The sequence below is a fragment of the Bos grunniens genome, chromosome 21 (genome assembly GCF_055505025.1).
Source record: "Bos grunniens cultivar Pamir isolate PY7600 chromosome 21, Bosgru_T2T1.0, whole genome shotgun sequence".
NCBI lineage: Eukaryota > Metazoa > Chordata > Mammalia > Artiodactyla > Bovidae > Bos > Bos grunniens.
In genome coordinates, this window is record NC_141185.1 from 47,004,014 (window position 1) to 47,071,810 (window position 67,797).

The window sequence follows — 67,797 nt, forward strand, 5'->3', positions numbered from 1 at the left end:
GATGCTGAAGCTCCAGGATTTTGATTATCTGATACAAACAGATGACTCAATGGAAAAGTCCCTGATGCTGGGAAAGATTGAGGGTAGAAAGAGAAGAGGGTGTCAGAGGATGAGATAGCTGGATGGCATCACTGATGCAAAGAACATGAACTTGAGCAAACTCCAGGAGATGGTGAGGGGCAGGGAGGCCTGGTGAGCTGCAGTCCACAGGGTCACAAAGAGTCAGACACGACTGGCAACTGACGACAACAACACTGCATGTAAGTTAAATAAGCAGGGTGATAATATACAGCCTTGATGTACTCCTGTCCCAGTTGGAACCAGTCCATTGTTCCACGTCCCATTCTAACTGTTGCTTCTTGACTTGTATCCAGGTTTCTCAGGAGACAGGTAAGGTGCTCTAGTGTTACCATCTCTTTAAGAATTTTCCACAGTTTGTTGTGAGGCACACAATGAAAGGCTTTAGTTGTTTGAAAATGTTTAATTTATGAACTTTTTTAATTTTATGAAAGTTTTAAATTTTATTATATAAAAATATATATCTCTATTTTCATGTATGAGATATGTACATATATTTTCATAAAAGATATACCAACATTTTCATATGACATACATATATATATTGCCATATATGAAATATATATAGAATATTACTTAGCAAAATAGCAAAATAAAAGTGGGAGATTTTTTAAAATAGAAGATTCCATTAGGAAACTAATTTTTATGAGAATTCTTTAAAAATCACATGAAGTAGTTTTCCTCTTAAGTTTTTCTTTACAAAGAATTTATCAGTTAAGTGTAGCCAATGAATCTAATTACAGGATCAGTTCAATCGCTCAGTCACGTCCGACTCTTTGCAACCCCATGGACTGCAGCATGCCAGGCTTCCCAGTCCATCACCAACACCTAGAGCTTACTCAAACTCATGTCCACTGAGTCGGTGATGCCATCCAACCATCTCATCCTCTGTCATCCCCTTCTCCTCCTGCCCTCAATCTTTCCCAGCATCAGGGTCTTTTCTAACAAGTCAGTTCTTCACATCAGGTGGCCAAACTATTAGAGTTTCAGCTTCAGTCCTTCCAATGAACATTCAGGACTGATTTCCTTTAGGATTGACTGGTTGGATCTCCTTGTAGTCCAAGGGACTCTCAAGAGTCTTCTCCAGTACCACAGTTGAAAAGCACCAATTCCTCAGCACTCAGCTTTCTTTATAGTCCAACTCTCACATCCATACATGACTACTGGAAAAACCATAGCTCTGATTAGATGGACCTTTGTCAGCAATGTCTCTGCTTTTTAATATGCTGCCTAAGTTGGTCACAGCTTTTCTTCCAAGGAGCAAGCATCTCTTAATTTCATGACTGCAGTCACCATATGATCCAGCAATCTCACTCCTAGCCATACATCCAGACAAAGCTATAATTTGAAAAGATACATGCAATATTCTAAAAGAATGTGTGCATACCAGCTGCATATCTGACAGGTAACCTTTACTCTCACATCTGAGATATCAAATTTGTCTTCACATATTGCCTGCTATGTGTAGACCCTTGGTTCACACTCTATGTAACCACATACTGTCATAATTAAATCCGATTTTAATTTTAGCTTTATTTTTAGGATGTGCTTTCCCTCTAACAGCAGAGGAGCATTCCCTCTTCTCCAGGCCATTTTTCCCTGGTATGACATTTCAACCCTCAAAAATGTTACCTGTTGATATGAATATCAATTTCATTCTAGCTCACTTTGAACAGAGAAGCAAAAAAATCAGGGGGCCTATGTTTTCTGTTTTCTTCATGGAGAAAAATGAAACTGTTAGAAGAAAAAGTACCTGCAGCTCATGTGCTCCTTCAATCACTAATTGTTGTCAGGGACTTTCTTTTCTTTTTAAGTGTGACCCTTCATTCATAATATAACAAATAACAGAATTAGACGAAAGTAGTTTGCAATGATGGCTTGCTGCTACCTAGAAAATCTGAAACAATGGAAACCACAAAGATGAGGGTGCCAAGCTTTTAAGAATATTTTAGGTTTGCAAGTAATAAGTAGTATGCTTGAAATTTCAACAATATATTTTTATACTGATAAAGAAAGTATTTTCCAAAAGACTTCCAGTGTGGTCACCTCCTGCTGGAAGCCTGGGATGCTGGAATCTGGCCACTTCCTGTCTGTCTTTACAGGACACTGGGCTGCACTCAGGAATTCCTGGATCTCCCCTGGATCCTGACCATCATGTGACCAGAGAAATAGCTAACATTGTTGTCTTGCTTGTTGAAATGTGTAATGACACAGATCCTTTCAGTTTCCTGATGTGGGTGAAGTGTGGAGCCCAGTGATGATTTCTTCAAAAAATGTACATCCTAGCTCCCACACGAGGGTGAGTGCCGGGAGCCAGTGAGGCATTCCACTCGTGACAAAGGTCATGAGGAAGGAAGCTCGGCATATGCAAAGGCGGGATCGAGCCTCAGGAGTCCCCCTGGATATTCTCGAGCATCTACCCCCCAAAAAACCAGAGTCTGCCTACTTTATTGCTTTGTGCTCTCACCTCTGACTTTACTGGGGGCTGTCCCCCACCACCATCTCGCTCTCTCTGTCAAAGAGTTAACTTACAGCTCCAATTAATAAAGTTCCTGGGCAATTAGGAGTGTTTAAATCCAAACCCCTCAGATAGCTCTCTAACTCGCCTGACAAGTTTACCCGGTCTCCTACAGCTATGCATTCGATTGTTTACAGTCTCCCAGCCTCGAGAGGCACAGTAAGCTTAAGATATTCAAACAGCTTAGAGCCTCTCAGAGAGTTAGAAACTGTCAGAATAAAACTAGTAAAAGATTTCACTGATGAGCCAATGCTTGCTGCCAAGTTTTCATGTCCCCTGTATTGTATCCTTGAATACGTATTAATTAATATAGTTTGTATGTATAAAAAATAAGTAGTGGCCTTAGTGTTAGCAACTTTAGACCCTTAAGGTAATAAATTCTTTCCTTTGTTGTAAACCCATTACACATCCGCCCTATAGGAATGCAATTTTATCTAACACCTTCGGAAGATGGCGCCAAACCTTAAAATAATTACTCTTAGAGAAAATAAGTCTTTGTCAAGAGTCATAAAATGTTAATAGGCCTTCTGGCCAGAAGATGATGTAAATCACCTAAACCATTTGTATACGATAAATTTGCAGGAAAGAAACCCTGGTTTTTGATAAGGATCAAAGACTGCTGACTTTGCATCCCCTATTATCCTCTATGTGTAACTTAGGGTATAAAAGCCCCTGTTGAAAATAAAGCTACGGGCCTTGCTCACCAACGCTTGGTCTCCCCATGTCATTCTTCCCCTCAATTTCCAGCTGAGTCTCCATCTGGAGCGCGGAGGTCCTCTGCGACCATTTATTTGCCTGGGCTTCTAAGACCCACTCGAGAAGGTGTCTAAGGTGGGACACCTTCCGCTATTCGAGAGGGTGCCTGCAGCCTCCATGGTCAAAGCTAACCTGGTGTCACAGGTTATATTGATTTTCCGCATAAACCAAGCTACGCAGCTTCGTTTCTCCACTGAATTTTCCTACTGAGCTATCCTCATCCTATTACTCTTTATATCTCTAATTAACATTTGAATAGGTCGCCTAAGCCGTCTCTCCTTCGAATACCCTGGATCAGCCGGGGCTGGACCTCGGCAGGTGAGCCCCCTGTTCAACAGTGAGAACCCTTGCATGTGTGTGACCTGTGTCTCTGGGGAGACCAAGTTTGAACCTGACCAAGTTCTGTCTGCATGGTAGGTTTAGACCTCTCCAAGTCCTATCAACACTGATGATGTTTAGATGAGACTGTGCGCTTTCTGCAATGAGAACATTTAGCCCTGACTGTTCCGTGTGCACTAAAACATGGAGACCCGGGTAGAGACCAGGCCTGGCCTCTGTCTGGGAAACTCCGTGCCTGCGTCTGAGCATCAGTGCTCAGATGTCTGGGCTCTGGGGCTGGGCAGGCTTCTCTGGTGACCGTGCTCTCCTTTGAGTGGGGTTCCATGGCCCTCCCAGGGGTCAGTGCTGCGGTCAGGCTCCTAGTCTTTCTCTCCCAGATTTACCTTCCCTGGGGCTCATGGAGACCCCTCAGGTGGGCTACCTGGTAATCATTCCAATTTTTCAGTACATTCAGGTTGAGTAGGGAGGCAGGTTCACCTGGCGAGTTGATTCCAGGGCACAGGGATCGGGCAAAAAGTCAATGGGCAGCAGGTGAGGTTGCGGCTGTGACCTCCTTCCAGTCTACTCTCTCCTCCGAAGAGAACAGAGCTGCCCCTCGTCTTTCAGCCCAGCTCTCCTGTTTTCTCAGCACCTCAGCGGGACAAGAAAGACAGAGCCTGCCAGAACCAAGGTAGAGTGTTCACCTCTGGCATGAGCTTTCAAAGCAGCAAAAATCACACAGAACCAAAGTGAAAACAGGAGGGGCCTGATTTCTCATGGACAACTGAGGGAAGAGGAGATGGTCCCTGCACTTCTTTCTAGGGTCTCAGTGTCCTGGCTTGTTCACACATTGGGGGTCGGCTGACCACAGCCATGGTGTCCTGACCGAGGGGACATGTGACCCCAGGTGGGGGGACTGGGCACTGTGTGAGTCTCACCCTGTCTGCATGGGTCATAATCACGTGTATGGGGAGACCACATGAGCGCTTCACTTGTGTTTAGGAATTAATGCTTCCCCGTATTCATTTTATACAGGCCTGTGCCTGTCTGCCTCTCTACCCCCGCAAGGTTCACCCTTCCTGGGGCTCCTGGAGACGCCTCAGGTAGATGTGTCTACCTGGTAATTAATCCAATTTTCCAGCATGAGCATGGCGGGAAGGAAGGCAGGTTCACCTGGTGAGTTGATTGCAGGGCACACGGATCAGGCAAAAAGCCAAAGGGCAGCAGGTGAGGTTGCTGCTGTGATCTCATTCCAGTCGACTGTCGCTGCTCAGCAGAGACCAGACCTGCCCCTCATTCTCCCAGCCCTGTGTCTGGCGTGTTTTCTCAACACCTCAGTGGAACAAGAAAGGACCGAGCCTGCCAGAACCAAGGTAGTGTGTTCAACATTATCATGACAGCTGTAAAAACTGTTAATATCACACAGACCCAAAGGGAAAAGAAGAGGACTTCTCTGGGACAGTGTGGGGAGAGGAGACCAACCCTACCTCTTTCTATCATCCCAGGGGGTTACAGGAGCCTACTCGCTTCCGCCTTAGGGGCCCAAACAGCAGAGCCCTGGGGTCCTAACCAAAAGTCATGGGCCCAGGCGCAGGGTCTGGGGATTGTGTGGCTCTCAGCCCATCCACGTGGGTCAGGATCCTGTGTACTCAGAGACCACATACCTGGTCTTTACCTGCAGTGTGTCTTGTCCCCTCTGAGATTCCCAACGTCTGCATTGTGAGTGCTGCCCTGATTAACCTGTGGTCCTTCTTCTTCACCTTGTCGCATTCATAAGAGGTCAGGCACCTTTAAGTGGCTTGCTGCTCTGTGTTCTGCTGAGTGAAAACCTTTGGAGGTGTCATATTAATATCATAACACATCCCATATCCAATTCATAGGGTCACCACTGTCTGGTTCCCCCTACACCAAGCTCAGGTAATGTAATTGTTATTTTGTATTGGAGTGAGTTGCTTTCTGATGTTTTTGTTTGTTTTGGATGTACATGAACTTGATTCAGTTACACAGACATATATCTATTCTTTTATTTTTTCCCTCATATATGTTATTACAATTTTTTCAGTACAGTTTCTTGTTCTATTCAGAAAACTTAATATATTATCAACTTGATATATATTAGTGTGTATATTTTCATCCCAAACTCTCTTCTAACTTTCTTTCGATAATTGGAATTTGGTTTTCTCAGGCTGTGAGTCTGTTTGGTACATTAGTTCACCGGTATGAATTTATATATTCCACCTGCACATGTCACATATTTGTCTCTCTCTCTGACTTCCCTCGCATAGAATTACAATTTCTTGGTTCATCCATGCCACTGCCAATATCAGCATTTCGTTCTGCTTTATGGCTGAGTCGCATTCCAGTGTATAATGTACCACATAGTCTTCATACTTCTGTCAGCGGACACGTTGGTGGATTCTGTCTTGGCTGTTGTAAATAGTGCTGCCCTGAATATCAAGGTGCACGTGTCATTTTGAATGAAGATTTTTTTCCTGAACCTAAGTCCAGGAATGAGATTGCAGGATCATATGATACCTCTACGTTCAGTGTTTCAAGGAACCTCCATGCCGTTTTTCACAGTAGCTTCACCATTTACATTCCCACCAAGATGGTAGGAGGATTCCTTTTTCCATATGTTCTCTACATTATTTATTCTTCGTAGATCTTTTCAATGATGGCCATTGTGACCCGTGTAAGGTGATACCTTATTGGAGTTTTGATTGGCATTGATTTAATGATTATTTATAAGGAGTATCTTTGCATGTGCTTTTATTATTTTACACATTGTGAGTACAGTTTACCTCTTGGCTTCTAGAAACCTGGCCCTGTTTGGAATTCTTTTGCGATGACTTACCCCAGGACATTTCCTGAGGGCAGGTGTCATTTAAAGCCCTAAGGAACTTTGAAGAGCCCTGCACCACCTGTTTTACGGCTTCCCTCTTGGCTCAGTGGTAAGGGATCCACCTACAATGCAGGACACTTGCAGGAGACATGGATTTGATCCCTGGGTGGAAGATCACCTGGAGAAGGAAATGGCAATCGATTCCAGTATTCTTGCCTGGAAAATCCCATGAACAGAGGAGCCTGGCAGGCCACAGTCCATGGAGTTGTAGAGTCAGATACAATTGAGTGACTAAACAACAGCACCTGTTTTAATGTGTACATGTTGATCTGAACCAGCTAATTACTCCCTGCCCCCAGCCACATTTCTTTTTTGGTAAACATCAATTTCTTTTCTTAGTCGGTTAACCGGAGAAGGCAATGGCAACCCACTCCAGCACTCTTGCCTGGAAAATCCCATGGACGGAGGAGCCTGGTAGGCTGTAGTCCATGGGGTCACAAAGAGTCAGACACTTACTGAGTGACTTCACTTTCACTTTCATGCATTGGAGAAGGAAATGGCAACCCACTCCAGTGTTCTTGCCTGAAGAATCCCAGGGACGGGGGAGCCTGGTGGGCTGCCGTCTGTGGGGTCGCACAGAGTCGGACACGACTGAAGCGACTTAGCAGCAGCAGCAGCAGCAGCAGTCAGTTAACCTGTTTCTCTTTTGTAATGAAGTTCATTTGTATCCATTTCTAGATGCCACCAGAAGTGATATCCTGTGATACTTGTCTTTCCCTGTCTCACTTCACTTAGTATGATCACCTCTGGTTTTTTCCCTGTAACTGGAAATGTCATTGTTTCCTCCTTTCTTTCTGAGTTATATTGTGTTGTGTATATGTACCCCATCTTCTGTATCCATTCATCTGTCTTCATACACTTAAGTTGCTTCTGTGTCTTTGCTACTGTACCTAGTGCTGCCATGATTTTGGGGATGCACGTGTCTTTTTTTTTTCAGTTTTTTTTTTTAATAAATTTATTTATTTTAATTAGAAGCTAATTAATGCACGTGTCTTTTTAAATTTTGGTTTCCTCTGGATCTACACCTATGTATGGTATTGCTGGATCACTTGGTACTTCTATGCTTAGTTTTCTAAGAACCACAATACTCTCCCTGGTGGGTGTACTAATTTACACTCCCACCAACAGTGTAGGAGGGTTCCCTTCTCTCCTCAGCCTCTGCAGAATTGACTGTTGTAGGATTTTTGATATGGCCACTTTGATCAATGTGAGGTGATACCTCACTGTATATTTGACTTGCTTTTCTCTAAGAACTCGTGAGGCTGAGCATCTTTTATGTGCTTTATAGCCATCTCTACGCCTTCTTTGGAGAAACGTGCATTTAGACCTTTGGTTGATTTTTTATTGGATTGTTTGTTTTTTGATATTGCACTGTACACATTGTTTGTATGTGTTGGAGATAAACTCCTTGTGGGTATCTTTGTTTACAAGAATTTTTTCCATTCTGAGGGTTGTCTTTTTTCTTTCACTTGTGATTTCCTTTGCTGTGCAATTGCTTTTTAACATTTATTAGGTCTCATTTTGGAGAAGGCAGTGGCACCCCACTCCAGTACTCTTGCCTGGAAAATCCCATGGATGGAGGAGCCTGGTAGGCTGCAATCCATGGGGTCGCTAAGAGTCGGACTCAACTGAGAGACTTCACTTTCACTTTTCACTTTCACGCATTGGAGAAGGAAATGGCAACCCACTCCAGTGTTCTTGCCTGGAGAATCCAAGGAACAGGGGAGCCTGTGGGCTGCCGTCTCTGGGGTCGCACAGAGTTGGACACGACTGAAGTGACTTAGCAGAAGCAGCAGCAGCAGGTCTCATTTGTTTATTTTTCATGATTCTGAGCGATGGATCACAAATGCTGCATTTCATGTCAAAGTGTGTTCTAATTTTTTCTTCAATAGTTTCACATTATCTGTCCTTTTATTTAGATCTTTAATCTATTTGCAGTTTATTTTTGTGTATGGTGTTAGGTTGTAGTCTAATTTCATTCTCATTTTCATGCAAAGGAACCTGCCCCGTGTCCTCCACAATTTCCATTCCCAGAATCAGTGTAGGAGGGTTCCCTGTGCTCTACACCCTCTCCAGCACTTATTGTTTGTAGAATTTCTGCCTATGGCCATTCTGATAAGTGTGAGGTGATAACTCATTGAAGTTTTGATTTGCCTTTCTCTCATATTTAGTGATGTTGACATCTTTTCATGTGTTTTTTTTTTAAACAATGAGAGTTAAACTTACTTATTCAAGTTGGCTTCTTGAATAAATATTCAAAACATCTTCCCTGTTTTGAATATTTTTCCAATGACCTCCCCTAGGACATTTCTTGAGGGCAAGTATTTTTCACTTACAGCCCTGCAGGCCTTGGGAACAGTAAGTGCCCATGAGCAATGGTTTCAAAGTTGTTGTTATGGGAAATGGCCACAAGGTGGCAGCGTGTCTTTATGCCCAATTCTGATTACTGGGGGAACCAGAGCCTTGGGGAAAGTCTGGTTCCTGGACTGTTAGAATGGAAGGTGCCAGAAGAAGCACCTAAGGCTTGTGTACCATTCTTCTTCCTTCCTAACCGCATCCCCTGGACACATCCCAGTTCCTGCAACACCACTCTGGGGAGGGTGCTTTCATAGGTAGATGGCAGGACCCTAAGGAAGGAGGCTGGAGGTGGGAACCTGACCACCAGAAGACAGGAGCCCACAGGCTTTTCAAAGCTCTTTCAGCCCAGAGGCTCCACATCCTTTGGGTGCAGTAGGCGTAGTTTCACAGCAGGGGGGTCCTCCTGGATCTGGAGGTTGTGGGCCCGTGCAGAAAACAGGCTCAACAGGTCCATGGGGCAGGGCTCATTGGCTGGCACACCTCCCAGCTCCGTCAGCCCCATGACAGTCCATCCTTGGGAAACAAGCCTGCCCAGGCTTCAGGAATGTGACAGCAGCCCAGGTCACCAAGGCCTGAGGGGAATAGAGTCAGCATCTTTTGTTGTTTATTCTGTTTTCATCCTGTCATTTGAACGCTCCGCTTTCATTCAAACTTTGTCCCATTTTTTTTCTCATGGTGTATGTATTTTTGATACTGAGTGGCAGGGGCTGTTTGTATATTTTGGAGATGAATTCCGTATGTTCATGTTTCATTCTTTATTTCCTTTGGTATTCAAGTGCTTTTAAAGCTAATCAGCCCCTTTTTATGGTTTGTAGTCTATTGTTCATTATCCTAAGATATGGATCCACAAAGAATTTGCTGTAATATATGTCAAATCATGTGCTGTTTATATTTTTCTCAAGAAGTTCACAAAAAATAAAAGTAGGCATTGTAAAAAAAAAAAAAAAGAATTTCACAGTATCCGTCCTTACATTTAAATATACTTCACTTAAGTCGCCCAGTCGTGTCCAACACTTTGTGACCCCATGAACCGCAGCACGCCAGGCCTCCCTGTCCATCACCAACCCTTGGAGTTTACCCAAACCCATGTCCATAGATACCATCCAACCATCTCATCCTCTGTTGTCCCCTTCTCCTCCTGCCCTCAATCTTTCACAGCATCAGGGTCTTTTCAAATGAGTCAGCTCTTTGTATCAGGTGGCCAAAGTATTGGAGTTTCAGCTTCAACATCAGTCCTTCCAACGAACACCCAGGACTGATCTCCTTTAGGATGGACTGGTTGGATCTCCTTGCAGTCCAAGGGACTCTCAAGAGTCTTCTCCAACCCCACAGTTCAAAAGCATCAATTCTTCTGCGCTCAGCTTTCTTTATAGTCTAAATCTCACATCCATACATGACTACTGGAAAAACCGTAGCCTTGACTAGACAGACCTTTGTTGGTAAAGTAACGTCTCTGCTTTTTAACAATGCTGTCTAGGTTGTTCATAACTTTCCTTCCAAGGAGTAAGTGTCTTTTAATTTCATGGCTTCAGTCACCATCTGCAGTGATTTTGGAGCCCAGAAAAATAAAGTCAGCCACTGTTTCCCCATCTATTTGCCAGCAAGTGATGGGACCAATGCCATGATCTTAGTTTTCTGAATGTTGAGCTTTAAGCCAACTTTTTCACTCTCCTCTTTCACTTTCATCAAGAGGCTCTTTAGTTCTTCTTCACTTTCTGCCATAAGGGTGGTGTCATCTGCATCTCTGAGGTTATTGATATTTCTCCCAGCCATCTTGATTCCAGCTTGTGCTTCATCCAGCCCAGCGTTTCTCATGATGTACTCTGCATGTAAGTTAAATAAGCAGGGTGACAATATGCAGCCTTGACGTACTCCTTTTCCTATTTGGAAACAGTCTGTTGTTCCATGTCCAGTTCTAACTGTTGCCTCCTGACCTGCATACAGGTTTCTCAAGGGGCAGGTCAGGTGGTCTGGTATTCGCATCTGTTTCAGAATTTTTCACAGTTTATTGTGATCCATAAAGCATAGTCCATAAAGCAGAAACAGATGTTTTTCTGGAACTCTTGCTTTTTCCATGATCCAGCGGATGTTCACAATTTGATCTCTGGTTCCTCTGCCTTTTCTAAAACCAGCTTGAACATCAGGAAGTTCACGGTTCACATATTGCTGAAGCCTGGCTTGGAGAATTTTGAGCATTACTTTACTAGCATGTGAGATGAGTGCAATTCTGCGGTAGTTTGAGCATTCTTTGGCATTGCCTTTCTTTGGGATTAGAATGAAAACTGACCTTTTCCAGTCCTGTGGCCACTGCTGAGTTTTCCAAATTTGCTGGCATAATGAGTGCAGCACTTTCACAGCATCATCTTTCAGGATTTGCAATAGCTCACCTGGAATTCCATCACCTCCACTAGCTTTGTTCATAGTGATGCTTTCTAAGGCCCACTTGACTTCACATTCCAGGATGTCTGGCTCTAGGTGAGTGATCACACCATTGTGATTATCCGGGTTGTGAAAACCTTTTTTGTACAGTTCTTCTGTGTATTCTTGCCACCTCTTCTTAAAATCTTCTGCTTCTGTTAGGTCCCTACCATTTCTGTCCTCTATTGAGCCCATCTTTGCATGGAATGTTCCCTTGGTATCTCTAATTTTCTTGAAGAGGTTGCTAGTCTTTCCCATTCTATTGTTTTCCTCTATTTCTTTGCACTGATTGCTGAGGAAGGCTTTCTTATCTCTCCTTGCTATTCTTTGGAACTCTGCATTCAAATGGAAATATCTTTCCTTTTCTCCTTTGCTTTTCACTTCTCTTTTCACAGTTATTTGTAAGGCCTCTTCAGACAGCCATTTTGCTTTTTTGCATTTCTTTTTCTTGGGGATGGTCTTGATCCCTGTCTCCTGTACAATATCACAAACCTCTGTCCATAGTTCATCAGGCACTCTGTTTATCAGATCTAGTCCCTTAAATTTATTTCTCACTTTTACTATATAATCATAAGGGATTTGATTTAGGTCATACCTGAATGGTCTAGTGGTTTTCCCTACTTTCTTCAATTTAAGTCTGAATTTGGCAGTAAGGAGTTCATGATCTGAGCCACAGTCAGCTCCCGGTCTTGTTTTTGCTGACTGTATAGAGTTTCTCCATCTTTGGCTGCAAAGAATATAATCAATCTGACTTCGGTGTTGACCATCTGGTGATGTCCATGTGTAGAGTCTTCTCTTATGTTGTTGGAAGAGGGTGTTTGCTATGACGAATGCATTCTCTTGGCAAAACTCTATCAGCCTTTGCCCTGCTTCATTCTGTACTCCAAGGCCAAATTTGCCTGTTACTCCAGGTGTTTCTTGACTTCCTACTTTTGCATTCTAGTCCCCTATAATGAAAAGGACATCTTCTTTGGGTGTTAGTTCTAAAAGGTCTTGTAGGTCTTCATAGAACCTTCAGTTTCTTCAGCATTACCGGTTGGGGCACAGACTTGGTTTACCGTGATATTGAAGGGTTTGCCTTGGAAACGAACAGAGATCATTCTGTCATTTTTGAGATTGCATCCAAGTATTGCATTTCAGACTTTTTTGTTGACTATGATGGTTATTCCATTTCTTCTAAGGGATTCCTGCCTGCAGTAGTAGATATAATGGTAATCTGAGTTAAATTCACCCATTCCAGTCCATTTTAGTTCGCTGATTCCTAGAATGTCGATGTTCACTCTTGTCATCTCCTGTTTGACTGCTTCCAATTTGCCTTGATTCATGGCCCTAACTTTCCAGATTCCTATTCAATATTGCTCTTTACAGCATCGGACCTTGCTTCTATCACCAGTCACATCCACAACTGGGTGTTGATGTACTTAGATATACAATTTGGAATTTATTTTTGAATATGGTGTCAGGGTGTGTTCTAAGCTTATTCTTATTTTCATGGCTGAAGAAACCTTCAGAGTGTCCTTCATAGTGCCTGTTACCAATTTACATCCCAAGCATCAGTAGAGAAGGGTTCCCTTTGTTACCAAACCCCTCCAACATTTGTTGATTGGAGAGTGTTTGATAAGGGCCATTCCTCCCATTGTGATGTGATACCTCACTGCAGCTTAGACCTTCATTTCTCTATTATTTAGCAATGTTTTGATCTTTTCACGTGATTTTTTTAATATGCTGTGAATTAGCTCTTGAAGTTGGGTTCTTGAAGGCCTTCCCCATTTTGAATTATTTTTCAATGAACACTTTTAGGACGTTTCTCAAGGGCAGGCATTTTTTACTTACAGCCCCTGGATCCTTGCTGCTGCTACTGCTGCTAAGTCACTTCAGTCGTGTCCGACTCTGTGCGACCCCAGAGACGGCAACCCACCAGGCTCCCCCGTCCCTGGGATTCTCCAGGCAAGAACACTGGAGTGGGTTGCCATTTCCTTCTCCAATGCATGAAAATGGAAAGTGAAAGTGAAGTCGCTCAGTCATGTCTGACCCTCAGCGACCCCATGGACTGCAGCCCACCAGGCTTCTCCGTCCATGGAATTTTCCAGGCAAGAGTACTGGAGGGGGTTGCCATTGCCTGGATCCTTATGAATATTTAATACCCAGCAAGCACAGCTCTGCATGGTGTTGTTACAGAAAATGGCCACAAGGCGGCAGCACCTCTCCATGCTACACCCCTTTTTTTTTTTTTCCCCCCGTTATTTCCTTGAAATTTTATGTCGGAATATAGTTGATTTCTGATGTCTTTGTTTCAGGTGTACAGGAACTCGATTCAATTATACATAGCTGTTTATTCTCTTTCAGGTCCTTTTTCACTTTTAGGTGATTACAATGTGTTCAATAAACTTCCCTCTGTTTTTTGGCGGTATCTTCTGGATCATCTGTCTGACACGTATTAATGTGTATATGTTAACTCCAACGTCTTAATTTCTGCTGCCTGTATCTGGAGGTTAGGGGCTCTGCAGAGAGGAAGAATACTCCAGGTCCATTTTGGAGGTACACTTCCTGCCACACGCTCCCAGCTCTCTCGGCTCCAGAACTCTGCAGCCTCAGGACGCAAGCCAATCTGGCTCCAGGGATGTGACACCAGCCCAGGGCACTATTGCCTGGAGGGAATAGAGTTAGCATTTTTCCCCATTTTTTCTGTTTTTAATCTATTATTTGAACTAGAGTATATAGGTGAATCAAAATCTTGTTGGTTTTTTGTTTTGGTTTTCTTTTTCCTTTTCAATGTGCTGCAACTGGTTCACTTCCACATAGATGTATGTTTTGGGGGGGTTCTTTTCCATATAGGTGATTACATTAGTGTTGTGTAAGATTCCTTGTGTTACACAGTGGGTCCTGGAGTCTTACTTTAGAGATAGTTATGTGCATATGTTAGTCTGAAGCAGCTCATTTCTCCCTGCCCCACATTCTTGGTGACTGGAAGTTTCCCTTCTAAGTCTTTGAGGCTGTGTCTCTTTTTGAAAGACGTTGATTTGTATCCATTTTTAGATTACACCTAGAAGTGATATCATGTGATACTGGCATCTCCCTGCCTGCCTGCCTTCTCTTGGAATGACCATGTCGCCTTCCTTTTCTGTGGCTGGACTTGGCGTTATATCCTACTTTCTATGGTGGAGGTATGCTGCACTGTGTACATGTACCCCACCTCCTGTCTCCATTCACGTGCGCTTCTATAGTTAGCTTGCTTCCCTGTCTTGGCTGTCAGCTTTGACTACAAAGACCTTTGTCGGCAAAGTGACGTCTCTGCTTTTTAAAACACTGTCTAGGTTGGTCATAGCTTTCCTCACAAGGAGCAAGTGTAGTCCACCAGGCTCCTCTGTCCAGTGAATTCTCCAGGCAAGAATACTGGAGGGGGCAGACAGTCCCTTCTCCAGGAGAACTTTCTGACCCAGAGATCAAACCCAGGTCTATATTTCTGTATTTCATGTACAAACATATAGATGCGTATTTCATATATGAAAGAATTTTCTCTATTTCATGTTTGAACATATAGGTGCATATTTCATATATGAAAGAATTTTCTGTATCTTATATATGAACATATAGATACATATTTCATGTATGAAAATAGAATTTTCTGTATTTCATATATGAAAATATGTGTGTATTTCAGTATATTTCAGTATATTTCAGTATATCTATATTTCAAATAGAAAATATAGGTGCATACTTCACATGTGAAAATGGAATTTTCTGTATTTCATATGTGAAAATACCACTGCATATTTCACATGAAAATTGAATTTTCTATATTTTATGTGTGAAAATATAGATATTTACATTTGTAGAGTGAACACATTTGCCATTGTTCTTTAGCCAAAAGAATCAAAAATTTACTGTAATTTATAATCATACTAAGTCTTACAACTTGGGCTTAGTAAAATGTGAGTTTTGCCTGGATTTCTAGGGCAGTAGTTCTTAAACTTCAGTGTGCTTCAGAATCACCTGGAGGGCTTGTGAACTCAAATTGTCAGACGGCAGTTCCAGAGCTTTAGATTTAGTAGATTTGCAAATACCAGCCCAGGGACCAGAATGAAAATCATTGTGCCTTTTGAGTAATGCTTTTAAAGACTTAAAATAACTCTTCTAAATCAAGTATACTGTCTTAAATCTTAATACATATGAAAATCTTAATTTGAAACCAGAAGATTTCCAAGTGACTTTTATTTATATGACATTGTGAACTGAAATCAATATGAAGGCATCAAAAATAACATTAAATCAAGTGTTTGTTAGAGAACACTGAAAAAAGAAATTTCAAAAAGCCATATTTTTCTGTAGTTAGATTAATTGGCTTGACTAATTAGTTCGTTGTGAAGCAAATTTTAGGAGACTAAACTACTTTAAATGGTTATTTTAAATCTCATCAAAATTAACTTCTTGATGGATGGAATCTTCTATTTTTAAAAATACCCCAGTTTTTATTTTGCTAACTTTTTTGATTGTTTTTTGTATTTGTAGCTAGCCATCAACAATATTTTTAAACTGAAGTACAGTTGATTTAATTCCTATATTTGTTTTGGGTGTACAACATAGTGATTCGATATTTTTATGGAATATATTTAAAGGTATCACAAAATAATGGCTTTATCTCACTCTGCTGTGTACTATGTCATGGTAGCTTATTTACTTTACAGATAGTAGTGTGCATCTCTTATTCTCCTACCCCTGTCTTGCCCCTCCCACCTCCCTCTCTGCACTGGTGACCATTCTCTGTATCAGTGAGTCCGTTTCTGTTTCAGAGATAAATTATTTGCATCATATATTAGATTCCACACATTAGTGAAATCATATGGTATTTGTCATTGTCTTTCTGACTTACTTAGTAGAATAATCTCTAGGTCCATGTTGCTGAAAATGGCATTATGTTAATATTTTCTATATTTCATATATGAAATTATGTGTGCATATTTCATCTCTGGAGGAAATTTTCTATATTTCATGTGAAAATGAGGTCCATGTATCATATATGAAAGTGGTTGAATTTTCTATATTTCATATATGAAAACAGAGGCACGTATTGAAAAGTAAAATTTTCTATATTTTATATATGAAAGAGCTGCATATTTCACCTATGAAAGTGGTAGAATTTTCAGTATTTCATATATGAACAAGGAAGTGCATATTTCTTTTACTTCGTATATGAAGTATATATTTATATATATACTTGTCTACACTGATTATGTTTGGATGAGACCGTGTGCTTTCTGCGATGAGAACATTTAGACCTGACCTGTACTCTCTGCACTGGGATGTGGGGACCCGGGTGCAGGCCTGGCCTGGCCTCAGTCTGGGAAACTCTGTGCCTGCGTCTGAGCGTCAGTGCTCAGATGTCTGGGCTCTGGGGCCAGGCGGGCTTCTCTGGGAACCATGCTCTCCTCTGAGTGGGCTTCCCTGGCCCTCCAGGGGGTCAGTGCTGTGGTCGGGCTCCTAGTCTCTCCCCTGCCAGATTCACCTTCCCTGGGGCTCCTGGAGACACCTTAGGTGGCTACCTGGTAATCATTCCAATTTTCCAGCACATTCAGGTTGAGTAGGGAGGCAGGTTCACCTGGTGAATTGGTTCCAGGGCACAGGGATCAGGCATAAAGTCAATGGGCAGCAGGTGAGGCTGCTGCTGTGGTCTCCTTCCAGTCGACTCTCTCCTCCTAAGAGAACAGAGCTGCCCCTCGTCTTTCAGCCCAGCTTTCCTGTTTTCTCAGCACCTCAGCGGGACAAGAAAGACAGAGCCTGCCAGAACCAAGGTAGTGTGTTCAACTCAAGCATGAGCTTTCAAAGCAGCAAAAATCACACAGAACCAAAGTGAAAAGAGGAGGACTTCTCTAAAACAATTGAGGGGAGAGGAAACAGACCCTACACTTGTTTCTACCATACCAGGAGTTTACAGAACCCACTCATTTCCACTTTAGGGGTCTAATCAGCAGAGACCTGGTGTCCACACCAAGGGACATGCAACCCCAGGTGCAGGATCTAGGGAGGCGGTGTCACCTTGGAGACTGTAGAAGTGTGTCCCTAGGTGCAGGCTCTGGGGATTGTGTGGCTCTCACCCCATCCACGTGGGTCAGGATCCTGTGTACACAGAGAGCACGTGTCTGCTCTTTACCTGCAGTGTGTCCTGTCTCCTCGGAGATTCCCAACATCTCAATTAAGGGTGTTGCCCTGATTAACCTGTGGTCGTTTTCCTTCTCATCTTGTCACATTCACATGAGGTCAGGCACCTTTGGGTGGGTTGCTGCTCTGTGTTTTGCTGAGTGAAAACCTTTGCTGGTGTTATATTAATATCATAGCATATCACATGCTAATTCATGGAGTCACAACTATCTGGTTTCCCCTAGACCAAGCTAAGGTAATTTAGCTTGTAATTGAATTGTTATTTTATATTGGAGTAGAGTTGATTTCCAGTGTTTAGTTTTAGGTGTTTATGCTTGATTCAATTAGACATGGATGTACATATATTCTTTTTGTTTTTTTCTCATATACATTATTACAGTATGTTCAGGAGAGTTCCATGTTGTATTCAGTAGGTCCTTTTTCATTATCAGCTTGACATATATTCATGTGTATATTTTCATCCCAAACTCTTAAAATTTATCCCTCCCTTCTAACTTTGTTTTGATAATCAGAATTTGGTTTTCTCAGACTGTTTCATACATTAGTTCAATGGTATGAATTTGTATATTCTAACTGTACATGATATCTTAAGATGTTTGTCTTTGACTTACCTCACATAGAATTATAATTTGGTTCATCCATTGCTGCTGCCAATATGATTATTTCGTTCTGTTTTAAGGCTGAGTAGTATTTTAGTGTCGGAGAAGGCGATGGCACCCCACTCCAGTACTCTTGCCCGGAAAATCCCGTGGATGGAGGAGCCTGGTAGGCTACAGTCCATGGGGTCGCTAAGATTTGGACACGACTGAGCGGCTTTGCTTTCACTTTTCACTTTCTTGCATTGGAGAAGGAAATGGCAACCCACTCCAGTGTTCTTGCCTGGAGAATCCCAGAGACGGGGGAGCCTGTGGGCTGCCGTCTATGGGGTCGCACAGAGTCGGACACGACTGAAGCGACTTAGCAGCAGCAGCAGTATTTTAGTGTACAGATGTACAGTGTAGTCTTCGTGTTTGTGTCAGTGGACATTTTGGTGGGTTTTATGTTTGGGCTATTGTAAATAGTGCTGTCCTGAAAATCGAGGTGCACGTGTAATTTTGAATGATGATTTTCTCTGGATCGAAGCCCAGGAATGGGATTGCAGGATCATCTGATACCTCTGTGTTTAATGTTTCAAGGAAGGTTCATGCTGTTTTCTATCATGGTTCAGCAGTTACAGTCCCACCAAGACTGTAGGAAGATTCCATTTTCTGTACTTTCTCTACAGTATTTATTCTTTGTAGATCTTTTCGATGGCCATTGTGACTAGTGTAAGGTTATTGAAGTTTTGATTGGTATTGATTTAAAATTATTAATGTGGAGTATCTTCCCATGTGCTTTTATTATTTTACACCCTGTGAGTACAATTTACCTCTTGAAAGTGGCTTCTTGAAACTTGCCCTGTTTGGAATTCTTTTGCAATGATTTTCCCCAGGACATGTCTTGAGGACGGGTATCATTTAAAGCCCTCTTGGACTTATGACTATTAAGAGCCCTTCAGCACCTGTGTTATGGCTTCCCTGCTGGCTCAGTGATAAAGAATCCACCTGCAGTGCAGGAGACTTGCAGGAGACATGGGTTTGATCCCTGGGTCAGAAAGCTCCCCGATGGAGGAAATGGCAACCCATTCCAATATTCTTGCCTGGGAAATCCCATGGACAGAGGAGCCTGATGGGCTACAGTCCACAGAGTCAGATATGACTGACTAAACAGTAGCACGTTTTAGTGTGTATATATTGATCTGAACCAGTTAATTATTCCCTGCCCGTCCACATTTCTTTTTTAGTAACTGTAAGTTTCTTAGATTCTAAGTCTGTGAATCTGTTTCTCTTTTGTAAAGAAGTTCATTTGCATCCATTTTTAGATTACATCTAGGAGTGATGTATGATACTTGTCCATCTCTGTCTCCCTTACTTCATTTGAAATGATTGCCTTGGCCTTCTTATCTGTGGCTGGACTTGGAATTCTTTCCTACTTCTTTATGGTTGAGAAATATTGCACTGTGTGTATGTACCCCATTGTGTATCCATTCATCTGTAATTTCACCAATTAGCTTCCTTCCCAGACTTGGCTGTTGTACCTTGTGGGGCCAAGATTGCAGGGGTTCCTGTAACTTAAAAAATTTTTATTTTCTCTACATTTATGCCCAGACATGGGATTGCTGGGTCCTGAAGTACTTCTGTGTTATTTTTTAAATGAACCTCCATGTGTTCTCCCTACTGGATGAGCGTATGTACATTGAGATCAACGGTGCAGGAGGGTTTCCTTGTGTCTACACCCTCTATAGCATTTATTCTTTTAAAAATAATTTTATTTATTCATTTATCTTTGGTTGCACTGAGTCTTAGTTGCTGAGCATAGGCTTTCTCTATCTGCAGCAAGCAGGGGCTACTCTCTAGCTTCACTGTGCAGCTTCTCGTTGTGGTGGCTTCTGGTTACAGTATGTGGGCTCTAGAGCACCAGGCTTCAGGAGTTGCATTGCAAGGGCGCAATGGTTGTGGTTCAAGGGCTCTAGAGCACAGGCTCAACAGTTTGGGTCCATGGGCTTAGTTGTCCCACATATGTGGAATCTTCTCAGACCAGGGATCGAACCCGTGTCTCCTGCATTTGCAGGCTGATTCTTAATCACTACACCACCAGGGAAGTCCTAGCATTTATTGTTTAAGGTGTTTTGAAATGGACATTCTGACCAATGTGAGTGCTTAGCTCATTGGGCTTTTGATTTGCATGGCTCCTCCGTCCATGGCATTGTCCAGGCAAGAGTACTGGAATGGGGTGCCATTGCCTTCTCCGAATAATACCTCAGCTGGTAAAGAATCCACCTGCCATGCAGGAGACCTTGGTTCGATTCCTGGGTCAGGAAGATCCCCTGGAGAAAGGATAGGCTACCCACTCCAGTATTCTTGGGCTTCCCTTATGGCTCAGCTGGTAAAGAATCTGCCTGCAATGTGGGAGACCTGGATTTGATCCCTGGGTTGGGGTATCCTGGCCTGGAGAATTCCATGGGCTGTATAGTCCATGGGTTGCAAAGAGTTGGACACGACTGAGCGACTTTCACTTTAGGGCTTCCCTTGTAGCTCGGTTGGTAAAAAGTCTGCCTGTGGTGCAGGAGACCTGGGTTTGATCTCTGGGTCGGGAAGATCCCCTGGAGAAGGAAATGGCAACCCACTCCAGTATTCTTGCCTGGAGAATCCCGTGGACAGAGAAGCCTGGCATGCTACAGTCCATGTGGTCGCAAGAGTCGGACATGATTTAGCGACTAAAGAGAGAGAGAATAATTAGTGATGCTGAGTATCTTTTCATGTGCCTAACTGCAATTTGTAGGCCTTCCTTGAAGAAATATCAATTTAAATCTTTGGCCCATTTTGTTCTTGGGATGTATTTATTTTTGATATTGAGTTGCATGAGTTGTTTGTATGTTTTGGAGATGAATTCCTTGTGGGTGTCATTGTTTGCAAATGTTTCTTCCTGTTCTGAGGGTTGTGCTTGTCTCTCATTTAGGGTTATCCTTTGGTAGGCAAATGGTTTTCAGGTTAATGAGGTCCCATTTTCTGATCTGTGGTTTATTTTTCATTATTCTGAGAGGTAGAGCCACAGCAGACTTGCTGCATTTTATCTCAAATCGTGTCCTATTTACATTTTCTCAAGAATTTCATAGTATCCATCATTATCTTTAGACAGTTATACTATTTGGAGCTTATTTCGTGTGTGGTCTTAGGAGGTTTTCTAACTTAATCCTCATTTTCATGTCTGAAGGAACCCTCACCGTGTCCTCCATTGTGGCCATTACAATTTCCACCCAAACATCAGTAGAGGAGGGTTCCCCTGTCTGCACACCCTCTCCAGCACTTACTGTTAGTAGAGTGTTTGGCAATGGCCATTCTGACCAGTGTGATGGGCTGCCTTGCTGTAGTTTAGATTTGCACTTCTCTAATGTTTAGTGATGCTGACATCATTTCATGTGATTTTTTTTAAAAGAGTATGAGTTAAGCGTACATCTTGACATTGGCTTCTTTAATGCCTACCTGGTTTTGAATTCTTTTTTCATGACCACCCATAAGACATTTCTTGAGGGCATGTGTTTTAATTTTTTATAGCCCCTAGATCCTTGTGCATATTAAATGTCCAGCAACACAGCTCTTCGAAGAAAGGCACTGGCACCCCACTCCAGTACTCTTGCCTGGAAAATCCATGGACGGAGGAGCCTGGTAGGCTGCAGTCCATGGGGTCGCAAAGAGTTGGACACGACTGAGTGACTTCACTTTCACCTTTCACTTTCATGCATTGGAGAAGGAAATGGCAACCCACTCCAGTGTTCTTGCCTGGAGAATCCCAGGGACGGGGGAGCCTGGTGGGCTGCCGTCTCTGGGGTCGCACAGAGTCGGACACGACTGAAATGACTTAGCCGCAGCAGCAGCCCAGCTCTTCATGGTGTTATTATAGGAAGTGGCCACAAGGAAGCAGCACTGTTCCATGTCCAATTCTGGTTCTTCATGCACACTGAGCCTTTGGGAAAGTTGGCGTCCAGGGCTGTAAATAAGAGTAGAATGTGCCTGAGCAAACACCCAAGAACTTGTCTCACTACTTCTTCCCCTTAAGGCTTCACCCCTCCCTTTCAGACTCATCCCAACCTGGGTCTGCTCCCTGCTGAGATGCCAAGGAGGCTGCACTCTCAGGAAGGCAGCTTCAACTGGGGACCCCTGCACCAGGAGACCTGGTGGACAGGTGACTTTACCAAGGTCCCTGTGGCCAGACAGTTGAGGCAACCATCCTTTGGGTGCACTAGGGTCTATGGTCCCAGCCAAGGCAAAACTTGTAGCTAAAACTTGTAGATGTAGTTACTTAAGAGCAGGCTCAATTAAGGGCACCCAGTCTGACTGTCTCAACCCTTCTCCTGCCCAGTCATGGGACTCAAGCCTGGTCAGGTTCCAGATATGGCAAGCGGCCCAAGTCAGGGAGATCAGAGGAAATAAAATAGACCTTACTTTTTTCTTTTCTTTAATCTCATGCCTATACAATGTTGACCTGTATTTGATTTGCAGTTTTGTGCTTGTCAGTGTAAAGGCTCCTGATTCTGTTATGACCTATACATACAGCATATCTTTTCTTTTTTCACTTCTTTGCCATAGAGGTTATTGAACAAAGTTGCTGGGGTCCCCAGTTCAAGGCCCTTTGAAAGTAGTGCAGCCTCTAGGCCCCTCACCAGCGGCTGTGGCCAAGCTTGGGATGAGTCTGCAGAGGAGGGGAGAAGCTTAGAAGTAGTGAGACACAAGCCTTTGAGTGTTTGCTCAAGCATGTTCTACTCTAAATCACAGGCCGGGAAACTCGTTCTCCTTAAGCTCTGGTTGCCACAGGACCAGAGTTGGGCATGAAGAAGTGCTGTCGCCTTGTGGACATTTTCTGTAACTACAACTTGTACACCAGTGCTTTCTGGTACCTCCATTCACAAGGCCACAGTTCAGTTCAGTTCAGTTCAGTCACTGTGTCCGACTCTTTGTGACCCCATGAGTTGCAGCACACCAGGCCTCCCCGTCCATCACCAACTCCCGGAGTTCACTCAAACTCACGACCATCGAGTCAGTGATGCCATCCAGCCATCTCATCTTCTGTCGTCCCCTTCTCCTCCTGCCCCCAATCCCTCCCAGCATCAGTCTTTTCCAATGAGTCAACTCTTCACATGAGGTGGCCAAAGTACTGGAGTTTCAGCTTTAGCATCAGTCCTTCCAAAGAACACCCAGGACTGATCTCCTTCAGGATGGACTGGTTGGATCTCCTTGCAGTCCAAGGGACTCTCAAGAGTCTTCTCCAACACCACAGTTCAAAAGCATCAATTCTTCGGTGCTCAGCTTTCTTCACAGTCCAACTCTCACATCCATACATGACCACAGGAAAAACCAAAGCCTTGACTAGACGGACCTTTGTTGGCAAAGTAATGTCTCTGCTTTTCAATATACTATCTAGGTTGGTCATAACTTTCCTTCCAAGGAGTAAGCGTCTTTTAATTTCATGGCTGCAATCTCCATCTGCAGTGATTTTGGAGCCCCAATAAATAAAGTCTGACACTGTTTCCACTGTTTCCCCATCTATTTGCCATGAAGTGATGGGACCAGTGCCATGATCTTCGTTTTCTGAATGTGGAGCTTTAAGCCAACTTTTTCACTCTCTTCTTTTACTTTCATCAAGAGGCTTTTTAGTTCCTCTTCACTTTCTGCCATAAGGGTGGTGTAATCTGCATATCTGAGGTTATTGATATTTCTCCCGGCAATCTTGATTCCAGCTTGTGCTTCTTCCAGCCCAGCGTTTCTCATGATGTACTCTGCATACAAGTTAAATAAGCAGGGTGACAATATACAGCCTTGACGAACTCCTTTTCCTATTTGGAACCAGTCTGTTGTTCCATGTCCAATTCTAACTGTTGCTTCCTGACCTGCATACAGGTTTCTCAAGAGGCAGGTCAGGTGGTTTGGTATTCCCATCTCTTTCAGAATTTTCCACAGTTGATTGTGATCCACACAGTCAAAGGCTTTGGCACAGTCAATAAAGCAGAGGTAGTACTGGGGTCCAGTCCCGGTTGGATCCAGGGATTCCCTCAGGAGAACGGCATTGGCAAAAAGAATAGCAAAGCAGAGATTTTAGAGGCTCATTAATAACTGGTTTACGTGGGAAATCAATAAAGTTCATGACACCGAACTTGCTCTGACTACGGAGGCCACAGGCACCCTCTTGAATAGCGGAAGGTGCCCCACCTTGGGCGCCTTCTCGAGTGGGTCTTAGAAGCCCAGGCAAATAAGTAGTCCCAGAGGACCCCCACGCTCCAATTAAATGTCCTGAAGGAAGATCAGAAGAGAAAAGGAGGAAAAAGAAACAAAAAAGAACGACGGGGAGACCAAGCTTTGAGCAAGGCCCATAGCTTTATTTTCAAAGGGAGCTTATATGCCTTAAGTTGTGCATAGAGGATAATAGGGGGTGTGAAATCATGCAAAGTCAGCAGTCTTTGACCAGGCTTTCTTTTCTGCAACCTTATCGTATACAAATGGTTTAGGTGATTTACATCATCTTCTGGCCAGAAGGCCTGTTAACATTTTATGACTCTGATAAATGTTTGTCAACCATAAGACTTATTTTCTCTAAGAGTAATTATTTTAAAGTTTGGCGCCATCCTCCGAAGGTGTTAGATAAAGTTGCATTCCTATAGGGCAAAGGTGCAGTGGGTTTACAACAAAGGAAAGAATTTATTACCTTAAGGGTCTAAAGTTGTTAACACTAAGACCACTACTTAGTTTTTCTACAACAATACAGGGGATGTGCAAACTTGGCAGCAAGCATTGGCTCAACAATGAAATCTTCTACTAGTTCTATTCTGACAATTTCTAACTCCCCGAGAGGCTCTATACTATTTAATATCTTAAGCTTCGCGTGCCTCTCATGGTTGGGAGACTGTAAACAATCGTATGTGTAGCTGTAGGAGTCCGGGTAAACCTGTCAGGCAAGTTAGAGAGCCGTCTGAGGGGTTTGGATTTAAACACTCCTATTATGCCCAAGAGGCTAATTAGTTAGAGCTCTAAGTTGATTTCCTTCAGAGAAAAGGTGGTCGTGGATAGCCCCCAGTTAATGTCAGAGGAGTTGGTGAAAGTCATGAAGCAGTAAAACAGACAGACTCTGGTTTTGGGGTAGACTCTCAGGCAGGCCCAGAGGGGCACCCTCAAGTCCTGACTCGCCTTTGCATATCAGGCCTCTCCGCATGACCTTTGTCATGGGTGGGAACTCGCGTGCTGGCTCCCGGCAAGGGAGATGTTTTTCTGGAACTCTTTTTTTCCACGATCCAGCAGATGTTGGCAATTTGATCTCTGGTTCCTCTGCCTTTTCTAAAACGAGCTTGAACATCTGGAAGTTCACGGTTCATGTATTGCCGAAGCCTGGCTTGGAGAATAGAGGCTGCTAATGACAGCTGCCCTCAGAAAGGTCCTGGGTGGGTATTGCAGAAATAAATTCCAAACACAACCGACTCAAGAAGTCAAGTGTGACAGTTAACTTTCCTCAAATCCTTTAAAGAAAAAATGGCCACAGGACAAGCCGTTCAGCATCTAATTACTACAGGAGGAATGACAATACTAGGTTTAGCTTGTCCGAAAGGTTTTTTTTCCTTTGGCATGTGAAGACTGTCTTTTCTAAGGGCTGCTGGCAGTGTCCATTCTCACCAACCGTGTAGTGGGGTTCAACCATCTCCTGGCTCTCTGCTGCATTTACTGTCTGTAGACATGTGACAGTGTCCTGACTGATGGGATTTGATTTCTTGCTGTTTTGTCATTCCCCTCACTGATCATCATGTCCTGCAGTGGTTTGGGTTTTTTTTTTCCGTAAAGAATCTAGGATCTTTATCTGTCATAGTGGCTATTTGAATGTCGATTCTGTTTGGAATATATTTCTGCAACACCTGCCCAAGATCTTTACTGAGGGCAATAGTCATTAACAGCCCCCCAAGAATCGTGAATTGGAGGTGCAAGTGCACACTGCTGGTCAAGTTGTAATTACAGGAAATGTCCACAAGGCAATAGCAATTCTGCCTGCCCAACTCTTATTCCCCTTGCAAGGAGGTCCTTACGGAAAATCAGCTTCCTGGTTTGTGAATTATAGTGGAAAGTGCCTGAGGAAGCACTCAAGGGCGTGGTCTCAGTACTTCTTCCCCCTAAATCTTCACCCTCCCCTCTAGACTCCTCCCAACCTGAGCCACAGCACCATGCCGAGGGGCCGAGGAGGTGCCACTGTCAGGAAGGCAGCTTGAATTGGGCACCAGAGCACCAGGAGACCTAGAGTCTAGGTAATTTTCCAAGGTCCTGGAGGTCAGAGGGTTGGGCCACCATCCTTTAGGTGCCCTGGGACTGTTCCCAGGCAAGCAAACCAGACAGCACAGGTTTGGTGGGGGGCGGCTCTATTACCAGCACCCTGCCTGCTGTCTGTACCCCATCCAGTCCAGCATGGGCACCCATGTCTGCTCAGGGGCCAGGGATGGGATACAGCCAAAGTCAGGGAGGTTGGAGGGAACAAATGGGCATTCCTTTTCCTTCTTTCAGTTCAGTTACTCAGTCATGTCCAGCTCTTTGCCACCCCAGGGACTGCAGCACCCCAGGCTTCCCTGTCCTTCACCAACTCCTGGAGTTCACTCAAACTCACATCTGTTGAGTCGGTGATGCCATCCAACCACCTCATCCTCTGTCATCCCCTTCTCCTCCCACCTTCAATCTTTCCTAATATCGGGGTCTTTTCAAATGAGTCAGTTCTTCACATCAGGTGGCCAAAGTATTGGAGTTTCAGCTTTAGCATCAGTCCTTCCAATGAATATTCAGGACTGATTTCCTTTAAGATGGACTGGTTGGATCTCCTTGCAGTCCAAGGGACTCTCAAGAGTCTTCTCCAACACCACAGTTCAAAAGCATCAATTCTTCAGCACTCAGCTTTCTTCACAGTCCAACTCTCACATCCATACATGACTACTGGAAAAACCATAGTTTTGACTAGACAGAACTTTGTTGGCAAAGTAATGTCTCTGCTTTTTAATATGCTCTCTAGGTTGGTCATAACTTTTCTTCCAAGGAGGAAGCATCTTTTAATTTCATGGCTGCAGTCACCATCTGCAGTCATTTTGGAGCCCAGAAAAATAAAATCAGCCACTGTTTCCACCATTTCCCCATCCATTTGCCATGAAGTAATGGGACCAGATGCCATGATCTTAGTTTTATGAATGTTGAGTTTTAAGCTAACTTTTTTACTCTCCTCTTTCACTTTCATCAAGAGGCTCTTTAGTTCTTCTTTGCTTTCTGCCATAAGGGTGGTGTCATCTGCATATCTGAGGTTATTGATATTTCTCCCAGCAATCTTGATCCCAGCTTATGCTTCTTCCAGCCCAGTGTTTCTCATGATGTACTCTGCATACAAGTTAAATAAGCAGGGTGACAATATACAGCCTTGATGTACCCCTTTTCCTATTTGGAATCAGTCTGTTGTTCCATGTCCAGTTCTATCTGTTGCTTCCTCACCTGCATATGGGTTTCTCAAGAGGCATGTCAGGTGGTCTGGTATTCCCATCTCTTTCAGAATTGTCCACAGTTTATTGTGATCCACACAGTCAAAGGCTTTGGCATAGTCAATAAAGCAGAAATAGATGTTTTTCTGGAACTCTCTGGCTTTTTCCATGATCCAACGGCAATTTGATCTCTGGTTCCTCTACTTTTTTAAAAACCATCTTGAACATCTGGAAGTTCACAGTTCATGTATTGCTGAAGCTTGGCTTGGAGAATTTTGAGCATTACTTTACTAGCATGTGAGATGAGTGCAATTCTGCGGTAGTTTGAGCATTCTTTGGCATTGCCCTTCTTTGGGATTGGAATGAAAACTGACCTTTTGCAGTCCTGTGGCCACTGCTGAGTTTTCCAAATTTGCTGGCATATTGAGTGCAGCACTTTCACAGCATCATCTTTCAGGATTTGCAATAGCTCAACTGGAATTCCATCACCTCCACTAGCTTTGTTCATAGTGATGCTTCCTAAGGCCCACTTGACTTCACATTCCAGGATGTCTGGCTCTAGGTGAGTGATCACACCATTTGATTATCTGGGTCGTGAAGATCTTTTTTGTACAGTTCTTATGTGTGTTCTTGCCACCTCTTAATATCTTCTGCTTCTGTTAGGTCCCTACCATTTCTGTCCTTTATTGAGCCCATCTTTGCATGAAATGTTCCCTTGGTATCTCTAATTTTCTTGAAGAGATCTCTAGTCTTTCCTATTCTGTTGTTTTCCTCTATTTCTTTGCACTGATCGCTGAGGAAGGCTTTCTTCTCTCTCCTTGCTATTCTTTGGAACTCTGCATTCAAATAGGAATATCTTTGCTTTTTGCTTCTCTTCTTTTCACAGCTACTTGTAAGACCTCCCCAGACAGCCATTTTGCTTTTTTGCATTTCTTTTTCTTGGGGATGATCTTGATCCCTGTCTCCTGTACATTGTCACAAACCTCCGTCCATAGTTCATCAGGCACTCTGTCTATCAAATCTAGTCCCTTAAATCTATTTCTCACTTCCACTGTATAGTCATAAGGGATTTGATTTAGGTCTTACCTGAATGGTCTAGTGGTTTTCCCCACTTTCTTCAATTTAAGCCTGAATTTGGCAATAAGGTGGCTTGTCTTTTAGCCACCACCATTTTGGACTCCTGTTTCCTATTCTAACTACCTAACATTTCCATGTGCACACCAGAACAACTTGTCCTCCAAAATCTAACCAATCAGCTCTTAACACAAAAGGACACAAAAAACATCATACTGGCTGAACTGCTATCAAATTGCGTATACTTACCCTACAATGAAATGGAGTCCCTCTACTCTAGAAGTTTGTCGGTTCCTTGGCTCAACTGCCAAATGCTGGGGGTAGCCGGTGCCACTTCAGGGAATCTTGAAGGAAAGAACTTCAGGACAACAAAGGGTCCCAGCAGCTGCTAGGGTCTTGTCCCAATATTTCTTGATCAGGGCCGGCTAGCCACGAGCAGCAAGGGTCCTGGCTGGCCAAGCCAAATTGTTCCCGAGTCCAAGCTCACTCTGCTCACCACACAATAGGCCAATGAATCCAAGAGATGAGGTGTTGAAGCAAGGAAAGGACTTTAATCGGGGAGCCAGCACACTGAGAAGATGGCAGGTTAGCGCCTCAAATTAACCATTTTATTGGGGTCTGGATGCCAGGTTGTTTTATAGACCAGAGAGAAAGAAACAATGAGGAACTAAAATCAAAAGGCAGAAGGAGAGGGAGATGCAGTGGGGAAATACATTGAGAGGGTCTTCGGTCTTGCGAAACATTTCCAAGGGAATGAAAAGCATTCTGAAAGGGTGTGTTAATCTCTTGTATTTACAGGTGGGCAGGGACAAATTATCTCTCCCTGAGCGGAACAAAGGCACTTTAGTTTACAGTCAAGCAGGGGGATAGGGACCTCCAGGCAAGCCATTGAGTGCAATTGTAATAATTAAAGCAATGAAAAGCAAGTCAAAAAAAAAAAACAGTCTTCAACATAGAGTCAGAATCGGTTTTCTCCATGCAACAAGATGGTGACTGCAGCCATGAAATTAAAAGACACTTACTCCTTGGAAGAAAAGTAATGACCAACCTGGACAGCATATTAAAAAGTAGAGATATTACTTTGCCAACAAAGGTCTGTCTAGTCAAGGCTATGATTTTTCCAGTAGTCACGTATGGATGTGAGAGTTGGACTATAAAGAAAACTGAGTGCCGAAGAGTTGTAGCTTTTGAACTGTGGTGTTGGAGAAGACTCTTGAGAGTCCCTTGGACTGCAAGGAGATCCAACCAATCCATCCTAAAGGAAATCAATCCTGAATATTCACTGGAAGGACTGATTCTGAAGCTGAAACTCCAATACTCTGGCCACCTGATGCGAAGAACTGACTCATTTGAAAAGACCCTGATGCTGGGAAAGATTGAAGGTGGGAGGAGAAGGGAACAACAGAGGATGTGATGGTTGGATGGCATCACCAACTCGATGGACATGAGTTTGAGTAAACTCTGGGAGTTGGTGATGGACAGGGAGGTCTGGCGTGCTGCAGTCCATGGGGTCACAAAGAGTCGGACACGACTGAGCAACTGAACTGATGCACCACGATGAAGGAACCCTCTTCATGTTCCCTAGGAACAGACATGGGAAACAACCCCTTGAAGGGACAGCCTCCACAGGCCAGAAGAAAAAATTTCAAGACAGATAAACCTAGGATTCTAATACTCACATCTGGGCCTATAGCACAAAAAAAAAAAACGTCATTCAAAAGGAAAAATGTACCCCAATGTTCACTGCAGTGGTACCTCCAGTTGCCAAGACACAGACCCAAGACAAGGTCTAATGACAGATGAAATCTTAAACAAATGTGGTACAAATATAAAATGGGCTATTCACTCAGACTTGAAAAATCTACCTTGAAAAATCTTGAAATTATGAAATTAGGTCAATGGTCCCCACAATGATGGACCTTGGAGGAAAATATGCTAAGAGAAATCAGCAACAGAGGAAAAAAATAGCAGATGTCCTGGAGGGCGAGACTGAAAAACAGAGAAAGTCATTTTCAACAGAGAGACTCTGAGATGAGAACACAAACCCAGAATTCCAAAGGGGGCAGGGGGGAGGGAAAGAGCCAGGGATGAATTAGGAGGTCAGTACTAATGTATCCATGGAAATCTATGTCTGAAATAGATAATCCACAATGATTATCTCCTCCTCCCTTCCTTCCCTCTGTCCTTCCTTCCTTTCACATAGGCACTGAAATCTGTATATCCAACATATATCCAGAAATCTCTATCTGTATGAGCTAATCCACAAGGCTTGTCTCCATCCTTCCTTCCTTCCATTCACATAGACACAGAAGTATTTATCTCTAACATATACATAAAAGTCTGTCGCTGGAACAGATAATCTACAAGGATTATTTCCTTTCTTGGTTTCTTGCACATGTATAAAAAAACTTACCTCTAATAAACAGTCCACAGGGACCTGATGATCAGAATAGGGAACTTTACTGGACCTTGTTCAATAAACTCCATGAAAAAAAAATCAAAACAACTACACATATACTGAATGTATCTGTCATAACCAAATCATTTTGTTGTACACTGAGGACAAGCACAAAACTTCAGATCTACTAGACTTCAACAGAGCATAGCGATGAGACTAGGAAAAGGAAAGAGAAGTAGTGCCTACTTTATTCCCTCCGACCTCCAAGACTTGAGATCTTATCCCATCCCTGAACCATGAGGAAACTTGAGACCCAGGGCTGGCCTGTGGTGGGGCCAAGAAGGCCCCGGAGGGTGCCCTTCATAGAATTGCCTCTTAAACCTGTCAGATCAGATCAGATCAGTCTCTCAGTCATGTCTGACTCTTTGCGACCCCATGAATCGCAGCACGCCGGGCCTCCCTGTCCATCACCAACACCCAGAGTTCACTCAGACTCACGTCCATTGAGTCAGTGATGCCATCCAGCCATCTCATCCTCTGTCGTCCCCTTCTCCTCCTGCCCCCAATCCCTCCCAGCATCAGTCTTTTCCAATGAGTCAACTCTTCACATGAGGTGGCCAAAGTACTGGAGTTTCAGCTTTAGCATCAGTCCTTCCAAAGAAATCCCAGGGCTGATCTCCTTCAGAATGGACTGGTTAGATCTCCTTGCAGTCCAAGGGACTCTCAAGAGTCTTCTCCAACACCACAGTTCAAAAGCATCAATTCTTCGGCGCTCAGCCTTCTTCACAGTCCAACTCTCACATCCATACATGACCACAGGAAAAACCATAGCCTTGACTAGATGGACCTTTGTTGGCAAAGTAATGTCTCGGCTTTTCAATATGCTATCTAGGTTGGTCATAACTTTCCTTCCAAGGAGTAAGCGTCTTTTAATTTCATGGCTACAGTCACCCTCTGCAGTGCTAGATCATAGTGTAACTCTATTTTTAGTTTTTCTGAGGAACTGCCATACTCTTCTCCACAGTGGCTGCACCAATTTACAGTCCAACCAACAGTGTAGGAGGATTCCCTTTTCTTCACACCTTCAACACACAACCACAACACTTGTTATTTGAAGAGTTTTAAATGGTGGCCATTCTGACCAGTTTGAGGTGGTACCTCATTGAAATTTTGATTTGCATTTCTTAAATAATTAACAATGAGGAGCATTCAGGATGAATTTTTAATTTTCAGATGTATAAAATAAATTAGATTTGACATCTCAACTTGACAATTTTTTCACAGATAAGGATTTATTACTTTCTTCTTAGTCTAACTATAGACACATGCATTATCATGTTACTCAAGGTGATGAGCTCGGTTATTCATCTTTAAGCAGTTATAAAGACATGCATTTTGTGTAATGGTGTTTTAAATTGACTTAAACTTCAAATATTTGTATCAATGATACGTGGACTCTTTTTTTCCTATCAAAAACCGGGTGCATTTTAATCGAAGAATAGTTACTTCATGTTGTGTTAGTTCCAGGTGCATACCCAAGGGATTCAGTTAGATATATGTATATTGTATATAATAAACATTATCTTTATTATATATAAACATACATAATACATATATATAAAACACACCTATATACATGCTCTCAGATTATTAGGCTATTACAAATATTGAATATAGCTCCCTCTGCTATACAGGAGGGCCTTGTTTATTTTATATATAGAAGTGTGTACCTGTTAATACCAAATTCCTAATTAATCCCCCATCCCTTTCCCCTTTGGTTACCTTATGTTTGTTTTCTCTGAGACTGTTTCTGTTTTGTCAAGAAGTTCATGTGCATCACAGTTTAGAGTCCACTCATAAGTGATATCATACGATATTTGTCTCTCTGTGTTGTATCTTCACTTAATGTGCTAATCTCTACATCTATCCACGTTGCTGAAATGGCATTATTTCATTTTTTATGACTGAGTAATATTCCATTATATATTCTATGATATGTGGACTCTTGATTTAGGCCTTACAGATGTTACAGACAGACCTGTTACCATGAACATACTCTCATGGTGAGGGCTAAACCATGATTCCCCAGAAGAAACTTAACTGATGGTCTGGGTGTCCTGGAAGAATTCATCTGACATGGAGCTCTCCCTGATCACCTTAACAGAACACCACACTGCCCCTTCCACCTGCCCAGACGGACTGCTCCAAATGAGCCACTTTCCAGCTCCTTCAACACAGCAATCTCTTCTCTTTGCAGTTCCCAAATTCTTAATAATGCAAGACAGGCGTACTTTAAGGAGAGAATAGAAGGCTTTGGGGCTAATAGCTTCACAAGTAACTTCTTCTCCATGAGAATTTAACATTGACAAGATGAAGTACAGCACAACTCTTTTTTAAGTTGCTCATTCAAAAAGAAAACCCTTGTTTTAAAAAGGCAGAGGGAGATTTTTGATAAAGCTTTTAATGAAAACTAAAGAAAAAAAAAAAAAAGAAAACCTTTGGTAATGTGGTCTTAGGACCTGTTGGACCACATGATATTGCTACCAGAACAATGTTGTTCCTGAAATAGCTACAATTAATGACAAGAAAGGTTAAAGTTAAAGAAACTTTGCCAACCAGAGTCATCTTGAAAAAACTTGGTGACAAAATGTGGTTAGTGCCCTTAGCTTGGTAAGGTTTAGTGTTAGGTACATTAATTGGCTTGTCTTAACTAATAAGTTCTTGGAAAGCAAAAATTACAAGAGTTAAGCTACTTCATGTGATTCTTAAAATTCTCGTCTAAATCCATTATTTGACAGAATTTTCTATTTTTTAAAATTTCCCATCTTTATTTCACTTATTTTTTATTCCTTATTGTTCAGAGGTTAAAGCGTCTGCCTGGAATGTGGGAGACCCAGGTTCGATCCCTGGGTTGGGAAGATCCCCTGGAGGAGGAAATGGCACCCCACTCCAGTACTCTTGCCTGGAGAATCCCATGGAGGGAGGAGCCTGGTAGGCTACAGTCCATGGGATCGGAAAGAGTCAGACATGACTGAGTGACTTCACTTTCACTTTCATCAACAATTTTTAAGTTGAAGTTCAGTTTATCTATAATACTATATTAGTTTTGGATATACAAAATAGTGATTCAATATCTTTATACTCCATTTAAAAGTATTACAAATAAAGGCTATATTTTTGTGTGCTGTATAATATATCCTTATGGCTTATTGATTTTATACATAGTAGTCTCTATCTCTTAATCCCCCCTACACCTATCTTGCCCCTCCTATGTCCCTATCCCCACTGGTAAACACTAGTTCTCTATATCTGTGAGTCTGTTTCCATTTCATAGATAAGTTCATTGGTGGCATACTTTAATTTCACATATAAGTGATATTATATGGTATTGCTGTTTGTCTTTCTTACATCACTTACTATGATAATCTCTAGGATTATATTGCTGAAAATGCCATTATGTTAATTGCCTTTATAGCTGAGTAGTATTCAGTATATATTTCATATATGAAAACCTAGGTATATATTTCATATATGAAAATATATATATATTTTCTGCACTTATTTGCAACTGTTCTATAACCAAAAGAATTAAAATTTTACTATAACTCATGATATGAACATTTAACTATAACTCATAATTTGTACAACCTGGGCTTGGTAAAATATGAGCTCTGCCAGGACTTCCAGGGCAATAGTTCTCAAACTTCAGTTGGCTTCAGTGCCTCAGATTCACCTGGAGGGCTTATTAACTAAAATTGTCAGATGGCAGTTCCAGAACTTCTGATTTAGAAGATTTGCAAATACCAGTCCAGGGACCATAATGAAAATCACTGTTGTGCCTTTTGAGTAACGTTTTTAGAGACTTAAGATAACCCTTCTAACTCAAGTACACTGTCTTACATCTTAATAGGTTCAGAAGACTTAATTTGAAGCTAGAAGATTGCTAATGACTTCTGTTTATAGAGCACTGTGAACTGAGATCACTAGGTATGCATCAAAACTAATGAAAATAAAATGTTTTGTCACAGAACATTGACAGAAGCATCTTAAATAAAAAAATATTATCCTGTATTTAGATTAATTGCCTTAACTTCACTGTTAAGTTCTTTGTAAAGCATAACTTAAGAGTAAAACTACTAAATGTGATTTTTAAAAATCTCATCAAAATCAGTATCTTGATGGAATCTATTTTTAAAAATTTCCCATTTTAATTTTGCTATTTTGCTGAATAGTATTCAATATATATTTTATATATGAAGATAGATGTATATATTTCATATATGGCAATATAGGTATATATGTATTATGTGAAAATATCAGTATATATCCCTATATGACAATATAGGTATATATCTCAAATAAAAATAGAGGTATATATATGTCATATATAAAATAAGGTATATATTTTTACATCATCAAATTTAAAACTTTCATAAAATTAAAAACTTTCAAAGAATTAAAGCCTTTAATTGTGTGGATCACAACAAACTGGAAAATTCTTAGAGATGGGAATACCAGACCACCTTACCTGCCTCCAGAGAAACTTGTATGTAAGTCAAGAAACAAGCAGTGCTGGGAAAACTGGTCAACCACTTATAAAAGAATGAAACTAGAACACTTTCTAACACCATACACAAAAATAAACTCAAAATGGATTAAAGATCTAAATGTAAATCTAAACTATAAAACTCCTAGAGGAAAACATAGGCAAAACACCCTCTGATGTAAATCATAGCAGGATCCTCTATGATCCACCTCCCAGAGTAATGGAAATAAAAGCAAAAATAAACAAATGAGACCTAATTAAACTTAAAAGCTTTTGCAAAAAGAAGGAAACTATAAACAAGGGGAAAGACAGCCTTCAGAATGGGAGAAAATAATAGCAAATGAAGCAACTTACAAAGAATTAATCTCAAAAATATACAAGCAACTTCTGCAACTCAATTCCGGAAAAATAAGCGACCCAATCAAAATATGGGCCAAAGAATTAAACAGACATTTCTCCAAAGAAGACATACAGATGACTAACAAACCCATGAAAAGATGCTCAACATCACTCATTATCAGAGAAATGCAAATCAAAACCACAATGAGGTACCATCTCACACCAGTCAGAATGGCTGCTATCCAAAAGTCTATAAGCAATAAATGCTGGAGAGGGTGTGGAGAAAAGGGAACCCTCTTACACTGTTGGTGGGAATGCAAACTAGTACAGCCACTATGGAGAACAGTGTGGAGAGTCCTTAAAAAACTGGAAATAGAACTGCCATCCAACCCAGCAATCCCACTGCTGGGCATACACACCAAGGAAACCAGAATTGAAAAAGACACATGTACCCCAATGTCCATCACAGCACTGTTTACAATAGCCAGGACATGGAAGCAACCTAGATGTCCATCAGCAGATGAATGGATAAGAAAGCTGTGGTACATATACACGATGGAATATTACTCAGCTATTAAAAAGAATGCATTTGGGTCAGTTCTAATGAGGTGGATGAAACTGAAGCCTATTAATACAGAGCGAAGTCAGAAAGGAAAACACCAATACAGTATATTAATGCATATATATGGAATTTAGAAAGATGGTAATGATGATGCTTTATGTGAGACAGCAAAAGAGACACAGATGTAAAGAACAGACTTTTGGACTCTGTGGGAGACAGCGAGGTTGGGATGATTTGAGAGAATAGCACTGAAACATGTATATTATCATATGTGAAATAGATCACCAGTCCAGGTTCGATGTATGAGACAGTGCGCTCAGGGCTGGTGTACTGGGACAACCCTGAGGGATGGGATTGGAGGGAGGTGGGAGGGAGGTTCAGGATGGGGAAAACATGTACACTCATGGCTGATTCATGTGAATGTATGGCAAAAACCACCACAATATTGTAAAGTAATTAGCCTCCCATTAAAATAAATTTTAAAAATTTTAATAAAAAAATTAAAAACAATAACAACAACAACAAAAAGAAACAGCAGTTAGAACTGGACAGGCACAATGGACTAGTTCAAAATTGGGAAAGGAGTATGTAAAAACTATATACTGTGATCCTGTTTATTTAATTTACATGCAGAGTACATCAAGTGAAATGCCAGGTGGATGAAATACAAGCTGGAATCAAGATGCTGGAAGAAATATCTACAACCTCAGATATGCAGATGACACCATCCTAATGGCAGAAAGCAAATAGCCTATGCTGCAAGGTAGTATTGGCAAAATGTTAAAGAAAAGAGAAGGAAAGCATTGCCTACTGTATTATGTGCAACCTCCCTGACGTGGGATGCTATCCCATCCCTGGAGGCTGGGCAGGCTTGGGTCCCACTGCTGAACTTAGGTGGGGTCAACACAGCCTGGCAGGGTACCCTTCATTGAACACTTTTGAAAGGTCTACTGTGTGCTCTGTCTGGCTAGGACAAGAGTCCCACCTGGCATCAGGCCCCAAGGAATTTCAAGGCAAAATTCAGCCTCAACCTCCCCTGGTGCAGGGGATCCGAGTCCAGGCCTCCTTCCTGAGTGCAGCCTCCTAGTACCTTAAGCACCCTCAGCAGTGTACTGTGGATCCTGAAGGGGTTAGTTTGGACGTGGTGTTTGTGTGAGGCTTTAGGGGGAAAAAGTAGTGAGACTCAAGCCCTTTCCTGTTTGCTCAGGCACATTCCACTCCATCTCACAGCCCAGGAAGCAAACTAGCACTAAGACTCTGGTTGCCAAGCGGGGCCTGAAAAGTGCTTTTGCCTTGTGGACATTTCCTGGAACCACAATTTGATCACCCTAGCTCACAGGCACCTCAATTCACAAGGCCTGGGGTTCTGTGAATGACAGCCCAATGTCCTGTGGCCAGCACCAGAGAAATAAATTCCAAACACAGCCAGAATCTTTCAGGAATACCCAAAGGTAATTGTCCTCACACCTTTAAGGAAAAAAAACACAAACCTCCTCCACCAAATAAGATGCTCAGCATTCCTAATTGCTGCAGAAATGCTAATTGAAAGACATGGGAAATCAAATCCCACCACTCACAATGGTCAGTGTCACAAATCTGCAACAATAAATATGGGAGGGAGTCTGGGGGAGGAAGAATCGCCCTAAGCTCTCAGTGGGAATATATATCGGCAGCAGCCAGTATCATGGCCAGTCTCCGAATGCCTGAAAAAAACCAATCAAGTCCTGCTAAGCTGAGGATCCAACATTCCCCGACTTTGGCCTGTATCCTGAGAAAGCCATCGATCAAAAGGCACAAGCACCCCAACAAACCTCCAGCACGACTTCCAGTAGCCGAGATGCACAACCACAAAATCTCTAACCAGAAGTTAAAGCTTAAACAAGAAGCATACATGTATACAGTAGATTATTTCTCACTCATTACAAATCACCACTGAAATTAGGGAATTAGGACACTGGGAGCCACAGGGACGGACCCTGAAGGATCATACACTAAGGGGAGTCAGTCAGGCAGAGGAAGACCATGGTATATGAGGTACGTTCCAGGCAAAATAAAAATAGGCACACAAGTCAACAAGTTTTCAACCCAAAGAGAGACTCTGAGGATTCAAAGTCAAACATTTAGGGTTCCATAAATAAATAAATAAATAACTGAAGGGTCGTGAATGAAATAGGAGGTTTGTACCTACACAGACAAGAAAGGTATATCTGCAGTAGATAATCCACAAAGATGATCCTCTTCCTTCTTCCTTCCTTCTACATATACATGGAAATATGCATCTCGAACCTATACACAAAATCTCTTTCTCAAAGAGATACACCACAAAAATTAACTATCTTCCTTCCTTGTATCCACAAAAAAGTGTATCTGAGATAATTTCAAAGGCCCCTATGCTCAGCACTCTGCTCACCATACTATGGCAAAAATCCAAACAACCATAGAGATACCCCACAGATACGTGATACCTGAATCCCGTGATGTACACTGACAATGGTCACAACACGGCAAATCAACAGTGCTGTGCTGTAGCATTGACAAGATGTTAAAGAAAGGTAAGTAAATCAGTGCCTTTTCTATGATCTCCAACCTCCCTGACACGGGATGCTATCCCATCCCTGGAGGCTGAGCAGGCTTGGGTCCCACTTCGGGACTAGGGGTGGTTGACACAGCCTGGCCCCGTGCCCTTTGTTGAATTCCTATTGAAATGTCTACCATCTCTTACATTCTGGCTGGGGTCAGGGTTGCGTGTGGGATCAAGGTCTCAAGTAATTGCAGGCAAGGCTCAGCAAGCCTAGTCTTCTCATGATGGTGGAGTTCCCAGCTCAAGGCTCATTCCTGACAGTGCAGCCTCCTAGCACCTGAGCACCCTCAGCAGTGTGCTGTGGACCCTGAAGGGATAAGCCTGGACTGGTGTTTGTGTGGTGCTTTAGAGGAAAAAAAGCTGACATTCAAGGTCTTTCGTGTTTGCTCAGGCACATTCCACTCTATTTCACTGCCCAGGAAACCAACTTTCCCTAAGGCTCTGGTCACCCCAGGAACCAAAGGGAGGCCTGAACAGTGCTGTCTTCTTGTAGACGATTTCAGTAACTACTATTTTATCTCCAGAGTTCACTGGCACCTCAGTTCATAAGGACTGAGCTTGTATAATGACAGATGCCCTGAGAAAATGTCCTGGGGCAGTATTGGAAAAATAATTTCCAAACACACCCAACTTTCAGGAACCCAGCTGTCAGAGGCAAATTGTCCTGACACCTGTTAAGAAAAAAAAAAAAAAAAAAACCTCCACAACAGGACAAGGTGCTAAGCATCCCTAATTGCTGAAGGAATGTCAGTCAAAACGAAAATGGTAAATCAAATGCCGACTGCCACAATCACGATCATCACCAATCTACAAGCATTAAATTCGGGAGACAGCCTGGAGGAAAAGGAAGACCCTAAGGTGTCGGTGGATAAATACTGTGGCAACAGCCTGTAAAATGGACAGTCTCGAACACCTGGGAAGAACTCTCCAAAGAGGTTAAGCATAGGATCTGACATTCCCACACCTGGGCCTGTATCCCGAGAAAACAACTGATCATAAGGCACATCCGCCCCAAGGAACACGGCAGAACTACTTCCAGTAGCCAAGACACACAACCATCAAAATCTCCAACGAGAGGTTAAAGCTTAAACATGATGCGGTACATACATCCGGTAGACTATTTCACACTCATTAAAAACGGACACTGAAATTAGGGAATTAGGACACTGGGAGCCACAGGGATGGACCTTGAAGGACCATACACAAAGGGAAGCCAGGTGGCAGAGGAAGACCGTGGTATATGAGGCAAGTTCCAAGCAAAACGAATACAAACGTACAAGGCAACATATTTACAATCCAAAAAGGGACTCTGAGAATCCAAAGTCAAACAAAGTGTTCAGGAAAAAAAACAATAAGTGAAGGGCCTTGAATGAATTGAGTTCCATACCTACATAAACAAGAAATGTGTGTCTGTAATAGATAATCCGTGAGGATTATCCTCTTCCTTTCTTCATTCTACATGTACACAGAAATCTTTATCTCTAATCTATACACAGAAATCTCTATAAGAGATATATCCCCAAAATTAACTACTTTCCTTCTTTGTATACACAAAAAAGTGTATCTGGGATACAAAATCCATGAGGCCTGATGCTCAGCACTCTGCTTGACATTCTACAGCAAAAATAAAAAAAGAATAGAGATACCACATGATTATTAAATACCTGATCAGGGAGCTATATACTGACAAAAATCACAATACTGCAAATCAACTATACTGCAAAGTAATGTCTGGAAAATGTTAAAGAAAGGAAAGAATAGCAGTTCCTGCTCTATGATCCCCAACCTCCCTGACTTGAGATGCTATCCCATCCCTGGAAGCTGAGCAGGCTTCGGTCTGACTGCTGGACTGGTGTGTGGCAGAGCCTGACACAGTGCCATTTTTCAAACCATTTTTAAAAGTCTACTGTCCTCTACATTCTGGCTGGGACCAGAGTCTCACGTGGCATTAAGGCCTCAGGGAATTTGAAGGCAAGAATCAGCGAGCATCCACTTCTCCTGATGTGCGTGTTCCCAATTCAGAGTTCATTCCTGAGAGTGTAGCCTCCTAGGCCCATATGCAACCTCAGCAGTGTACTGTGAAACTGAAAAGGACGTCAGGACAGGGTGTTTGTGTGACGCTTAAGGGGCAAAAGTAGTGAGACTCAAGCCCTCTCCTGTTTGCTCAGGCACATTCCACTCTATTTCACAGCCCAAGTAGCCAGCTTGCCCTAAGTCTCTGGTTACCCCCAGGAACCAAAGGTGGGCTTAAAAAGGTGCTGCCACCTTGTGGATATTTTCTGTAAATAAAATTTGATCACAGGTTCTAAAGGAACCTCAATTTACTGGGCCTGGGATTCTGTTGGTGACAACTGCCCTGAGGATCAGGGACGAATAGTGGAAAAAATTTGAAACACAGCCAACTTTCAGGAAATCAAATGCCAAAGGTAAATTGTGATTACACCCTTTAAGGAAAAAAAAAGACAAAACAAACCCAAATCTCCACCACAGGACACGATGCTACGATTCCCTAAATGTGGGAGAAATGTCAATCAAAATGACAATGGAAAATCAAATTTTACCGCTCACAATGGCTATCATCACAAGTCTACAAAAAATAAATGTAGGCGAGAGCCTGGAGGAAAAACAAATGCCCTAAGCTGTTGGTGGGAATATACAACAGCATCAGCCAGTATAATGCAGTCTTCGAATGACTGAAAAAAAACTATCAAGAGGGACTAAGCCTAGGATTTGACATTACAACACCTGGGCCTATATCCTGAGGAAACCATGTAGTTATGCCAAACAACTGTACTTCAATTTGAAAAAATATACTTGATGTACAGCTACAAACACAATAGAAAATTGAGAAGAAAAAACTAGCAAAATGAAATTGGGATATTTCTCACAATAGAAGATCCAACTGAGAAACTTCCTTTGCATGAGATTGTTTTAAAAAACAGAAACTAGATTTACCGCTTTAATCTATATTTCAAAAATAATTAGTTAAATGAGGCCAATTAACCTACCAACAAGATAAATATGGCCTAGAAAGCAGGTGAAGACACATTTTACCAGACACATTTTATCACATTGTGATAATTAGTACCATTAAAAAATACAGAAAAATTTTGCTGATTTTCTTTAAAGAATGAATCAAAAGGAGTTTACTCTGAAGATATATTTTCCATATCCTATATGTGCCAATATTTTCCTGCATGAAATATGGAAAATTTCATATTTAATACAGGAAAATCTACAGCCACATTTTCCTGTACAAAATTTGGAAAATATCATACTTCATGCAGGAAAATCTGTGTCTATAATTTCCTCCATGAAACATGGCAAATTTCATGTTCCATGCAGGAAAATCTGTGCCCATAACTTCCTGTATGAAACATGGAAACTTCTGATTGAAGTTACAAATATTTTCAGGAAAATGAATCTACGTTTTCTCATACTAAGGCAAGGTTGTCAGAAACACACAGAAAACGGCCATAAGAAATCACAGTTGTGTAGAATCTAAAATATGACACAGATGAACCTATGAAACAGAAGGAGACTCTCAAATCCAGAAAGTGATGGATGCCTGGGGCAATTTGGCTACTGAAGGCATTGCCACACTGGAGTGGAGGTTAAGAGATAAAGATCACTATATGTAATGTAACGCTTTACCATCTGAGCCATCAGGGAAGCCACATATGTAATGTAAGAAAAATAATAGGATATTGTATGCAGCAGAGAGCAATGTAGCCATGATTTTGTAATATCTCTAAATGGAGTATATTCCATTAAAATACTGAATCACTATGTTGTGTCCTGTACTTCAGAGGGAAAAGAAATAGTGGACTGATAACTACAAACACAAAAAATAATCAAGACTGAAGGTTAGCAAAATAAAAATGGGGAAATTTTAGGAATACAAATTCCCATCAAGAAATTAATTTGGATGAGATTACTAAAAATGTCCACTGGTTTATCCACTAAAAAGAACAATATGGAGGATCTTGAAATAATGAAACACAGCAGCGCCTTAGGAAACAGCAATCACATGGCTGGGCATACAGCCAGGGAGAAGCAACATTTTCAAAGACAGGGGTACCCATGCCATCCTTGCCGGACTGGTTTTCATAGCAAAGACACTGATGCGACCTAAGTGTTATTCACAGAAATGAATAAAGTATACGGGATATACACACACAATGCTATATTACTCAGCCATAAAGAGCAATGAAATAATGGCATCTTCAGGCACAGGGAAGAAGGTAGAGATTATCATAGTAACCGAAGACAGACAATGAGCAAAAAATATAATACGATATCACTTCTAGGTGGATCTAACAATGGATACATATGAGCTCCTTGAGCAAAGATACATAGTTCACACACTTAGAAAAAAGAACTTACTGTTAGCAGAAAAGAAATATATTGGGCCCATAGAAATCAGCTATTTGAAATAACATATGCACACTATTATTTAGAAAATAAATCACAAGGACCCACTGGGTAACAAAAGGAATGGTACTCCACTCTCTGTAATAACCTATACAGGAACAGAACCCAAAATACAACATATACACATCTACATATGAGTGAATCACTAACAGTCCCTGGTAGCTCAGTCAGTAAAGAATCTGCCTGCAATGCAGGAGACCAGGGTTTGGATCCCGGGTTGGGAAGGTCCTATGGAGAAGGAAATGGCAATCCACTCCAGTATTCTTGCCTGGGAAATCCCAAGGACAGAGGAGCCTGGTGGGATACAGCTGAGCTGTCTCAAATCCTAAAAGATGATGGTGTGAAAGTGCTGCACTCAATATGACAGCAAACTTGGAAAACTCAAATTTGGAAAACTCAGGCCATGGGACTGGAAAAGGTCAGTTATCATTCCAATCCCAAAGAAGGGCAATGCCAAAGAATGTTCAAACTACTGAACAATTGCCCTCATTTCATACACTAGCAAAAGTAAGTTCCCAAGACATGCTTCAACAGTACGTGAATGAAGAAATTCCAGACATTCAAGCGCTATTTAGAAAAGGCAGAGGAACCAGAGATCAAATTTAAACATCTGTTGGATCATAGGAAAAGCAAGAGAATTCCAGAGAAACATCTACTTCTGCTTCATAGACTACACTAAAGCCTTTGATTGTGTGGATCACAACAAAATGTGGAAAATTCCTAAAGAGATGGGAATACCACACCACATTACCTGCCTCCTGAGAAACCTGGATGGTCAGGAAGTACCAGTAGGAACCAGACATGAAACAACGGACTGGTTCAAAATTGGGAAAGGATTTCATCAAGGTTGTGTATTGTCACTCTGCGTATTTAACTTATATGCAACAAAGAGTGAATCAAGTTGCTATGAATTAAAAAAAAAAAAAACCCAATGCATTGTAATTCACCTATATACTCAAGTTCAACTAACTTTATCAACTCAAAAAATGTAGAAACATATGCTAACTTTATTCCCCTCATCCCTTGGTTACCTGGCTGGTATCACATCTCTGGAGACTAGGCAGGCTTGGGTCCCAAGGTTGGCTTGTGGTGGGGCTCAGGGACCTGGGAGGATGTGGCAGGCAGCACGCCCCCATGATGTTCCTGGAGTGCCTCTTGCCCTCTGCAGGAGCCCTCAATCTCTATATACAGGTGAAGTAAATTAAGAGATTTGAATTAACATAGACACACTTGTGTGGATCAAATAGATGGTTGAAAATGAGTTACTGAATAGCAGATGGAAGTTTACTGAACATGCTGTAATCACCTAGATGGGAACAAGAACTTGAAAGAAAATAGATAAACCACTATACATTAATGAATCAAGTACTTTACTAGCGTGTGAGATGAATGCAATTGAACAGTAGTTTGAGCATTCTTTGGCATTGATTTTCTTTGGGATTGGAATGAAAACGGACATTTTCCAGTCCTGTGGCCACTGCTGAGTTTTCCAAATTTGCTGGCATATTGAGTGCAGCACTTTCACAGCATCATCTTTAGGATTTGAAATAGCTCAACTGGAATTCCCTTATGATTATACGGTGGAAGTGAGAAATAGATTTAAGCGACTAGATCTGATAGACAGAGTGCCTGATGAACTGTGGATGGAGGTTCGTGACATTGTAGAGGAGACAGGGATCAAGACCATCCTCATGGAAAAGAAACGCAAAAAAGCAAAATGGCTGTCTGAGAAGGCCTTACAAATAGCTGGGAAAAGAAGAGAAGTGAAAAGCAAAGGAGAAAAGGAAAGATATAAGCATCTGAATGCAGAGTTCCAAAGAACAGCAAGGAGAGGTAAGAAAGCCTTCTTCAGTGATCAATGCAAAGAAATAGAGGAAAACAACAGAATGGGAAAGACTAGAGATCTCTTCAAGAAAATTAGAGCTACCAAGGGAACATTTCATGCAAAGATGGGCTCGATAAAGGACAGAAATGGTATGGACCTAACAGAAGCAGAAGATATTAAGAAGAGGTGGCCAGAATACACAGAAGAACTGTACAAAAAAGAGCTTCACGACCTAGATAATCATGATGGTGTGATCACTGACCTAGAGCCAGACATCCTGGAATGTGAAGTCAACTGGGCCTTAGAAAGCATCACTATGAACAAAGCTAGTGGAGGTGATGGAATTCCAGTTGAGCTATTTCAAATCCTGAAAGATGATGCCGTGAAAGTGTTGCACTCAATATACCAGCAAATTTGGAAAACTCAGCAGTGGCCACAGGACTGCAAAAGGTCAGTTTTCATTCCAATCCCAAAGAAACGCAATGCCAAAGAATGCTCAAACTACTGCACAATTGCACTCATCTCACATGCTAGTAAAGTAATGCTCAAAATTCTCCAAGCCAGGCTTCAGCAATCTGTGAACCGTAAACTTCCAGATGTTCAAGCTGGTTTTAGAAAAGGCAGAGGAACCAGAGATCAAATTGCCAACATCTGCTGGATCATGGAAAAAGCAAGAGAGTTCCAGAAAAAGATCTATTTCTGCTTTATTGACTATGCCAAAGCCTTTGACTATGTGGATCACAATAAACTGTGGAAAATTCTGAAAGAGATGGGAATACCAGACCATCTGATCTGCCTCTTGAGAAACCTGTATGCAGGTCAGGAAGTAGCAGTTAGAACTGGACATGGAACAACAGACTGGTTCCAAATAGGAAAAGGAGTACATGAAGGCTATATATTGTCACACTGCTTCTTTAAATTATATGCAGAGTACATCATGAGAAACGCTGGGCTGGAGGAAGCACAAGCTGGAATCAAGATTGCTGGGAGAAATATCAATAACCTCAGAAATGCAGATGACACCACCCTTATGGCAGAAAATGAAGAGGAGCTAAAGAGCCTCTTGATGAAAGTGAAAGAGGAGAGTGAAAAAGTTGGCTTAAAGCTCAACGTTCAGAAAACTAAGATCATGGCATCTGGTCCCATCAATTTATGGGAAGTAGATGGGGAAACAGTGGAAGCAGTGTCAGAGTTTATTTTGGGGGGCTCCAAAATCACTGCAGATGGTGACTGCAGACATGAAATTAAAAGACGCTTACTCCTTGGAAGGAAAGTTATGACCAACCTAGATAGCATATTCAAAAGCAGAGACATTACTTTACCAACAAAGGTCCATCTCGTCAAGGCTATGGTTTTTCCACTAGTCATATATGGATTCAAGAGTTGGACTGTGTAGAAGGCTGAGCGCCAAAGAATTGATGCTTTTGAACTGTGGTATTGGAGAAGACTCTTGAGAGTGCCTTGGACTGCAAGGAGATCCAACCAGTCCATTCTAAAGAAGATCAGTCCTGGGTGTTCTTCGGAAGGACTGATGCTAAAGCTGAAACTCCAATACTTTGGCTACCTTATGCGAAGAGTTGACTCATTGGAAAAGACCCTGATGCTGGGAGGGATTGGGGGCAGGAGGAGAAGGGGACGACCGAGGATGAGATGGCTGGATGGCATCACCTACTCGATGGACATGAGTTTGAGTAAATTCCAGGAGTTGGTGATGGACAGGGAGGCCTGGCGTGCTGTGATTCATGGGGTCACAAAGAGTCAGACATGACTGAGCAACTGAACTGACTGACTGAAGATAGAATCCACAAAAATTATCTCCTAACTTCCTTCTTTGTAAACAGGAAACCATATCTAAGATAGATAATTCACAAGGACCTGATGAGATAGATAATTCATAAGGACCTCTGCTTGACCTTCCATGGCAGAAAAGTCCCAAAAGACAAGAGAGATATCCCATAGATACATGATACCCAAATCCATCAGCTGTGCACTGACAGCAAACACAGCATTTGAACTGACTGTACTGCAATGTAGTATCAGCAAGATGGTAAAGAAAAGGAAAGAAAAGCAGTGACTACTCTATTATCTCTGACCTTCCTGACTTGGGATACTATCCCAACCCTGAAGGCCGAGCAGGCTTGGTTCCCTCTGCCGAACTGGGGTGGGGTTGACACAGCCCGGCACACTGCCATCCGTTGAACCCTTTTCAAAATTCTACTGTCTGCTGTGAGGACCAGAGTGCTGAGTGTGATCAAGGCCTCTCAGAGTTGGAGCAATAATCATGGAGCCTCCACTTCACCTGGCTTTGGGGGTCCCAGCTCAAGCCTCCTTCCTCAGAGTGCAGCCTCCTAGGCACATAGGCACCCTCAGCAGCGTGCTGTGGACCCAGAAGGGATTAGTCTGAATGGGGTGTTTGTGTGCTGCTTTAAGGGAGAAAGAAGTGAGACTCAAGCCCTTGGGTGTTTGCTCAGGCACATTCCACTCTAATTCAAAAGACAACTTTCCTTAAGGATCTAGTTGCCCCAGGAACCAAAGGTGGGCAAGAAAAAGTGCTGTCATCCTGTGGACATTTTCTGTAACTACAACTTGATCACAAGAGCACACAGGCACCTCAATTCACAAGGGCTGTGGTTCTGCTAATGACAGCTGCCCTCAGGAAATGCTCTGGGGCGGGTATGGGAGAAATATATTCCAAAACCAGCCAACTCCGGGAAGCCAACTTCCAAAGGTAAATTGTCCTCACATCCTTTAAAGAGAAAAAAACAAAAAATAAAACTAAATCAAACCTCCACCACAGGACAAGATGCTCAGCATCCCTAACGGCTGTAGGAATGCCAATCAAAACGACAACGGACACCAAATCTCACTCCTCACAATGGCCATCCTCAAAATCGACAACAAATACAGACAGCGTGGAAGAAAAAGAATACCCCTAAGCTGTAGGTGGTAATATACATTGGCTACGGCCAGTATATGGACAGACTCCGAATACAAAAAACAGCTATCAAGAAGGGCTAGGGTGAAGAGAGTGATGCTATCAAGAAGGGTGTGTGTGTGTGTGTGTGTGTGTGTGATGCTTTAAGAGGAAAAAGTAGTGAGACACAAGCCCTTGGGTTTTTGCTCAGGCACATTCTACTCTATTTCACAGCCGGGAAGCCGACTTTCCCGAAACCTCTGCTTGCCCCAAGAACCAGAGGTGGGCATCAAAAAGTGCTGCCGCCTTGTGGACACTTCCTGTAACTACATCTGACCGCTAGTACTTGTTGGCACCTCTAATTCACAAGGGCTGGGCGGCTGCTGATGATAGCTGCCCTCAGGAAATGTTCTGTGGCGGGTATTGCAAGATAAATTCCAAACACAAACGACCCCAACTGCCACAGGTCTATTTTCCTCACGCCCTTAAAGGGAAAAAACCCCAACAAACCCTATACCTCCGCCACAGGACAAGATGCTCAGCAGCCCTAATCATTATAGAAGGAAACCCAATCAAAATGACAATGAGAAATCAAATCCCAACTGTCAGAATGGCCATACTCAAGTCTACAATAAATGCAGGAGTGAGTTTGGAGTAAGGGGAAACCTCCTACACTGTCGATGGGAACGTAATTGGCCACAACCACAATAAAGGACAATGTCTGCATGCCCGAATAAAAGCTATCAAGACACTAAGCCTAGGATCTGACATTACCACAACTGGGCCTATGTTATTCTATATGAAATACAGAAAATTCTATTTTCATATATGAAATATTCAACATTTTCAACTATTATATATAGAAAATTCTATTTCATATATGAAATTTTCACCTGTCTTTTCATTTATGAAATATAGAAAACTGTCACATGTGAAATATACACCTATATATTCATCTATGAGATATAGAAAATTCTCCATTCATATATGAAATATGCACCTATATTTTAATCTGTGAAATACAGAAAATTCTATTTTCATATATGAAATATACATATGTTTTCCTCTGTGAAATGTATTTTCATCTATGAAATATGCATCTATATTTTCATCTATGAAATATAGAAAATTTTATTTCTATGTATGACATCAATCAGCCAGTCAGTTCAATCGCTCAGTCGTGTCCGACTCTTTGCGACCCCACAAATCACAGCACGCCAGGCCTGCCTGTCCATCAACAACTCCAGAAGTCCACCCAAACCCATGTCCATCAAGTTGGTGATGCCATCCAACCATCTCATCCTCTGTCGTCCCCTTCTCCTCCTGCTCCCAATTTTTCCCAACATCAGGGTCTTATCCAATGAGTCAGCTCTTCGCATCAGGTGGCCAAAGTATTGGAGTTTCAGCTTCAACATTAGTCCTTCCAGTGAACACCCAGGACTGATCTCCTTTAGAATGGACTGGTTGGATCTCCTTGCAGTCCAAGGGACTCTCAAGAGTCTTCTCCAACACCACAAGTTCAAAAGCATCAATTCTTCTGCATTTGGCTTTCCTTATAGCCCAACTCTCACATCCATGCATGACCACTGGAAAAACCATAGCCTTGACTAGACAGTCCTTTGTTGGCAAAGTAATGTCTCTGCTTTTTAATATGCTATCTAGGTTGGTCATAACTTTCCTTCCAAGGAGTAAGCATCTTTTAATTTCATGGCTGTAATCACCATCTGCAGTGATTTTGGAGCCCAGAAAAATAAAGTCAGCCACTGTTTCCCCATCTATTTGCCATGAATTGATGGGAGCAGATGCCATGATCTTAGTTTTCTGAATGTTGAGCTTTAAGCCAACTTTTTCTCTCTCTCTCCATTTTCACTTTCATCAAGAGGCTCTTTAGTTCTTCTTTACTTTCTACCATAGGGGTGGTGTCATCTGCATATCTGAGGTTATTGATATTTCTCCCGGCAATCTTGATTCCAGCTCGTGCTTCCTCTAGCCCAGCGTTTCTCATGATGTACTCTTCATAGAAGTTAAATAAACAGGGTGACAACATACAGCCTTGACGTACTCCTTTCCTATTTGGAACCAGTCTGCTGTTTCATGTCCAGTTCTAACTGTTGCTTTCTCTCAAGAGGCAGGTCAGGTGGTCCGGTATTCCCACCTCTTTCAGAATTTTCCACAGTTTATTGTGATCCACACAGTCAAAGGCTTTAGCATAGTCAATAAAGCAGAAATAGATGTTTTTCTGGAACTCTCTTGCTTTTTCCATGATCCATCGGATGTTGGCAATTTGATCTTTGGCTCCTCTTCCTTTTCTAAAACTAGCTTGAATGTATGGAAGTTCACAGTTCACATATTGCTGAAGCCTGGCTTGGAGAATTTTGAGCATTACTTTACTAGCATGTGAGATGAGTGCAATTGTGTGGTAGTTTGAGCATTCTTTGGTATTGGAATGAAAACAGACCTTTTCCAGTCCTGTGGCCACTGCTGGAGTTTTCCAAATTTGCTGGCATATTGAGTGTAGCACTTTCACAGCATCATCTTTCAGGATTTGAAATAGCTCAACTGGAATTGACATATGCATCCATATTTTCATATGAAAAATTCTATGTTTATATATGAAATAGGCCAACCTAGACAGCATATTGAAAAGCAGAGACATTACTTTGCCAACAAAGGTCTGTCTAGTCAAGGCTATGGTTTTTTCATTGGTCATGTATGGATGCGAGAGTTGAACTGTGAAGAAAGCTGAGTGCCGAAGAAGTGATGCTTTTGAACTGTAGTGTTGGAGAAGACTCTTGAGAGTCCCTTGGACTGCAAGGAGATCCAACCAGTCCATTCTGAAGGAGATCAGCCCTGGGTGTTCTTTGAAAGGAATGATGCTAAAGCTGAAACTCCAGTACTTTGGCCACCTCATGCGAAGAGTTGACTCATTGGAAAAGACTCTGATGCTGGGAGGGATTGGGGGCAGGAGGAAAAGGGGATGACAGAGGATGAGATGGCTGGATGGCATCACTGACTCGATGGACGTGAGTCTGAGTGAACTCCTAGAGATGGTGATGGACAGGGAGGCCTGGCGTGCTGCGATTCGTGGGGTCGCAAAGTCGGACACGACTGAGCGACTGAACTGAACTGAGCTGAGGCACCCGTAGTGTCATATATGAAATATAAAAAATTATATTTTCACATGAAATGTGCACCCGTAGCTTCATATATGAAATTCAAAAATTTTTATATGAAATATACAATGTTTTCATATATGAAATATTAAAAGTTCCCTTTTCATTCACGAAATATACACTCATGCTTTCATATATTACATGTAGAAAGTTCTATTTTCATCTTGGAATAGGCACCCATGTTTATATATGAGATATAGAAAATTCTATTTTCATCTTTGAAATAAGCAACCATGTTTTCATATATGAAATATGCAAAATCCATTTTAATCCATGAAATATGCACCCATGTTTTCATATATTAAATATAGAAAACTATATTTTATTCATAAAATATGCACCTATCTCTTCATATATGAAACATTGAAAATTCTATTTTTCATCAATGAAATATGCACCTTTTTATACATTAAAATTCATGCATACTTTTGCATAAGAAATATAAAGAATTCTATTATGTTCATGAAATTTGTATTTATCTCTTCATTCACAAAATAGAAAATATGCACGTATGCTTTTATATATGAAATATAGAAAATTGTATTTTCATTCATTAAATTTTCACCCATGTGTTCATACAGGATATACAGAAAATTCTATTCTCATATATGAAATAATCACCTGACTTGGGCTTCCATCCCATTCCTGGAGCCTCAGCAGGCTGTTTTCATGGCTGGACTGTGATGGGGTTGAATCGACCAGGCTGGTTACCCTCTTAAATCTGTACTTTCTGGTTTGATCTGGCAGGGACCACAGTCCCTAGAGTACACAGTCGATGGTGTCCTGACACTTTGGCCTCAATGACCTTGGAAAAGTCTACTAGCTTCCATGTCTGCTGGTGCTGGGGTCCCCAGCTCAAGCCTCCTTCCTGAGAGTGCAGCCTCCTAGGCACTTCATCAGGGTGCTGTGGTCCAGGATGGGATTAGTCTGAAGGAAAGGGGTGAAGCTTTAAGGGGAAGAAGTATTGAGACTAAGTGTGCTCAGGCACACTGCACTCTAATTCACAGCCTAGGAAGCCAGCTCATCCTTAGGCTCTGGTTGCCCGAGGAATCCGAGTTGGGTGTGGGAAAGTGCTGCCCCCTTGTGGACATTTTCTATAACTACAACTTAACCACCTGCGCTTACTGCTGCTGCTGCTAAGTCACTTCAGTCGTGTCCGACACTGTGCGACCCCATAGACGGCAGCCCACCAGGCTCCCCCGTCCCTGGGATTCTCCAGGCAAGAACACTGGAGTGGGTTGCCATTTCCTTCTCCAAGGCATGGAAGTGAAAAGTGAAAGTGAAGTCGCTCAGTCGTGTCCGACTCTTCGCGACCCCATGGACTGCAGCCTACCAGGGTCCTCCATCCATGGGATTTTCCAGGCAAGAGTACTGGAGTGGGGTGCCATTGCCTTCTCCGACCTGCGCTTACAGGTACCTCCAATTCAACAGATCTCAGGGACTGTTAATGACAGCTGCCTTCAGGAAAGGTCCTGGGGAGAATATTGCAGAAAAAAATACAAGCACAACTGACTTTCAAAAAATCAACTAAAACTGATAAATTTTCCTCACAATCATGAAGGAGGAAAAAAAAAAAAAAAAAGCCTGCCACAGGACCAGATGCTGAGCATTCCTAATTACTACAGGAGGAATGCCAACCAAAATGACAACAAGAAATCAAATCTCACCAGACTGGCCATCCTTACAAGTCTACAAACAACAAATGCAAACTAAGCCTACCATCCGACATTCCCACACCTGGGCCTGTATCCCAGGAAAACCGTCTTTCAAGAAGGCACGTGCACCCCAATGTTCACTTCAGCACTAGTTAGAGCAGCTGAACACAGACCCAGCAAAGTGTCCACCTTCAGATTGAAGCCTAAAAGCAATGTGGCACAAACAGAAAATGATCTAATACTCAGCCATGAAAGACTACCACTGAAACCATGAAATTATACCACTCGTAGTCACAGGGATAGATCTTGGAGGATCATACACCAAATGTGATGTCCCTTCTAGGCAAAAGAGATACAAGGGAATGTAAACATAAAATTTAAACATAAACATAAAACATAATACATAAAACATAAACATAACATAAAGCAGAATTTAAACATAAAAAGAGACTCTGAGAATTCAAATACAAACAAAGAATTCAAAAAAATTAATAAAACCAAAGAAAAGCCAGGGATGAATTAGGAAGTCAGGACTAACACATACACAGAAATGTGTATGTGTAATAGATAATCTACAAGGATTATCCCCTTCCTTTCTTCGTTCCTTCCACAGAAACCTGTATCTCTACCATATCCACAGAAATCTGTATATGTGACAGTCCACAAGGACACGATATTCAGCACAGGGGACTTTGCTTTACCTTCTGCAATAACTTCCACAGCATATGAATCTGAAAAAGAATACATATGCTCTACATACATGTCACAACTTAACCAGGTGGCTGGATACTGACAACAGGTGCAACACTGCACACCGACTACACTGCAGCATACCACAGGCATGAAATTAAAGAATAAAGAAGAAAAGCCTTGCCTAGCTTGTTTCTGCCGACATCCTGACCCTGGCTGCTACCCCATGGCTGCAGCCCGAGCAGACTTCGGTCCAAGGCTGGACTGGGGTGGGGTTGAAACCACCAGACAGGGTGCCCTTAATTGAGCCCCCTCTTAAACTTGTAACTTCTGGTTTGCTCTGACAGGGACCATAGTCCTTAGCGCACCTAAAGGATGTTGTGACGACCGTCTGGCCTCAAGGACCTTGGAAATGCCACCTAGCTTTCAGTTCTTCTGGTGCTGGGGTTCCCAGCTTAAACCTCCTTCTCGAGAGTGTAGCCTCCTAGCACCTCAGCAGGGTTCTGTGGCCCCAGTTGAGTTGAGTCTGGAGGAAAGGGGTGAAGCTTTAGGGGGAACAGTAGTGAGACACAAGGCCTTGGGTGTTTGCTCAGGCACATTCCACTCCAGTTCACAGCCTAGGAAGCCAACTCTTCCTTAGGTTCTGGTTGCCCCCAAGAACCAGAGTTGGGAATGAAAACTGCTGCCACCACGTGGACATTTTCTGTAACTACAACTTGTCCACCGGTGCTTACCAGCCAGGCACCTCTGAACATGGGATTTCCCAGGCAAGAATACTGGAGTGGGTTGCCATTCCCTTGTCCAGGCGATCTTCCTGACCCAGGGATTGAACCCGGGTTTCCTGAATTGCAGGTGGATTCTTTACCATCTGAGTCACCAGGGAAGCCTGACCTGTGCTTACTGGCACCTCCAATTCACAAGATTGGGGGGGCTGTTAATGACAGTTGCCCTCAGGAAAAGTCCTAGGGAGAATATTGCAGAAATAAATTACAAACACAACCCACTATCAAAAAGTTAACTGTAACATGTGTATTTTTCTCACAACCACGAAGGAGAAAAGAAAAAGAAAAAACCATACCTTCACAGGACAAGATGTTCAGCATCCCAAATTATTACAGGAGGAATGCCAATCAAAACAACTACAAGAAATCAAATTATACCAGTCAGAATGACCATCCTCACTAGTCTACAAACAGTAATGGGGGGGAGAGGGTCAAGCGGAGATGGGGAACCCCCCCACACACACACACACAGTTGGTAGGAAGGGACACTGGCAATAGCTACTAGAAAAGACAGCTTTGACATGCCAAAAAACTTTCAAGGGAAATATGCCTAGGAACTGACAGCCCACACCTAGGCCTGGTGTTCTGATAAAGCCATCATTCAAAATGACACACGCACCCTAACGTTCACTGCAGCATTACTTACAACAGCCGAGACACAGAACCATCAAAATGTGCACGGACAAATCACAACTTAAAGAAGATGCGGTACATATAAGCACGTGGAACTTTGCTCTGCCTTCTGCAGGAAATTCTATGGAAAAAGAATCAAGAACAGACATATTGTATCTATATGTCAGTACTGAACCAAGTGCTGTACACTGACAGTAAGCACAAAACTACAAATCAACTATACTCCAACATGGGATTGGCATGAGGAAAAGAAAGAGAAAGAAAGCAATGCCTAGTTTATTCCCTGCAAACTCCCTCTCTTGGGATGCTATCCCATCCCTGGAGTCTGAGCACTGTGTCTCATGTCTGGACTGGATGGCACTGAGAAAGCCAGGTGGAGACAGCCAAAATTATAAGAGAGATGAGTCACCCTGTGATTCTGGCCCCACTATGTACAACAGCCAAGACAGAGAATCAAGTTAACTGTAGAACAGATGAATGGATATACAGACAATGGGGTACATGTACACAATACAGTATTTCTCAACAATCAAGAACTAGGAAATAATGTCAAGTTGGGCCACAGAAAAGAAAGGAGAGATGATCATTCCAAGTGAATTGAGGCAGACAGGGAGAGACAAGTATCATATGATATCACTCCTAGGTGGAATCTAAAGATGGATAAAAATGAACTGCTTGCCTGGAGACACTGCCTCATAGACTTAGAAATTTCTAGTCATGAAGATATAAAGATATGGAGCATGGAGAAATGAGCAACTTCAGACTAATATATGCTGAATACTGTTTATAAAATAAATGACCAAGACCCACTGTATAACACAATGAAACTTACTCCACACTCTGTAATAACCTATATGGAAAAAAAAAAAAACAAAATATATACACATTATGTATTAACAGAAGTAAAACAAGGTGTGGTAGAAAGAAAAGGAAGAAAAAAAAAACACCAACAAGACAGTAATTCACCTATATACTCCAGTTCAAATGGTGGAAAAAACGAAAAAGAAATGTTAACTCTGATCAGAGAAACCAATGTAAAGAACAGACTTTTGGACTCAGTGGGAGAAGGTGAGTGTGGGATGATTTGAGAGAGAGAACAGCATTGAAACATGTACATTACCATATGGAAAACAGATGACCAGCGCAACTTCAATGCATGAAACAGGGCACCCAAAGCCAGTGCTCTGGGACAATTCAAAGGGATGGTGGGGAGTTCAGGATGTGGGGACACATTTATACCTGAGGCCAATCCATGTTGATATATGGCAAAAACCATCACAATATTGTAAAGTACTTATTCTCCAACTAAAATAAATTAATTTTAAAAAATAAAAATTTTTTAAAAAGCAAAAAAAAAAAAAAAAAAAAAAAAGACTGTTGTCACATCCCTGGAGCCTGATTGGCTTGGGTCCCAGGCTGGAGTGTCCTGGGGCTGAGAGGGCTGGGAGCATGCGGCAGGCTGTGTGCCTCCACAATGGACTTGGAGTGCCTGTTGTCCTCCAGAAGCAGGCAGGATAATTTAAGGGATTGGAATTAACATACACACAATAATATACATCAAATAGATGATCAACAAGTACCTACTGAATAGCACAGGGAAGTTACCTGAACACAGTTTAATCACCTATATGAAAAAAGAACCCAAACGTGAATAGATAAATATTATGTATTAATGAACCAAGTTCCTGAACACCCGAAACAAACACAAATCACTCATACAGCTCAATATGTGTGTCTGTGTGTGAGTCGCTCAGTCGTGTCCTGCTCCTTGCAACCCCATGGACTGTAGCCTACCAGGCTCCTCTGACCATGGGATTCTCCAGGCAAGAATACTGGAGTGGGTTGCCATTTCCTTCTCCAGGGGATTTTCCTGACCCAGGGTTCGAACCCGGGTTGCCTGCATTGCAAGCAGATTCTCTACCATCTGAGCCACAGGGAAGCCCAATATAAACAGCAACAACAACAAAATCTCAATAAAAAATAGCCTAAAGATCTAAATGCACATTTCTCCAGAGAGGTCATAGAGATGGCCATAAAGAACATAAAAAGATGCTCAGCATCACTAGTTCTTAAAGAAAAACAAATCAAATGTACGATGAGGTGTCACCTCACACTGATCAGAATGGCCATATCAAAAAACTTACAGCAATAAATTCTGCAGAGGGTGTGAAGAGAAGGCAGCCCTCCTACACTGTTGGTAGGAATATAAAATGGTACACTCACTAGGGAATACATTATAGAGGGTCTTTAAAAACTAAACATAGAAATACCAAGCGATGCAGCAATTTCATACCAAGGCTTCAGATCAGACCAGATCATTTGCTCAGTTGTGTCCGACTCTTTGCGACCCCATGAATCGCAGGACGCCAGGCCTCCCTGTCCATCACCAACTCCCAGAGTTCACTGAGACCCACGTCCATCGAGTCAGTGATGCCATCCAGCCATCTCATCCTCTGTCTTCCCCTTCTCCTCCTGCCCCCAATCCCTCCCAGCATCAGGGTCTTTTCCAATGAGTCAACTCTTCACATGAAGTGGCCAAAGTACTGGAGTTTCAGCTTTAGCATCATTCCTTCCAAAGAAATCCCACGGCTGATCTCCTTCAGAATGGACTGGTTGGATCTCCTTGCAGTCCAAGGGACTCTCAAGAGTCTTCTCCAACACCACAGTTCAAAAGCATCAATTCTTCAGTGCTCAGCCTTCTTCACAGTCCAACTCTCACATCCATACATGACCACAGGAAAAACCATAGCCTTGACTAGACGGACCTTTGTTGGCAAAGTAATGTCTCTACTTTTTAATATGCTGTCCAGGTTGGTCATAACTTTCCTTCCAAGTAGTAAGCGTCTTTTAATTTCATGGCTGCTTAGATCCAGAGAAAAACCAAAATTTAAAAGCACACCTATACCCCACTACTGATCATGGCAGCACTAGGTACAATAGCCAAGACAAAGAAGCAACTCCAGTATACTAGGACAGATGGATGGATACAGGAAATGGGGTACATATACCCAGCACAGTATTACTCAGACATACATAAGGATGAAACAGTGCCGTTTCCAGCAGGGAAGAAACCGGAGGTGATCATACTAACTGAAGTGAGACAGGGAGAGAGATATCATAGAATACCCCTTCTGGTGGAATCTAAAAATGGATACAAATGAACTTCATTACAAAAGAGAAGCATCACAGACTTGGGAAAGAAAGTTATGGGTGCCAAAATGGAAAGGGGGAGCAGGGAGGAATTAGCCGGTTCTGATCAACACACACATTAAAACAGGTGCTGCTGTTGTTTAGTCGCTCAGTTGTGTCTGACTCTTTGTGACCATAGGGACCATAGTCTACCAGGCCCCTTTGTCCTTGGGAGTCTCCAGGCAAGAATATAGGAGTGGGTTGCCATTTCCTCCTCCAGGGCATCTTCCCAACCCAGGGACTGAACCCTTGTCTCCTGCAAGTCTCCTGCATTGCGGGTGGATTCTTTACCACTGAGCCAGCAGGGAAACCATAAAACAGGTGCTGAAGAGCTCTTAATAGTCACAAGTATGACAGGGCTGTAAACGACACCTGCCCTCAAAAATGTCCTGGGATAAGTTAGGAGAAAAGAATTCCAAACAGGGCCAAGTTTCAAGAGGTAAATTGTACTCATAAGGTATAAAATAATAAAAGCACATGAAAAGATACTCCACACCAGTAATTATTAAATCAATGCCAATCAAACTACAATGAGGTATTACTTTACACTGATCACAATGGCCATTGTCAAAAAGATCTACAAAGAATAATACCGCAGAGGATGTACAGATAAGGGAATCCTCCCACAATCGTGGTGGGAATGTAACTGGTGAAGCCATTAGGGAAAACAGCATGGAGGTTCTCTGAAAAACTAAACATAGATGTATCATATGATCCTGCAATCCCTTACCAGGCTTAGATCTGGAGAAACTCATCATTTGAAATGACACATGCACCCCAATTTTCAGGATAGCACTATTTACAACAGCCAAGACTTAGAATCCACCAAAATATCCCGTGACAGAAAAACGAAGACTACATGGTCATAAAACAGAAAAAATAATATTGGAAGCAGCATAGATGTACTAAGAAAGTATTATTCTAAGTAAGGTAACTCGGGGAGAAAGAGACAACTATCCTAAGATGGCGTGGATAGGTGGGATCTATAAATTCATACCAGTGAACGAATGTACAAAACAGAAACAGACTCACAGACTGAGAACACCAAATCATGATCATCAAAACAAAGTTAGAAGGCAGGGATAAATTAAGAGTTTGGAATGAAAATAAACACACTAATATATATCAAGTTGATAATGAAAAAGGACCTATGCAATAAATAGAACAGGCAACTCTACTGAAAAAAAGTTAATATCCCATATGAGGCAAAAAACAGTAAAAGGATAGATGTATGTCTATGTATAACTGAAGAAAGTTCATATATACCTAAAACAAAACATTGGAAATCAACTCTACTCAAATTTAAAATAACAATAAAATTACAAATTTTATTTTTACCTGAGCTCAGTCTAGGGGAAACCAGACAGTCATGGCCCCTGTGAATAGACATGTGATATGCTATGAGAGTAACATGACACCAGCAAAGATTTTCACTCAGCAGATCACAGAGCAGAAACCCACTCAAAGATGCCTGACCTCATGTGAATGCGACAAGATGAAGAGAAGGAAAAGGACCACAGGTTAATCAGGGCAACACCCTCAATTCAGATGCTGGGAACTTCTGAGGAGACGAGACAAACTGCAGGTAAAGAGCAGACATGTGTTCTCCGGGTACAGGATCCTGACCCATGTGGATGGGGTGAGACCCACACAATCTCCAGACCTTGTACCTGGGGAATCACTTCCACAGTCTCCAAGGTGACACCACCTCCCCAGACCCTCCACTTAGGGTCCCCTGACCATGGTTAGGACACCAGGTCTCTGCTGCTTGGGCCCCTAAAGTGAAAACAAGTGGGTTCCTGTAACCCCCTGGGACAGCATAAAGAGGTAGGGTTGGTCTCCTCTCCCCACACTGTCCCAGAGAAGTCCTCCTCTTTTCCCTTTGGTTCTGTGTTATATTAATGGTTTTTACAGGTGTCATGATAATGTTGAACACACTACCTTGATTCTGGCAGGCTTGGTTCTTTCTTGTTTTCACTGAAGTGTTGAGAAAACACGCCAGACGCAGGGCTGGGAGACGAGGGGCAGGTCTGCTCTCTGCTGAGTAGGAACAGTTGACCAGAAGGAGACCACAGCAGCGACCTCACCTGCTGCCCATTGGCTTTTTGCCTGATCCACGTGCCCTGCAATCAGCTCACCAGGTGGACCTGCCTCCCTTCTCGCCATGCTCATCCTAGAGAATCGGAATGATTACGAGGTAGACACCTGAGCCAGGGGTAAAGAGGCAAACAGGAACATGCTGTATAAAGTGAACACCACAAAGTATTAATTCCCAAACACAAGTGAAGCTCTCACGTATTCTTCCCTTTTTCTTAGCTTTGTGTGTGTGTGGTCTCCCCACACACGTGATCCTGACCCATGCAGATGGGGTCAGACACAGTCCCCAGACCACCCAACCTGGAGTCTATGCCCCTTGGTCAGAACACCATGGTTGTGGTTGGAGGGCCCCCAGTGTGTAAACAAGCCAGGTCCCTGGGACCTCCAGGGACCCTTGAAAGAAGTCTAGGGTCAGTCTCTTCTCCCCTCAATTGTCCCTGAGAAGTCAGGCCCCTCCTGTTTTCACTTTGGTTCTGTGTGATTTTTGCTGGTTTGAAAGCTCATGCTACAGGTGAACACACTATCTTGGTTCTGGCAGGCTCTGTCTTTCTTGTCCCACTGAGGTGTTGAGAAAACACGGGAGAGCTGGGCTGAAAGACGAGGGGCAGCTCTGTTCTCTTCGGAGGAGACAGTGCACTGGAAGGAGACCACAGCAGCAGCCTCACCTGCTGCCCATTGACTTTATGCCTGATCCCTGTGCCCTGGAACCAATTCACCAGGTGAACCTGCCTCCCTACTCAACCTGAATGTGCTGGAAAATTGGAATGATTACAAGGTGGCCCACCTGAGGTGTCTCCAGGAGCCCCAGGGAAGGTGAATCTGGCGGGGGACAGACTAGGAGCCCGACCACAGCACTGACCCCTGGGAGGGCCAGGGAAGCCCACTCAGAGGAGAGCATGGTTCCCAGAGAAGCCCACCCCAGCCCCAGACCCCAGACATCTGAGCACTGACACTCAGAAGCAGGCACGGAGTTTCCCAGACAGAGGTCAGGCCAGGCCTCCACCCGGGTCCCAGTGTCCCAGCGCAGACAGAACAGTAGGGCCTAAATGTCCTCACTGCAGAAAGTGCATGGTCTCATTAAACATCATCAGTGTAGACTGGACTTGAAAAGTGAAAATGAAAGTGTTATCATGTCTGACACTTTTGACCCCATGGACTGTAGCCTGCCAGGCTCCTCTATGCATGGAATTCCCCAGGCAAGAATATTGGTAGTGGGTAGCCATTCACTTCTCCAGGTGATCCTCCCAACCCAGGGATCAAACCCAAGTCTCCTGCATTGCAGGCAGATTCTTTTCCATCTCAGCTACAAGGGAACCCCCAGACAAGATTTAGGGAGGCCTGAATCTACCATGTAGACAGAACTTGGGTTTAGACTAGCGTAAAGCTGCTCTCTAGGAGGCACCGGCCACACACATGCAGAGTCTCTCATCGTTGGACATGGGGCTCACCCTCGTGTGGGGACTAGGATGTACATCTCTCAAAGAAATCATCACTGGGCTCCACACTTCACCCACATCAGGAATTGAAAGAACCTTTGCCATTAAACATTTCAACAGGCAAAACAAAACCGGTACCAATTTCTGTGGCCCCTTAATGGTCCAGATCCTGGGGAGAGCCAAGATATTCTTAGAGTGCAGCTCAGTGTCTTGTAAAGACAGACAGGAAGTGGCCTGATTCCAGCATCCCAGGCCTCCAGCAGGAGGTGGACACTGGAAGCCTTCTGGAAAAGCTTATTATTTATCAGAGCAAAAATATACTCTTGAAAAAACAAGCATACTAGTTATTATTTGCAAACCTAATATATTCTTAAAAGCTTGGCACCCTGATCTTTGTGGTTCACATTGGTTCATTTGTGTTCAGATTTTCTGAGTAGAAGCAAGCTATCATTTCAAATTAGTTTCTTCTAATTCTCTTATTTGTTATTATATGAATGAAAGATCACACTTGACAAAAAATTAGAAGAAAATTCCTGCAAACAATAAGTGACTCAAAGAGGCCACAGGCTGCATGTATTTTGTCTTCTAACAGATACCTTTCTCTCCCTAAAGAAACCTGAAAAAACTGGCCCCCTAATTTTTTTTTGCTTCTCTGTTCAAACTGAGCTAAAATGAAATTTATAATCACATAAACAAGCAAGAGTTTATGAGCTTTGAGATGTCATACCAGGGTAACAGGAGCTGAAGAAAATGGAACATTCCTACGCTGCTGGTCGGCAAACCACATCCTTAAAATAAAGCTTAGTTTCTAATTGTATTTAATTACCACAGTATGTGGTTACATGAAGTATGAACCAAGAGTCTAAATATAGCAGGCAATGTGTGAAGACAAATTTGATATCCCATATGTGAGAGTAAAAGCTACTTATTTTTCCAGCAGTCGTATACAGATGTGAGTGTTGGACCAAAAACAAGGTTGAGCCTGAAGAACTGAAGCTTTCAAATTGTGGTACTGGAGAAGACTCTTGAGAGTCCTTTGGATGCAAGGAGATCAAACCAGTCAATATTAAAGGAAACCAACCCTGTATATTCATTTGAAGGGCTGATGTTGAAAATAAAGCTCCAATATTTTAGCCACCTGATGCGAAGAGCCAACTCAATGGAAAAGACCCTGATGCTGGAAAGACTGAGGGCAAGAGGAGATGGGGATGACAGAGGGTTAGATGGTTGGATGGCATCACCAACTCAATGGACATGAGTTTGAGCAAACTCTGGGAGATGGTGAAGGACAGGGAAGCCTGACACGCTGCAGTCCACGAGTTCCCAAAGAGTCAGATACAACTGAGCAACAGAAGAAATGTTTGTCATAGCTTGTCTTCCAAGGAGCAAGTATCTTTTAATTTTATGGCTGCAGTCATCATCTGCAGTGATTTTGGACCCCAAGAAAATAAAGTCCGTCACTGTTTTCATTTTTTCCCCATTTATTTGTCATGAAGTAATGGGATCAGATGCCATGATTTTAGTTTTTTGAATGTTGAGTTTTATGCCAGTTTTTTCACTCTCCTCTTTTACCCTCATCAGGAAGCTCTTTAGTTTCTGCCATCAGAGTGGTATCATCTGCATATCTGAGGTTATTGATATTTCTCCTGGCAATCTTGATTCCATCTTGGGCTTCATCCACCCTGGCATTTCACATGATGTACTCTGCATATAAGTTAAATAAACAGGGTGACAATATACAGCCTTGATGCACTCCTTTCCCAATTTGAAACCAGCCCATTGTTTCATGTTCAACTCTAACCGTTGCTTTTGACCTGCATACAGGTTTCTCAGGAGGCAGATAAGGTGGTCTGGTATTCCTATCTCTTTAAAAATTTTTCAATTTGTTTTGATCCACACAGTCAAAGGCTTTAGTGTGTCAATGAAGCAGAAGGAGATGTCCTTTTGGAATTCCCTTGCTTCCTCTATGATCCAACAAATTTTGGCAATCTCTAGTTCCTCTGCTTTTCAAAACCCAGCTTGTACATCTGGAAGTTCTCAGTTCACGTACTGTTGAAGCCTAGCTTGACGGATTTTGAGCATTACCTTGCTAGCATGTGAAATGAGTGCAATTGTACAATAGTTTGAACATTCTTTGGCACTGCCCTTCTTTGGGATTGGAATGAAAACTGACCTTTTCCACTCCAGTGGCCATTGCTGAGTTTCCAATTTGCAGGTATATTGAGTGCAGCACTTTAACAGCATCATCTTTTAGGATTTGAAATAGCTCAGCTGGAATTCCAACACCTCCACTAGCTTTGTTCATAGTAATGCTTCCTAAGGCCCACTTGACTTCATATTCCAGGATGTCTGCCCCTAGATGAATGACCACATGTTTGTGGTTATCGAAGTCATTAAGACCTTTTTTTGTACAGTTCTGTGTATTCTTGCCACCTCTTAATATCTTCTGCTTCTGTTAGGTCCTTGACATTTCTCTCCTTTATTGTGCCCATCTTTGCATGAAATGTGCCCTTGGTATCTCCAACTTTCTTAAAGAAATCTCTAGTCTTTCCCATTCTATTGTTTTCCTCTATTTCTTTGCATTGTTCACTAATGAAGACTCTCTTATCTCTCCTTGCTATTCTCTGGAACTCTGCATTCAGTTAATTGTATCTTTCCCTTTCTCCTTTGCCTTTTGCTTCTCTTCTTTTCTCAGCTATTTGTAAGGCCTTCTCAGACAACCATGTTGATCTGTTGTATTTCTTTTTCTTGGGGGTGGTTTTGATCACTGCCTCCTGTACAGTGTTAAGAACTTCCATGCATAGTTCTTCAGGCACTCTGTCTGTCAGGTTTAATCCCTTGAATCTATTTGTCACTTCTACTGTATAATCATAAGGGTTTTGATTTAGGTCATATCTGAATGACATAGTGGTTTTCCTTACTTTCTTCAATTTAACTCTGAATTTTGCAATAAGGAGCTCATGGTCTTGTTTTTGCTGGCTGTATAGAGCATCTCCATCTTTGGCTCCAAAGAATATAATCAATTTGATTTTGGTATTGACCATCTGGTGATGTCCATGTGTAGAATTGTCTCTTGTGTTATTGGAAGAGGATGTTTGCTATAACCAGTGTGTTCTCTTAAAAAACTCTGTTAGCCTTTTCCCTGCTTCATTTTGTACTCCAAGGCCAAACTTGCCTGTTACTTCAGGTATTTCTTGACTTCCTACTTTTTCATTCCAATCCCCTGTGATGAAAAAGACATTGTTTTTGTGGTGTTAGCTCTAGAAAGTCTCGTAGGTCTTTGCACAACTGTTCAGCTTCAGCTTCCTTGGTATCAGTGGTTGGGGCATAGACTTGGATTACTGTGATGTTGAATGGTTTGCCTTGAAGATGAAGCGAGATCATCCTGTCATTTTTCACAGAATATCAAATGTAGTTTTTGACCCTTTAAAAAGAATCACATGAGAAGATGTCAACATTGTTAAATATTAGAAACACAAATCAAAACCACAGCAACTTATCACCTCACACCATTCAGAGTGGCCATTCTCAGAATCTCTACAATAGCCACTGGTGAAGGTGTGGAGTAAAGAGAATGTTCCTCCCCTAATGCTGGGAATATAAATTGGTAACAGACACTGTAAAGGATGTGCGAAGATTATTGAGGCAAAGAAAACGAGGTTAGAGTACTCCCTAACACCATACACAAAACAAACTGCAAATAAAACATCTACATGTCAGGATGGAGTCTATGAAAGTGTTGACAAGGATAGCCAGCACACACGATAACATAAATCACAGCAAGGTCTTTTCAGATACACCTCTTAGATGAACGAAAAATAAACCAAAAATAAGAAAACAGTACCCAGTTAGCCATAAAAGCATTTGCACAACAAAGGAAACCCCAAATGAAAGACAACTGCAACCTGGAATGGGAAGAAATATTTGCAAATGAAGTACTCACAAGGAATTCATCTCCAAAACAAAGAGCCCCATACAGCTCAATATCAAAAACACAACAACCCAAGACACAAACGGGCAAAACACAGAGATGCACATTTCCTGGAGGAAGACATACAGATTGTGATTAGGCACATGATAACACGCTCAGATAACTCATTCTGACACAAAGGCAAATCAAAAGTGCAATGAGATATCACCTCACACTGGTCCAGACAGCCATCTCAAAACACCTATAAAAAGATAAGTCTCCTGCATTGGCGGGCAGGGTCTTCTTTACCACTAGTACCACCTGGGAAGCCCTATTCCAAAAAAAAAAACAACAACAATAAATGTTCAGGAAAAGGTTAAGAAAAAGAAAGTGGGGCAAAAAGAAATGCTGCCGCCTTGTGGCCATATTGGTAACTACAACTATAAAAGCTGTGTTGACTAGCACTTAATATTCACAAGGTCCTGGTGTAGGGGGGTGGGGGTATAAGTAAACAACAACTGCCCTCCAGGAGTCTCCTAGGTCACTGAAAAGAATTCATAACTGGGTAGACAGACAACCCTCAGAACAGGAAAACATATTTGTAATTGAAGATATCCACAAGAAATTCATGTCCGAAACAGCTCTTGCAACTTAATATCAAAAAATTGAACAACCCAAGAAATCACTGGGCCAAAGATCAAAATGGATATTTCTTCTAGGAAGGCATATGGAAAAAGAAATGCAAGAAGGCAAAATGGTTGTGTGAGGAGGCCTTGCTAATAGCTGAGATAAGAAAAAAAGAGAAAGGCAAAGGAGAAGAGAAAGATACACTTAACTGAATGCAGAATTCCAGAGAATAGCAAGGAGACATAAGAAAGCCTTGTTATGTGAACAATGCAAAGAATAAGAGGAAACAATAGAATGGGAAAGACTAAAGATCTCTTTAAGAAAACTGGAGATACCAAGGGAACGTTTCATCAAAGATGGGCATAATACAGGACAAAAATGTCAAGGACCTAACAGAAGCAGAAGAGATTAAGAAGAGGTGGCAAGAATACACAGAAGAACTATACAAAAAAGTTCTTAATGACCCAGATAACCACGATGGTGTGGGCACTCACATAGAGCTAGATATCCTGGAGTGTGAAGTCAAGTGGACCTTTGGAAGCATTACTATGAACAAAGGTAGTGGAGGTGATAGAATTCCAACTGAGCTATTTCAAATCCTAAAAGATGATGCTGTTAAAGTGCTGCACTCAATTTGTCAGCAAATTTGAAAAATTCAGCAGTGGCCACAGGAGTGGAAAAGGTCAGCTTTCATTCCAATCCCAAAGAAAGGCAATGCCAAAGAATGTTCAAATTACCATGCAATTGCACTCATTTCACATGCTAGCAAGATTATGCTCAAAATCCTTCAAGCTAGTCTTCAGCAGTGCATGAACCAAGAATTTCCAGATGTACAATCTGAATTTAGAAAAGGCAGAGGAACAAGAGATCAAATTGCCAACATCTGTTGGATCATTGAAAAAGCAAGGGAATTAAAAAAATAAATCTACTTCTGCTTCATTGATTATGCTAAAGCCTTTTACTATGTAGATCACAACAAAATGTGGAATATTCTTGAAGAGATGGGGATACCAGAACATGTTACCTGCCTCCTGAGAAACCTCTATGCACAAGAAGCAAAGGTTAGAATGGACATGGAACAGACTGGTTCCAAATTGGAAAAGGAGTATGTCAAGGTTGTATATTGTCACCCTACTTATTTAACTTATATGCAGAGTATATCATGTGAAATGCCGGGCTGGATGACTCACAAGCTGGAATCAAGATTGGCAGGAGAAATATCAACAACCTCAGAAATGCAGATGATACTACTTTAATGGCAGAAAGTAAAGAGGAACTAAAGAGCCTCTTGATGAAGGTGAAAGAAAAAGTTGTCTTAAAACTCAACATTCAAAAAAAGAAGATCCTGGCATCTGGTCCCATCACTTCATG

The 67,797-nt window shown here is 42.2% G+C and overlaps 2 long non-coding RNA genes across 5 annotated transcripts; one reads left to right on the forward strand and one right to left on the reverse strand.

Annotated features, from left to right (window-relative positions):
• The first annotated feature begins 4,148 nt into the window (after window positions 1–4,148).
• LOC147349584 (uncharacterized) lies at window positions 4,149–37,423 on the forward strand. Of its 4 annotated transcripts, XR_015150004.1 has the most exons (4): window positions 4,149–4,361; window positions 4,927–5,043; window positions 34,944–35,020; window positions 37,114–37,423. It is a non-coding gene; the product is annotated as an uncharacterized LOC147349584 (long non-coding RNA). The 4 variants fall into 4 exon arrangements; XR_015150006.1 differs by lacking the exons at window positions 34,944–35,020; window positions 37,114–37,423 and adding an exon at window positions 26,251–26,360 and having other exon boundaries at window positions 4,154–4,361; XR_015150005.1 differs by lacking the exons at window positions 34,944–35,020; window positions 37,114–37,423 and adding an exon at window positions 6,486–6,808 and having other exon boundaries at window positions 4,162–4,361.
• LOC147349585 (uncharacterized) lies at window positions 21,611–60,543 on the reverse strand. Its single transcript, XR_015150007.1, has 3 exons — window positions 60,298–60,543; window positions 44,527–44,676; window positions 21,611–22,070 (listed from the first exon to the last, which is right to left on the reverse strand). It is a non-coding gene; the product is annotated as an uncharacterized LOC147349585 (long non-coding RNA).
• Between the last annotated feature and the right edge of the window lie 7,254 nt (window positions 60,544–67,797).